The following is a 59,929-nucleotide window of genomic DNA, read 5'->3' as shown; positions in this document are numbered from 1 at the left end:
CTTCATTTTTTCTTTCAAAAGTCATTCAGCAACTTTATTTGTGATACATGAATGACACATGTGTACTATTGGTCAAACTATACAAGTCCTAACCATATATCAGACCCTACTGTGGACTAATGTCCATATTAACAATGATTAAGGACCCCTATGATGACCTTCAATAAGATAGCAACAATGTCGCCAATATAAGCATATCGTCCATTACTAGTTCCTAAGATTCGAATACACATCAGTTCACGTGCTCCGCTGTTATCCGCTACATTCAAATGAGTTTGAGATTGAATCATATCATTTTTTTATTATTTCAATTAAAAAATGAAGTAAAATATTTTGTGCACATGTGTTATTCATCTACCACAAATAAAATTCTTGATGGCTTTTGGAAAGGAACATGAGGTGCAACTACAAATAATAATAAATGTCACATCCCACATATTTTCTAATATAAAAAATGTTGTCCTCCCACTATTTTCAATTTGAATTTTTGCATCTTCTTAATTAATTCTGTAATTAATTACGATCGTTAACCCCATACGATTCCAGTTTAGAATCATCTAACCCTAACATGACTTTGATTTAAAAAGGTGTAACACCTATTAAATTTTTTAATTTGATTATTTGTTTTGTTTAAAACAGAGCAGCCGCAAGGGTTTCTTTTGTTCTATATTGGAGTCAGGTAGAATACACATAAATAGTATTACGTCAGTCACCATGCATGTCTCCCTCCTCCGATTCTCTTAGTTTAATTTGGTTAATAATAAAAATTACTTACAGTCTTATGAATTTTATAATTTATAATTAAAATCTATATATAAAAGTTGCGTTCATAAATTTTATATTATATATTACGAAAACACGTAATAATAAAAATAATAAAATTATTATTGTTAATATCTTTTTATATATTTTGGTATAAATAATTATAAACTTACATATAAATAATGTTATAAACATTTTTCATATTTTTTAGATAGTTTCACAATTTAAAAGATGTTAAATAAACAAGGGCCAAATAAAACAAAATAATTAAATTTCAAAAAAATACTTAAATAATAAATTTGATAAATAATTATTTTAACTTAAAATTCTTTTATTTCAATGATAAAATTAGAAAACAAATATAAACACAAAAAATATTATATATATATATATATATATATATATATATTATTTTATATAGTGATTTGTTAAAAGTATTACATAACTTTTTATTTAATAAAAATCTATCTATGTTAATTTTTATTATTTTTTATGTCTATCATGTCTTATTATTTTAATTTTTTAAACTTAAATTTCATGTGATATTTAAATTAGGAAATAGATTATAAATATTTAGATTCAAATTTATTCATGCATAACTTTAAATAAGAAGTTAAAATACAATTAACAAGTGAATTTTGACTTTAATTTTATAAAATTATATTTATAGTATGAACCTTTGGTCAAATATTGACTAGTCTAAAGTTCATCGAACAATGTGATCTATTGGAGATATATGATCAATTGGACAGACAAGGTTGATAATCCAATCCAATTAACCAACTTAAATGTGTCTTAGGAAAGATAACATAGGAAACAAAATTAAGGTATGTTTGACTATAGTTATTCCGAATGAGAAGGTTGAGAGTTCAATACAATTAATCAACATAAATTTTGCTCAGTAAATATATATTAGGAAACAACTAAACAAACAACATACAAAATACATGTTTGGACTATACACTACAACAAAAATCGTTTTAGGCAATGATACAAAATATTTATTTAAATCACAAAAAATGTGGGTTAAAGTTTAGATAATAATTTTTGAAACATAGTCTAGGTGAGTGTAGTTGAAGGTAATAGGTTATGGTTTTCAGTACGATAACAATTTTAAAATCTTTGCTTGAAATCCTCATAAAAGACAACGATTTTGATCTATGTGTTTTTTAAAATTTCACATTTTCAACATAGCGAGCTATTGGTTTTTTCAGTCTAACATCAAAAAATGGAAGAAATTCAAATTTTGCGTTTTTGAATTTAAGTTTTGCGTTTTCAGTCACAAAAGGAGGAAGATAATAATTATAATCTAAAAGCTTTAATTTTTAGTGTATTTTAGACCATATTTTTATAAATTAACCCACACTTTTTACAAGCAATACTTGTATAAATATTGTTTAAGATAGTTTTTAAGTCACGTCTAAACAAAATGTTGTCTTTAAATATGTTTAAACCACATTGTTACACAGTCTTGTTTAGTGCTGTCTAAAGTCATTTGTATTGTATTGATAATTAGGTCAATGATAAGTAAAAACTCGTTAGGAGTAGTGTAAATAATGAATTTATATGAGATAACAGGACTCTATACTTACAACATTCAATACAACATGTATTTAAACAAATGTTGACTTAAACATCAAAATATCTTTTACAGTACATCTCAAACTCAAATGGATTGGACAACAAAAAATCATTTATATCGAAGAAGTTAAAGATTAGAGACCGAAATATCTATAATATAAAAGTGTCTAACCGATTTAGTAGAAACCTTAATATTAAATATATGATGTATTCTAAATTTTGATAAATAATTTAAACAGTACTGCATTTCGTATAAACCTAAATATACTCCATTCAATAATTATTTATTTTTTCAAATTAAAAAAAATGTCTTAGTCACTCAAACTTTAAAACGTATATTTTTATTTTCATTAATTATTAAAAAACTTATCTCAAATTTTAGGATTGAAAGCACTATTAAGATTTTATTTTTATATAAATAATAATATTAATAATATTAATACGTGATAATTAATGAAGACGAACTAAAACATTATTAAGATTTTATTTTAATAATAATAAAATAATAACACATAACAATTAATGAAGACAAGTATTTTTTATATATTTAGTAATTTTGTTAGTATACATATTTTTATTCTTGATTTTACTTTTTCTATTATAAACTATTTTATTATTTTAATTTTATAACTGTTTGTTTTATAATTATTTGTTAAAATATAAGTTTTATAAATTTAGTAATATTTTTATTTTATTTTATAATAATTAGTAAAATTATTTTTTATTTTTTATTATCATAATATAATGTAAAAGGTTGTTACTAGCGTTACTGACAAGTAATCTTGGACAAAGAGGTTAATTCGTGTTTGCCTCTGCAGACTGCAGCTTCTCCGTTTTTCTCTCTTTGCCCAAATCTCCATATTCCAACTTTGCGGTTCACATTCCAAAAAATAATAATTTAGACGTTTGTAGCTCCTATCATGGTCTTCTCTTATGACACGCTTCACTTATATTGTTGATAATTGTGTCGTATATGGCTTGACCACTAAATCTAGACTTGGACCAGAACATGCATGAATAATAGCATCAGTATTAATATCAAGTATTTGTACAAAAATTAGGTATTTGTACAAAAATCAGGTATTTGTACAAAAATTAGATATTTGTACAGAAATAGTACATAAATCAGGTATTTGTACACTAGAGATACCTTGGAGGTATAACAATAAGGTATCTGTAAGCGTCAATATTGAGCTCTTTAATGGTTAACAACACTCTTTCCCAAGCTGCTGGGTGTGTGCTCCTAGCAGCCTTCCACATGAGTATCTTTAATTTTTGGCTAGAGAATTTTTTTTTTCCGAATTTTGTATACAGATGCCTCATGCAAAACCTGTACTCAGCAGTGGTAATAAATCCTGAATGACAGGCACTAATGTGCAATGATAAGATTATTAGTATTTACAACATTAAATAAAAATTAATAAAATGAACATATATTAAACATACCTTTTGTTGGTCTGACATAAAGGTCATTGTCTCACACACGTCAATACCTCAAAGATCACCAATAAGCAATTTCAAGAACCATGTCCAAGTTTATTTGTTTTCAACTTCCACAACAGCATACGCTAAGGTAGTAACTAATAATTAACATCTCTATCCACAACACTCAACAACTCACCTATGTATTTTCCTTTTAAAAAACAACCATCCAAACCTATGATGGGTCTACAAAAGACAAAGAAATCTTTACATACATGCTTTTAAACAGAAGTAAAACCTTTGAAAAATTGCTTCATCATTATCATTTTCCATTTGGATTTTTATAGTTGATCCAGGATTACATTTTAGTAGTTCATGTGCATAGTCGTAGATTCTTTTATATTGCTCTTTAAATGACCCTATATTTGCAGCCATTGTTCTTGTTTTACGAGCTGTTGATATTGACACATATGTATTCCATTTTCTAAAAGCCCTTTGTCTTACGTCATTTATCTTAAACATACCTTCCACTTCAACATCACTAGCTACATTCAAATCCACGTCCACAAACCCTGGACCCTCAACATGGTCAATTCAAACCACTGGCATCCCCAACCTCTATTTCAGCCGCCTCTTCATGGAACTTTACTTCACCACCGTGGTGGACAACAACATTGAACCTATCATCACTTATTGTCCTTAAGTAAATTAAACAGATAAAAAAGATGTATTATTAAGCCTATTTTAACGCAATGGGAACCACTGCTACGATCAATTACAAATAAAATAATGAGAACCATTACACTGACAACCGACAAATAAACGAACTAAAATAATATCCCACTGAGCCCCACTTACAGACACAAACTACACAAAATCATAAAAGTAATTTAGAAACCATGCAAAACATCACAACAATCCAAGTACAAACAAACCCCATAATAGAATTACGAAAACCCTAACCCACGAGCAAATACAACCCAGAAAACCCTAAACCTACCTACCTCGTTGATGATGATTAATCGGAAAATTGAAATGAAGAATGAAACTGCAATCCAACAATCAAATGATAAGTATTAGCGGCTTCCTCTTCAAATCTGAGCTCAAGAAAGACGAATATGAAGAAATTTCCCTAATTGCAAAATTTTTCTCAAATTGAGAAGTTAACCTTAATTAGTCATCTGTATAGTACACATAACATACTCCAATGCAAATACAAATCATGTCAGGTGTTCCGTTACTCATTTAAATGGTATCACATAAAATGACAAAATAAAACACAAAATACAAAAATGAGGACCATTTTAAATATTCTCCCAAAATAAACACCCTCCACAATAAACCCTACAAAAATGAAATGAAGTCGAAAAAAAATATTTAAACCTATTTTTGATTATCATAAGGTAAAAGGTTGTTAGTGGCGTTGCTGACCAACAATCTTGGACAAAGAGGCGTTTAATTCGTGCCCGCCTCTGCAGACTGCACTTCTCTTTTTTTCTCTCTTTGCCCAAATCTCCATATTCCAACTTTGCAGTTCACATCTCTGGACTTTGAATGGCTTTGTGCAAACGCGCTTTTCATCTGTGTTCCAATCATCGTCTCTTTCTGGCCAAGTACCGCGACCTCGACTACTTACTCCCTTCTTTGACGTTGCAGAGTAGCAGGCACCTTTCGCAGGTCATGAACTCCAACCTAAAGCGCGCGTTCCTGGTCGACACACTTGCGCTGGTAGATTTCAATTACTTTTTTGATTCAACTTTCATTGTTTGGCTTGTGAGACAAATTATATTGCCCTAGGTAAGGGGTTTAGAGGCCAAAGGAGTTCCGTCCAAACAAGCCGAAGCGATAACTGCTGCAATCACCGAAGTTCTGAATGATAGTTTGGAAAATGTAGCTCACTCTTTTGTTTCAAAAATCGAGATGCAAAAGGTGAGTGGGTTTTCTTGTTTTTCTTTATTTATTTTTCTTGAAATAAGAGTTCTGAATTTGGAGCTATAATTGATTTGCATATGTTTTCCTCTGGAGTTTCGCAGTCTGAAGTGCTTCAAGAATCGAGTCTGTCCAAGTTCAAGTCTGAAGTGCAAAGTTCTCAGGTATTTCTTTCCGTCATGTTTGGTATGAATTAGTTATTGCAAGACTTGCTATATATGAAATCTTATGATTTGGTGACATTGTAAATTTAAAATCCGTTTAGTTATTAGTGCATATTCAGAAGCAGATTTCACTCTGGTTAGCTATATAGCTATTATAGATTGAAATTCGTGTATAGCCACTATTGCAGTTGGTTATTCCCATGGAAAACGTTTGTTAGTGAGGATTGTAAGAATTAGAACCACCGTAGCATGAAGGGTTCAGCTAACAAGTACCCCTGTCCCTTGTTAAGGAATATCAAATAAAATATAGTTGATGAAAAGTATGATATTTAGACAACAGCAACAACAAAGTCTTATCTCACCAGGTACAGTTGACTACATAGATCACAGGACGTCATATTGACAACTTTTGCATTGGCTGCCAAAGGCTTAACACGATCCTCCACCTTTATCCAGGCTTAGGACCAGGTGTGGACCATAGACAAAGGTAAAAAGTATAATATCTAATTAATACTTCTTTTGTTTTTTAATCTTCAACAAATGCTTTATCCCCTAAGGTCACCTGTTAACATTTGCCAAACTCAAAATCCCAGTCTGCAATAACTAAAAGCCAAAAGCAAGCAAAATAATGTCCAAATTAACAGTAATTAAGTGCTTTGAGTACCTAGTCAATTTATTCAGTGGATTACACACTCCTCTCGGTATTCTCGAAAGACAAATATGGTGGCACAAATAAGGTGGCCTGTGTTAAGAGACCAATAATTTCAATCAAGTTTTATGAACATGCAATAAATTTTATATTTTGAAATAGGATTAGAGTTCCCTTTTGATCATATAACAAAGAGAACGTGTAGGGTGAAGGATGGAATGCTGAGGTTTGACATATTGGGCAGACAACCAAAAGTCTGAAATCTCAATCTGTGGGAGATAAATAAAGCACCCTTGTGTGTGAGGTTATTTATTCTGTCAATGTATAGAATTTAAAAAATGAAATGCCTGAGCCATAATGCTAACCCATGGTTAGAAATCCTCTTAGGCATTTGCTGCATTATGTTTGCATGGACCTCTCTATTTACCTTTGCTAAATATTTTAGCCAACTATGCATGCTATCCAATATGATGATATTCTTATGTTTAAAATTAAGTGGATAAGATATGTGACAAATACACATTTAAAAATCTATAAAAAGATATTTAAACATGATAATTGCAAGTGTGTGTATCCAAATTTAAATCACATTTAGACATTGCCAAAATTATAAATTATAAATCTGTGTTATTATGGAGTTATTTGAGCTGCATAAATTCCAATATACTTCATGGATATGCATCGGTGAAGTATCCTAGAGTGTCGTTCGATATGTGATATAAATTAAAGTATTGGTGCATTAGAGATTTTAACTAAATAGACTATTTGGTAAAGGGTGCTTGAAGCTGCAAACACTGTCACCTATTGTACAACACTGTTGGATAAGGATTTTGATGTAAATTGTTAACTAGTAAAATCTGGTGTTGTAACAATTGGATGATAAAACAACTTTTCTGAAAGAACCATATGTAGCAGCTTGAGGAGTTTGTTGGAGATCAAGGAAAGGTGTGTCTCTTGTGGAAATCATGTACGACTTGAAACAGAGTCTAAGAAAGTGATACAAAAGGTTTGATGATTTACCGAGGCAGACAGGGTTTTAGAGGAGCAATTTTGATAAGTGTCTACATCTTGAAAAGAGAAAAAAAGAGTGTGTTGTTCTTTCTCTTGTATGTAGATGATATGCTTATAATCAACCAATATAAATATGAAATGAAAGAGCTCAAAGAAAGATTGAACTAAGAGTTAGAGATGAATCATTTTGGGCGAAAAGTGTAATTGTTAAAACTCATTTTCAGTGATTGGTGATGCAGGAGCATCATTTTTCTCTGTTGCAACGTGAGACTGAGAAGCTTCGTGGTGACATTGAGAAGATGAGAAGCGAAATGAGGTCCGCACCACGGAGTATTAATCAAAAATATTCTTCCAACTGAATAAATTTAATTTCCACTTTCACAAATATTAGTTCAATGTCTTCTATTATCTGTTACAGATACGAGATTGACAAAGTCACTGCTGGACAACGTCTAGACCTGAATCTTGAAAGAGGGTAAGTGAAATTATGAAAACTTATGAGATGTTTTTAAACAGATTCGTTTTGGGGAATACCATTTTCCCCTTGAAGCTATTCAAATCTATCATTTTCTTTAAAAATAAACTGCACTGATCGCAATTCTAAGTTTTTGGTACTCTTGACGTGGCTTAAGCTAATGTTACTCTCTCATTTATTTATATATCTTTAAAAAACACAGACGCATACGAGATGAGCTTGCTAATCAGAACGCTGAAACCTCCAGTTTGACAAACAAACTCGATCGGGTGAGTTTATGATCATTTTAGTTTTTATTGGAGAATGTTGAGCTTCGACTGGAATCTGAAGTGGGATATTTCTTTCAGGAAATTCATGAACTAAGAGCCCATGTAGAAGCTGCAAAGTATGATGTGATCAAATACTGCATAGGTACTCTTGTTTCCATATCCGCAGTGGGTCTCGCTGTAATCCGCATCATATTATAGTCTTCCGTAAATTGAGTGGAGGTGAATAGTACTATTTGTATTGACGTCTCTGTTTACCTTTTTTCTGAGCAATTCCGTAAAATACAAGGATCACCCATTTTTTTTCCATTGCTTCCACAAGACTAAAGTTTTTTCAAAATTCCACCCTTCACTAGACGTGCAATTAGGGATGTCAGAAAAAATCCATACCTACGGATATCCGTTGAGAAAACACGCAATGGGTAAAAAATAAATATTAAAAATGGATACCAGCTATCCGTGGATATGGGTAATTTTGATAATCGCATGTTAACGGGGCAGGTATGAGTATCATAGTATCCGTATCCGTGGATACCCGTGCCCGCTGAACTTCTTATGTTTTCAAACTCTTTTAGATTAAAATTGGACAACATGAAACTTTATACAATATTGCAAGATGTAGACATTGATGAAGTTAGTAATTTCTTTAATATTTTATTTTGTTAGTGATTTTTTATTTGTTTGTTTTTCAGAAATCAATTGAAGTAAGTTTGTTGATCCAAACATTAATTATGGTTAAATATTTGTTTTTTAAAATACTTTTGGAAATACCCGCGAGTACCTATGGATACTCGTGGATATGAAAAAAAAAATAGGCGGATACCTGCATAACAGATACCCAATGGATATGGTACGAGTACATAATGAATATTTATCCAGCGAGTAGAGTAGGGAAAACTACTAACTGTATCTATACGTCCCGTTGACATCCCTACGTGCAATATTTTCTACCCACACTCCCGAAACAGAATGTTAAATTGTATAGAATTCGATGGCTAGGTTAGGATTCGTGACCCCAAAAAAAGTTGCTGGGATTGAATTGCTCCATCCGATTGGAAACGGGTTATTGTAGGTTAAATAAGAAGACTAACGGAAGGAATGGAAACGACGTTGTTATACATGGAATGCCAAAGGATGCACTGTTCCTTAAGGCTCGATGTTGAATTTCTTTTTTTGTTTAAAATGTAGTTACTGATTTCAATGGTCCTCAGCGATATTTTTACAAGCCCTGCCAAAAGAAACAGTACACAGAATCATGGAAGATTCGATGGGTTTGATTCTGGGAGCGACATTTGAGATTTGATGAAGTGAGAGGACAGAGTATTGTCGTCTCCCAACATGATATTTTTTCTATGAAAATGATACTTTAATCTATTTTTTTTGATTTATTTTTAACTTACTATTTCAATTACCATTAAATCATCATATTATATCATTTAAAAGAATTAAAATAAATTATTTAATAATGATTGAAGAAATAGATTAAAAGTGAATAAAAAAAAATAAGTTAAACTATCTTTATGTCCTTGTGTCAGAGAATTCTTGTGGTGGTGGCTTAAGGTCGGAGGTTCAGAGTCTGCTCCACCAGTAAAGAAGGTATGCCAAAAGCCACATCTATATTTAGCATTCTAGGATGTATGGTAGGTAATAATTTGGAGAAATAATTACCTATATTTGAATCTTTTAATAATAAATTGATACAAAAAAGTGAATGTGTTTTTAAAAAAAGTTGAACCAAAAAAAAAGTAAACGTTTTTGATAAGATCAAGAACGAGGATTATTCTTTGTTGCAACCTTAAGCTTTAACGTTACTTACACAAGGTGGGTAAGAATTTTCGCACAGACCTACTTTGTTCGGTAGCCGTCATGTCCTTGTTTAAATTCGTTTTGTTTTTGTTTTTCTCTTTTTGCAATTTCGTGATTGGTGTAAGATTTTTCTCCTTTACACCTCTAACATTCCATTTCTATTTTTTAAATTTGACTTGCATTTTTTGTTATCACATTTTAGTTTTTTCTTTTTTCTTTTTAATTCTTTTGGTCCTAATTGCTTCAATTAACCGTGCTTTGGAATTGGATATTTATTTACAGCAAAATACAGTTTTGCACCTTCTCAATTATTCAAATTAAGTCAACCCTCTTAAAATTACATTAATAGTTTAAAAAATGGTAACACAATATCATTAGTTTACACAAGCTAACAAAAACATTTTCAGAAACAGAATGTAACAGTTCATTTTTATTTTTATTTGATTATTCTATAAATCATCCTTTGTAATTCTATACAAAAATTAATAATATATCAAACCTCTATTACACTTCGTTTAATTATTGAATGAAATTTAGGGTGATAAACTTAATTTGAACCATTAGAATACATAAACTAAAAATACAATAAATTTTGTAATTTTTTTCCTGTCATTGTTGCAAGATTTGTCGTACGAATGACATCCGCACATGCATATTTTCATTGAAACATGTCTAATACCATATTCTACAATTTAAAAAAACCATCTCAAATTCATATATAAAAAGTGGAACTCAATAATTGTGTGATTTTCAATAAATTTCAAACAGTGATGAAAAACGTGTTAAAATATACTTTGTTAACCTTTCTTAACCTTCCTTTTGCTTATCCATAATCTATACTAACTAGTAAAATTTATACCAACAACTTTTTTATATACATTTTTATTGTCTTTCCCCTTCCAAATACAACCACCTTTATTGACTTTATGATGGGTGAAAAATATTTACAATAAGTTTTAGTTATCTTAGTAAAAAATTACAAGTAACCCTATTACATCATTATAATATTACCAAAATTAATATATATATATATATATATATAGCTGTCAAAATGGGTTGGAACCCGCGAGCCAATCCGGCTCACCACGGGTTCGGGTCGAGTTGGGTTGAAATTTTTTTACAAATTTCAATACGGCTCAATACAGGTTGGCTCACCAACCCGCATATAAAAGGATCACACAAGTGTTTTTATTTATTTTTATTAAATTGGACTTTACATTTGGGTATGTTAGGTTGTTTTTTTATCCAATGCATAAATAATTTGTATTTTTTTTATTTTGGTTTGTATTTGGATTCTATTAAAGTTTATTTAGATTTTAATTAGAATTACAATTTAGTTTTGACTGAAAAAAAAATTAAAAAAAATAATATATTTTTTTTAATTAAGTGAATCTATGAGTTAACCCGTTTAACCTGCCAATCCATGGTGAGTTGGGCCGGGTTCGAATTTTTTTGGCTCGCTAAAAAGTGAGTCGGGTTGGGTTGACTCACTAAATCATCAACCCGTGGTGGGCCGAACCGGGTCCAGCTCTCTCTCTTTCTATATATATATATATATATATATATATATATATATATATATATATATATATATATTACCGGGAACTGGACTCCACTTTTGACCAAGGCTGATCCTTTTTGTGATGATGGGCCAAAACAATGGAAGGATTTTTTAGCAATTGCAATTTGTTTCACTCTTGAACAAAATATTAGAATAAGTGCCTCCTTTGTGTTGCTTTCGATGCTTTCTTAGGCTGGTCCGTTCTAAAAGAATGAACCTTTTTTATATATCAGAAAGAAAAGAAGTGGTTTTTTTTTTTTTTCTTTTTCTTGTTGCTTTAAACATTTGTCTTCATGTTCATTTTGCTCCTTTTGTTTCTGCATGTGGTTCTCCTTTTCTGCTTTTGTTTTAGCTTTCATTCCTACTATTTCCATGGCCAAGCCTCTTATGAGAGATTGTGTTATCACAATATCTCAGCTTTCTGAAACAACCAAAATTCTAGATTTGTCGTCAGAAGCAAATTGAGCAATGACTTCTTTGCCGTCGTAAATTGACCAACTCGAGTTAGATTATAACCACTTTTATTTGTTTGGTAAGACTCCATATTTACGTAATGAATTAAGTCTTCGTTATATCTCAACATCATTAATGTAGAATTTCATTTTTCCAATGCTTATACTTATAAATATAATTATTTATCAGTGTGAAGTTCAACGTTAGATTAATTATGTATCTGTCCATTTTTAAATTATATGTATGTGCGTGTGTGTTTATTGAACAGAAAAAGAGATAACGTAATTATTTTACTTTATTTTACTGAAATCAATCAATTTAAAGCATTTCTTTGGTCTTGCAAAACGATTAAAGACAACTAAAAAAATATAGAGTGAAATATCAAAATTAAATAAACGAGTATAATTATGACATGGGAGTTAATACCGTATATTAATTCTAAAAGATTAAAAGTAAACGGAAGTTAATTGTTATTGCTGTTTCAATCAAGGATTTCTCCACTATAGTCAGGGTCAACCTAGAATTCTTTATTTTTTATTTTTTGTGTGTTGGATTGAGTTTTTTTAGAATTAATATAAAAATAAATATTCCTAATAAAAAATGATCACTTATTATTAGGGAAACAGTAGAGGGATAAAAGTAGTTTTCTGATTTTTTTTTTCTTAACAACCTGTAGTTGCTTCTCATAAGAAACACAAAGAAAAACTTTGAATTAAAATATTTTTTTATCATAAATATATTATATATACTATTTATATCAAATTCATTCAAAAATAAACATTTTTTTAGCAATCACTTTTTTAAGAGCAAACAAATATAGTGATGATTATATCTAAATGCTCCGCGTGTGATTCTCATTTTATATCCAAAAAAAGATTATGTGGGTTTCTGTAAGAGAGAATAATGGATTCAAGTTTGGGGTAGAAAAAACCCAGTTGACAATAAAACTAAACTACGCAACCTTCTATTTTCTAGCTATTTACAAAGTGAAGGGAAAAAAAGGTAATATTTTGACATCAACCAATAAAAAACTACCATTATTTGAACATCGATAACATTACTACAATTTACTAAAAAATAAAGATATTTAATTAAAAAATAACACTTAAAACAATTGTGAAAATGATTTAATACTACTATATATATAATATTCATTATCTAGAAGCTACTAATAGTGAATTTGAAGGTTGTAAATGTAAATTATTTTGACTAGTTCATGGAATTGAATAAATCGATACTTACTGACTTATTTGAAACTTAAATAAAACCAAGTACAAGTTAAAAAAAAGTGGTTTATATTAGTGAAGCTTTGAATTGTACCAGTTTTATCAAATTAAATCAAGTAGAACCAAATTCTTGTAGCAGCCATTGGCATGTGGAAGTTCTTGAAAGGTTGGACACAATAATATAGTTTTTCTAATAACCGGTGGAAGTGATATTTTAACAAAGGACTAATTTAAAACAACCACTTAAAAATTCACATATTATGTATTTTTGTAATCTTTAACCTAAATTACAAATGTATATTATTATATTATTTAAATTAATTGTAAAACAATTGTTTTTTTTTTAAGTTGCACAAAATATATATTTTTATAATATTTGCAGTTGGCAAGTTTTGTACACCATGTTAAAACCAAGATATTATAATGGTGGAGGGCCCTTTGTGTTGTAAGTTTGAGCCAAGTCGTGTTGTTGAGTCTGTTGTAAGCAAAGCATGGAATAGTCTAAAGATTCAACCTACTAATCAAACATTGAGTGTTTCAATTTGAAGGTTTTGAATAGTTCTGTAAAAGTCTTCATATCAAATTCCATGAAATGAGATTTTTATTTATACGTATAGAAGTGTTGAGAATAGTCCAAGTGTGAGTCAAAGTCCCACATTGGATATAATAGACAAAGTTAAACGCTATATAAGAATAAAGACCCATAACAATATTATCTTAAGGTTTTTGTGTAAAAGTGGTGTCTAAGGTATAACCATAACATATGAAACATAACCCAACAAGAAGGAGGGCCGGATCTTCTTTTTTTTTTTTTCTTAAAATTTGCCAAAAGAAAAGAAAAAAAAGTATGGTGATTTCAGTGATTGAAGTTAACCAGAGTTAGACTGGGTCCTTATCCACCAAAATCTTGTGAATATGAGTCAGTGATGCAAGCCACAAACCGTTTCAACGTCACTATTTGTTTTGAGGATACCTTTTGCTTTTTTAGGAGCCAATGTTGAGTGCTTCAAACTATTTCCACCAAATTTACTTGCTATTCACTGTTCGCACTTCCTCGTCTCGTGCTTTGTCTCTTGGACGATACTTTTTGATTTTGTTTATGTTGTTGGCAGGACGATTAAGAGTGAACTATCGTATCAAATAGTTGATAGTAAAATATAATTGAAAATTTTTAATATTTTGAAAACTTAATATACTACAAAAAATTATTAGAGAATTAGTTGAAAGTTCATTTGGATTCGAAACATAATTAAATTGTTTTAGGCTTTTTTTCAAATGTGGGTTACTTTGAGGCTTAAATTACACAAAAGGGTTAATTGACCATTAAATTATAAATATGGATGAAGTGGTACTGATCCATGATAATATATAGAATAAAATTGTAAGGTATAATAACAGTTTCATTATAATTTTTTAAAAAAGTGAAGTTATTATGTATCATGACGATTTTAATGTAATAACTTTTAACTAAACAAACTCAAACGGTTAAGAATATGAAGTTAGTCATGATAGATGACGACTTTGTCTTATAGAAAAAATGTTCAAAGAAATTAATCAGATATGTAACGATTTTACAATTACTTCAAAAGTTGTCGTACATCAGCACGACTTCATCTATATCTATAGTTTAAGCATCAATCAACCCTTTTTTATTTTATAATTTACATCTAAAACTAACCCACATTTGAAGAAAAGGCTTTACTTGTATAGTTTTTGGATTTGGGTGAAGAAGGGTAATGGAGTGAGATACTAGAATTGTTATTTTAGGTGAAGATCGTAATAGCGTTTTGGTACTTGTAGCACCATTATTCCTTGCACCTTGCAAACGCATTGATTATAAATAAATTGCGGAGAGAGTTACGCAGTGAGTGAGGACCATTGAAAAGGTTTGGTTTCTTTCTTTTTATTTGACCGAGAAGCTATAATAATCACTTGACTCATAATATCTAAAGTCACAAAGGTCAACTTGTGAAGAAGTTCATAAGAACTCATGAGTTTGTAGATTTATTTTTTAGAAGAGAGGTATTATTATTATTATAAGACCTAAAAATAAGTATTTATTAAACATTATGAGTGGTGTGAAGGGTTTTGGTTTTGTTCCACTTGTTGAGTGGAAAGATCCTCCTCCATGGGATGCACGTTATCGATGGAATGGTTGTTGCAAATAATTACGTGTCCCACCACCAACTACAACTTCACCCACATGCACGCACGTTACATATATTGCAATAAACACACACTTAAAAACAATTCTCCACTGCACTACCACCACCACTCTCTATCTTCTTCTAATAATAATGGAAAACCAAATCCACCTCTATTTCCCACTAACACTCACTCAAATATATAATAATAAAACAAAAAACTTTGTTTATCTTCACAATTCACTGAACTTTAAATAAAATCAAGATGCTAAGGAAAATGGGATACATCGCTGCTACAAACAATCAATGCCTAATTCCTATTTCTCATAGTAATATCCCTCACCTAACTAAGCCCTACCACTAACTATAACGAAAAAAACACTAAATAAATATCATACAAAAAAAAAAAAATCAAACCGGTTCAAACCGGTTTCTGTATACCTAATCTGCCATGTCTCTTCCTAGTCTAAAAATATCAGCAGGTGGGAACCATTTGGGCCTGGGGATGGGCCGGACCGGTGTCCGGCCCAGACACCCCTTTCTTCTTGCGAATCTCCAACACTTTCCGGTGGCTATTGGAGTGAATATCGCTGCAGAAGGTTGGGCTACAGGCCGGTCTGTACTCCGAAAAAAGCCGACCCGATTTGTAGCGGACCCCGCACGCGTTGCAGAGGGTTTTTGCGCCCAGTGGGCCCGTCCTCCACTGCGGCGTCTTCTGCACCTGACAGTGACTGCACCGCCGCTGAACCTGGGCCCCAACGGGCTGGGCCTCGGCCCGCTTCTTCTGCTTCTTCGCGGGCGGCTCCGTCGCGGAAGAAGAGCACGAAGACGGCGAGGACGGGAGGGAGAGCAACGGGCCCAACGACCACACGCGAGCGTTGGGTTTTCTATTCCTTACCGTTCTCGTCTTGGTCGCTATCTTCATTTCACACGGAAAACGAGGCGTTTTCTTCGCTGAGGGTTCCGGTTCGACTCGCCGGTTCACCTCCTCCGGACGAACCGGGTATAAAAGAGACAGCTCCGGGAGAGAATCGTCAACAAAGTGTGAAACCCACTCTAGGTCCTCCAAATCACCGGCCTACACAATTTCAATTATCAGAAAACATAAGTTAACAATAAAAAGCTAAAGCAGGGTTAGAAAAACAGGTAACAAACAAAAAACACAGAGAGAGAGAGAGTTACCGGAACGGCGAGTTCGGCGGAGAAAAGTGAGTCATAAGAAACTCCGGTGGAATTAGAGTTGCTATCGTCTTCTCCACGGTCCTTTGACTGCGACGAGGCCGATAAACTCTTTTTTTCTTCCACGTATTCTTGTGGTTCGTGGTGAAGAGAGCCGTCTGAAAAGTCAAATAGGTCGTCGACGAAGAAATCGTCGCCGCCGGCAACGTTGTTGGCGTTGAGGCAAAAAAAATCCTCGCAGTGCGTTTGCTGAACGATGAACTCCCTCCTTAAACTCGGTTTCAACGCTTTGGCCACAGCTACCTCCATTTCTACGACAAACTGAACCAGAGCTCAACTGTGTTAAAGGGGAAAGAACGTGAAAGTTTACTTTTTTATTTTATTTGGTCGCTAATTAATTATTATAGTTTAAGTTACCTGTAAAGAAGAGGAACAAGGGAGAGGGAAGGGGAAAACTGAAGAGAGGGTTTTGAAGGTTTGAACTTTGAAGGAACAAGAAACGAGATGAAGAGAGAGAGAGAGGGTTTCTCGGTGAAATTGGTGCTATTTAATTTCTTTAACTTTATCTCTCTTTCCGTCCTCTCTCTCTTATCAGGATCTCTGTTCCTGCACCCTTTTTCAATTTGAATAAATAAATAATAAAAAAAATAGAAATATATGTTCAGAGTACCAAATCTTGGTTGTAAGAGTTTGGAGGAGAGGGTGTGATAGTGGCAAGCGTGTGATATTTGGTCACGTGGTGGGGCTTCACTATTATTACTTCTTCTCCCTCCTTTTAATTTTAATTTTCTTTTAAATAAATTTGAATGGATCGTTCTTTGATGGCTCCGTAAATTCAAAAGCTGTGCCCTCGATGATTCTTATTTTTGACCGAACCTAGGATTAAAAAAAAAAAAACCGAAACTGGTCCAATGTAACCGCATAAAAACAAAAACGTTAAAATCAAACGCCGGTTTTGACTGTTACAATCGCAGGGCAGGCTGAGGGTGTTCCGTTAACGGTGCGCGGAAGCGCGTTTTGAAAAAATGAGAGGGAGTGTAATTGGTTTGGTTGGGCGCGTTGATCTCGGGCAGTGACGTGGCGTGGTTACTTAACACCGTGGATAATAGATGTTATTTTTCTTCCTTAGTTCACATCGCATGCTTTGTTGTTCGCGAGCGTGTGATTGGTGGAATGAAAGACATGCAGACGAAGGATGCGCCACGTCAGAGAGGCGCGTGAAGGTTTAGATTGTGTATTGACTTTTAACAGTGTGATGAGGCGCTTTGATTCATACCTCAACTTTACGCATTACTTACTGTCTTCAACATCCAAACGCGCGTTTCTTTTCTCAATTATCCCCTCTTAGCTGTCATCCCAAACCCAAATATTGTTTTCTTCTCAATTATTAACCCAATTATTACAATTCAATTTCAATCCCAATCTCTTCTTCACATAAATACCACCACCACACCCAATGTTTAAATTTTAATAATAATATCAATTACATAAAGTTTAATTTCCATACGTTATTGGTAATAAATTTTTTACATTGTCAATCTATTACAAGAATATGTTACTATAAACTTTTAAGGTAAATAATTTTAAGAATAGATAGTGGATTAATTATGTTAATTTAAACATTTAATTAATTAAGTGTTCAGTTTTGCATCAAAGTGATATAGGAATGGTTAGAATTGACTTTCTAATACCTAATTAGTACGTGTTAGTTTCTAAAATTAATTAAAGACTAAAAAATTCACGTTAAATTGTTGTTTTTGCATTAAAAAATTAATTCACTTAGAATCAATTCCTCAACTATGTATTTAGTTTTCAAAAATCAATTAAATTAAAAGGTAAAAAATGTATGTTAAATTGTCTCTTTTGCATTGGAAAATGGATTCACCTATAATCAATTTTCCTATAATTAATTCTTCAACACTAAACTAAATAGAGTGATATGAATTTATAAGTTTGATACGTTCATTTAATAGTTAAATTATGACACATTAATGATATGAGATTGACAAACTAATCAGTGTTGTCATTTTTACGTGTTTGATATTCTTTTTATTGCATTATTTTATTTTAATGAGTTAAATTTTCATATTGTATATTAATTTTAATTTTATATTATATTTTATTTATCTCTAAATAGAATAGTAGCTTTTTTTTTGTGGTACAGTTTGTTTACTATTTTTTCCTTTACTATTATTTAAATTTATTTTATAGTTTTAGTATTTATTATTATTATGAGTTAGCGGGATGTTAAAAATAAAATACGAAAATATTTATATACTTCATATATGATAATTTGTATAGTACATTGTTACATATTTTCTAAATAATACTTAACTTTTACTCTAGTATATTTGAACTTGTTTCGCAACTAATTGTTTTTCTTAATATAATTATTTAATGTACATTAGTCGAAATTTTATGAATATATGTTTATATTTATATTAATGTACTTTTCTTGAATAAATATATTTATATTTATAAATATCAATTTATACTTATATTTATTATTTAACGTGCATTAATAAATCTACTTTTTCTTGAATAAATATAAATTTATAGATCTCTTGCTTCAAGTCTCACTTTCATCACATAAACTCAACTGTATTTTTTTTTAACTCTTCTTATTAATAGTTGAATCTAAAAATTTTAAAGTAGTCACATTTTGTTCTATACATGAGACCAGTATTTTTTTTAATACGCTGAATTATTACAAATTTTATTTATGATATCATAACTAATCGAAGGACTCTTTTTGGCACGTTATATATATATATATATATATATATATATATATATATATATATATATATATATATATATATATATATATATATATATATGTATATATATATATATATATATATCCAAAATTTCCAACAATTAAGTTAATTAATCAAAAAACTATTTTCTTACAACATGTCAATTGTAAATTTTGACATCAGCATCTTATTTATATTATTTAAATTCTATAACCAAGTTAATTTAATGATTCTACATTTTTTTATGTGTTTATCACGTTATTTGTTGAGTTCTTAAACTTGGAAGAGAATCGTCAATAATAAACTACGAATAAATTATATAAAAAATAAGTAAAACCGTCACTTAAGATTCAAAACATCAAAATAGTATATTTATAGCTATTATTTTCTCATATATTACTCATGTTGTTGCCTCGTAAAATGATGTAACATTCAAAGTCACTCTAACTATTGTAATTTAAATATTTCACAAGATATCAAGTTACACATTACATGATTTATATCTTTTTTCAAAATTTATGGATTTAGACCTTTTATATAGCTTGAAAGGAGATAACAAGTTGTGAATTCTGTATAAGAAATTATGAATCTTATTTGCAGAATGTTTGAACATATTAATTACATAAATAAAACACTTTTGATTTCTTCTTTAAATAAAAGATAAAGTGGCTTCTTTGTAGTTTATGAAATAACAAGTCTTATTTAGCAGAATATATATTAATTACGCAAAGAAAATACTTTAGTTTTGTTCTTGAAATAAAATAATATATGATTTATTTGTGCTGCTGTCAATGTTTTTGTTTGTCATGTCCTATTTCGAGGAATTGAACCTTTTTACAAATGTAAAAGACGTGGTAAAACATTTGTGTTCTGTTTGTGTGGTAAAGAACAAAGATAAATAAAACAAAGTTGAATTTAAAACACCCCAAACTGAAAATTAGTCACGTTAGTTTAATCATTACATTTTATGTTTAAATTAATAATTCTAATAAAAAAAAGTTAACAATCCGTTTTTTTGGCACCATCTTGTGTTCTACTTGGTATCAAAATTCTAACCACTCTTTATTTTATACCCACACTATCTCATTTCAAAATATTAACTATTTTACATTTTTCGAGTCACCTTCTTTGTCCACTTCCACAATATCATAAAGCTTAGTTTACTTTCAATCGATTGTGGATCATTATTTCATTTTCTTAGTTTCAATAAACCTTTTCATCAACTACAAATCTGTCCACACGTCTAACAACGGAGACTCAGAATACTTGGTTGATAACAGAAAAAGATACGAGTATTAAATATAATTTTCCTTCCTTACCATTTGTATAAAAAAAATTAGAATTTGTCTATATCAAAACTTTAATATATTTTAATATTTAAATTAATATATATAATTATTTTAACTTAAAATATACCAAATAGAGCTGTTAAAATAAGTTGGAATCTGCGAATCAACTTGGCTTATCACTGATTCGGTTAAAATTTTTTTACAAATTTCAATACAGGTTGATGTTTGACCCGGCTCATCTGGATTGAACCCATGGTGAGTCGGGTGGTTGGCTCACAAACTCACAAATAAAAGGGTCACACAAGTGTTTTTTATTAAGTTGAGTTTTACATTTGGGTCATGTTAGGTTATTTTTTTAGTCAACACAAATAATTTGTATTTTTTTATTTTAATTTGTATTTGGATTGTATTAAAATTTATTTAGATTTTAATTAGAATTATAATTTAGTTTTGACTGAAAAAAATGTATTTTTTTAATTAAGTGAATCCGTAAGCCAACCCATTTAACCTGCCAACCCGTGGTGAGTCGAGTCAGATTCGAATTTTTTGACTCGCTAAAAAATGAGTCGGGTTAGATTGACTTACTAAATTATCAACCTGTGATGAGTTTAGCCAGTCAGACCAGATCATCCATTTTGACCGCTCTAGTATAAAATAATATAAATACTTAGATGTTAACGTAAAACATATTTAATATGTAAATAAAATTTAACATAATTATACTAAAATAGTTACATTCATTTATTTTTGAAATTTGAGAATAAAAAATAATTTAAATTTTAAATATAACAGAATTTCAATCTCTGTATCTTATTAAGTAATGCATATCCATGTAAGAAAAATGAAAACTAGTAATACATTAGAGTTAAGTTTATTTGAATTAAAGATAACAAATAAATTTATTTAATTAATTAATATTTAAAATAGTAAAAAGAAAATTTATCATCATTAAATTTGAGATAAAGATAAAAATAAATAATTTTGGGGGAAATAATAAAATTCAGACTGGTCATACCTGATCTTGAAGTAAAATAGTGATTTTAATTTTGATTTGAAGAAACAGATGTTGAGACGAAACACAATAGCGTCAGATGGCGGCAATGACGAGGGAAAGTGGCAAGCAAACGCGTGTAAACAACATTGATACGTGGATGGTGCTGCTCGTTTGGGAGGCTTTATTTTATATTTTATTCTGGTATCGCATTTCAAATTAATGGAATTATATTCAAATAAATATTGTTGTAAGAATATGAGATTTTCAAAATATCGTACCATTGATTGTTCGAATTTATGGCGCAAAATGATCCTAACAGGTTTTGTGAGAACTGTACAAAACTAATAAGATTATGATTGCTCAATAGAAGTCATTTAATAACAATTCAAAATTTTCCCATTAAACAATACTAAATAGTTTTCGTATTTTTAATAATTAAATAACAATTAAATTTTGTAGGGTCTACAAACAATGGTCAAGAATAGAAACCGTAAATATTTAATATATATATATATATATATATTATAATATTTTTGAGTCGTCTTAGATGTAAATATATTTATAAAAAGTATAAAAAATATATTTTTGGGTTGGTTTAGATATAATTTCATTGGTAAATCCAATTTTTTTTGACAAATTTTATTATTTAAATTATTAACACATATTTTTATAAGTAATTAAATTGTTAGTAAGATTTATTGACCAAATTCATTAGTAAATTAAAATTTGTATTCCTCATAAATATTTTATTGATAAATTGTCAGTCGTGGATGAAAAAGAATACATTTCCTAAATATTTGTAGTTGTCGACAATTATTATCGGTTTTTGCGATTTGTCAATAACTTTATCATGTGATTCTTGTTAATAATCTATATGTAAACTCATAAATTTTCTAATATTAATGAATTATATCCATCAAAATATTTAATAAAACCTTGTAAGTAAAATTTACAAATATATTTAATGAACTTATTTTCTTCTCTATCCATCTCCCCCCGAACAATAAACACTTTTCTTCTAAACTACACAAGTAACCACATTATAAATGTTTGTTATGGTTAATGATTTGTTTGACTCTTCGGATATTTTTAGATGTAATAATTAACAATGTATGTGATAATTTGCTTGTAATCACACTGTCTTTCAGATTATACATTTTTTTTTTCATTTTTTTACAAGTAACAAAACCATTATTATTTTTTTATAAATATTAAGTCGACAATGTAACGATACACTTACCATATATCTTTGCACGGGTGCAAGAACAACATTTTGAATTGGGCTTTATAAACAAATAATAACACATGCAATGGTGTGAGCATTTTTAAAACAAAACCAAAAATATACAAAAAAGTAAAACCTTAAACACCACTTCATAAAAGTTATGAAATTAGATTTTACTTTATAGACACCGCTGCATTAATTGTAAGTTTGGTTGAATTTAATTGCTACGCATAGCTAATGTAAAGAAAGTTTTTATAACGTCATTTAATAAAAAGATTATTTATAATTCGAAATCGAATTATTTTTCTAAAAAACATTTTGGTTGTTTTCATTTTCTAATAACAAATCATCGCCTTATTTTCTATTTATTTTGATCTTTAATAAATGCACCGAAACAATTCAATATGAATACAGTAAACAACTTAGAACAGCATGATTGATTTATAATTAAAATTTGAACTGGTAAATGAAAATATATATACATATTTTTTTTTTCATTTTGGCCTCATTAATTCCACTATATATTTTTTTTCTGCTAAATTTATTATATAGCTTACCAAGAAAGGCTAAAGTCAGACAAAGGTTTAATAGGAACAGGAAGAAACAAAAAGAAAAAAAAAAAATGAACAAACGACAAGACAGTCCCAATATAGTGTCGTAGGAACTTCAAATGAATTTCAATTTCAGTATTTATGCTGTACACTGTCTCCTACTATCAACAATATTCAACTCTTGGTCTATTAAATTGGTAAGCCGAGTTTACGGCTTTTTTGAATAATGCTACGTGGAAATAAGAGATGATGCAGTCCTTGAAATGTAATCTGATTTTAAATTTTACATTGAGTGAAAATAGAAAGTTAAGTATTATATAAAAATTGAAATTTATCAATTCATTACTTTAACGTTTTAGATCGAAAATGATATCGATAACTGGTTGAATTTAAATTTATTGATGTTTGTTCTCTCTAATGATATTTCGTTATATTTTTAATGATTTTATATTGATTTGAAATAAAATAAATGTATATTGATGAATAAAATAAAGTAATTAAGTTATGATGAAGGCCTAGTTGTCAAGTTCTGTGGTAGATTTGATTGGTAAGTATTTAATTTGTAGGCTTGGTTCTGACGTAAAAGTAGCTTAAAGAACATTGAACTTAACTAAATCTGATGACATTAGAAAGATGGGGCCAAACTCGAGGATTTTGATAATGACTTCAGTTTTCTTCTTGCACAGACTTTGGTGAAACTCGAGGACCATGTCATGTTGTACCTTCAAATCTGAAGCCATCATTGATGAATGCAAGATATCTCAAGACTTCGTAAGATGATTGCTATTATTGGACGGGTTATAGTGTGAGAGCCCGGCCCAACAGGCCCATTCCTTTATTTTCCTTTTATTTTCTGTATTTATGCTTTTCTCTCTACACCTCCTTCCAAGTACTCTATTCCACTAACACTTGTGTAATATAACTTGTTATAGATATTTATTATTATTTTTAATTTTGGAAAAAAAATACTGAGTATTAAATTCTCTGATGTCATTATTTTTTTGAATTGACAAAAATCTTATAATGTTAGTGATCATTGAGTTCAAAGATATATTTACTAATCATAAAAAACATTACTTGTAAGTATTTAAAGAAATACATCCTCGCGGAAAATTACACAACTAATGAAACAAATAATTGCTGATTGATCCTAATAAATTATTTCAAACTTAATAAAATTGGACTTAAATTTGCATCATTCATAGGAAATTTATTAATTTAACTAAAAATATCGTTCCAAAAATCGTTCCAAAAATACGATTAAATGTCAAAATACACTAATTAAATCATAACTATTCTTAAAAATATGTATATAATATTTATTACAAATTCAATAAATTGTAAACACGTGAAAGCGTGAAGAGGCTTGTAGTAGGTTGACACGTTCACTCATTCAAATGCAGTTATTATTTTGTACCACTTTGAGAAAGGGAGAAAAGTAAGAGAAAAAAAAAGGTTTAAATTATATTTTCTTAATTTGTAATACGAATTTTTCTTTTACAGTTTAAGCTTATATGTTTAAAAAAAATACAAATTTTGTATATGTTTTGTTTAACATATTTATTTTAAATACTAAAAAGAAAGAATCTAACGAATTAAATTTACACAATAAAAACAAGCATGTAAATTTGACAAATGAATCAAACATGTAGAATTTTAAGAATCTCAGACCAAAATTACAGAAAATTTGAAAAAAATTAAAATAGCTATTTAATCAAAATATAATTTATAATATATAAAAATGCAAGCAAGGTGTCCAGGGGAAGGAACAACCAAAGCCCCTGTGTATGACATATAGAATGTAATAATAATTTCCAACGCAATTTGAAAAACCTCTGTCTGTGTCTCTGAGTCTCTCCCTTTTCTTTGTTCTGTGTGATATTCAAACACCGTTGCTGCTGTTTCGGTTGAAAACAAATCAGCAGTGTACGCGGCGGTGGAAGGTTCGATCAAAAAGGGATTCTGAATGGAAGCTATCAGAAAGCAAGCCTCCAAACTTCGAGAACAGGTCGCTCGCCAGCAACAGGTTTCCTCTCTCTTTCTCTCTCTGAATAAACCTATTTCAATTGCCAGATCTTTCTCCGATCACCGCAAATGCATCTCTGCCCAGAGATCAATACGAATACACTCCTCTTAAATTCGATTAGGATTATAATTTACTTCGCATCTATAATTCCGAGTTCTGACCAACCTTGTTGTACACTTGCTTTGCGGAAATGGTTAAGAAGTCTTGTAATGTTTGATTCACCAAATTCTTAAAATAATAAGCTGCTCGGTCGCCGATTTCGGAGACACTGCATAGATTAGAACTCAGTTGGTGAATTAGCAATTCATTCAGTTACTTTAAGTTTCTACGTGAAATAAGCTTTTTGAAATAACTGAACTTAGAGATTTTTTTTGTATTGATCTGGTGATGTTCCGAAGGGAAGGTGGCTTGAATATTTGGTAAGTTGCTTGGAATTGCAATGGTTTTTGATTGGCTACGAGCTTGGTAATCAAGTACGTTGTTTAGGGTAAAATGCATTTTAATCCCTAAATATATGGTTTAATTTGGATTTAGTGGTCTAAAAAGTTGTTGTTAGTTACTAGTGATTATGTGACAAGCATCCACCGCAGGATGGTCACTTGCTAATATGATGGTGCCGGTAGACGTGTCTAGCAATTCTACTATACTAAGTGCTGTATTTGAGCCTATTAATTATACACATGTAATGTAAAAAATCAGTGTTATATTTTAATTCTATATTATGTTCATTCCAAAAGGTAGAAGGGTACAAACATGTCCTTGTGTTTAAAGGCCAATTTGTTATGTATTAGCATCTGACTGAATGCATTTCTCAGCAAAAATCTAGAAAATATTAGATAATCTTTGATGCACTACTATTTGTATCCTACGCAGAGATTAATCCAACAAAGGTACACTGCCATGCAATTTACTGCCCTCTTAAGTCATGATGCTGGGATGAATATTAATTGGATCCATAGATATGGCCTTGGCTCCTCCTACCCCAAACAGGAAAGTAAAAGGAAGTAAAGTTTGAAATAAAGAAAAATAGTTTACACCCAATACTGTTTTACAATATCAGAAACCTGTCCCTGTTAGACATTGGAACACTTAATTAAAGTGGTTTCATTTATTTGGCTGTGGTGGTCTGAAATATGACGATTACCACGAGGTGAGTGTGTGTATGTGTTTGTGTGCACACACACATATATATTAGAAAACAGTTGATTTTTTTCTTTAGATAATACCATATCCTCCCTCATGGTTGTTCTTATTCTCCTTTCTATCATGAATTTTCTTGTGTTGTTTTTTATACTAAGATTTGATTAATCTCTAGCTCCTTTTTGTTTACCTGCTCACCAATGTTCCTTAGTTTTGCTTTCTTCCGCTATTTAGGTTTTAACCACAATTATTGCTATTTAGGCTGTGCTTAAACAGTTTGGGGCTGGGGGATATGGAGGCTCAGATAATATGGTTACCGATGAGGTTGAACTTCAACAACATCAGAAACTTGAGAAGCTTTACATATCAACACGGGCTGGAAAGGTTACTTGGTTTTTCTGTACCAATACTTTATTTTTGTTCATTTTCTTATCTCCACTTATACGCTCCCACATTGGCTGATATGAAATATATTGTTTTTCAGCATTATCAAAGGGATATTGTCCGTGGTGTGGAAGGTTATATTGTAACTGGATCCAAACAAGTTGAAATAGGTCTGTAAGTTTGGTTGGTGAAATTTTGTTTGTATTTGTTTTTGGAACAGAGTGTATGACATTGTGTAAGAGAAGAAAGAAGAGGGTGGGATGGAAATTTTGTGTTTATAATTAGAGAAATTGGAGTGCTGCTAGAAGGAATGAGAGAACAATGATAGGAGAGGTAATATAATGTATACTAGACTAAAGCTATTGAAGAGGATAACTGTGCAATAATGGGAGAGGAATGAAAATGTGAATGAGCAGGAGTGGGAAATAATGGCAAGGCAGAACATAATTTTTGGGAGTAAGTTGGTAGCTTAGTCTAGGGAGGGTATAATCAGCTATGGTTGTTATCTCATATTTCTGCATTTTTTTTTCCTGGCATGAGTTTCCATATGTTGAGCTGTTTATCCCTGTAATGGAGATTTTCTTCATGAGTTCAACTGTAGTTCAATTTAAATACCACCTCCTATGAGTATTGTTATTGAGTTACCACCATACTTGTTATCTAACAGGAACGAAGTTATCAGAAGATAGCAGGAAATATGGTGCAGATAATACATGTACCAGTGGTAGTACCTTATCAAGAGCAGCACTAAACTATTCACGTGCCCGTGCACAAATGGAGAAGGAGCGTGGGAGCTTACTAAAAGCACTTGGAACGCAGGTAAAAGATTCCCTAGCACATGCACACTCATACATTAAAATGTTTCGTGCCGGTACATGTGATTTTTGTGCTAAAGTATTGTGGACCAAAGGATCTTAAAACACAAGCCTAGTTATATATTGGCACTGTTTGGATGGATACTACATATTTTCCGGTTTTGCTGCCTTATTTTATATCCGGGCTCCACTGTCCCTGGCGAAGCTGTTTAATATCAAGCAGTTTCTTGAATCCTCTAAGTAGTTTATTAACTTGAAATTTAAATATTGATATTTATTTTTTACTGTATACATTTCTACCATTTTCCTTTCGAGATATTATATCTTTTAGCTTCTGTTATATTATACATGTTGCACACCATTATTGTGCCTGATAAAGATGAGTAGTAATAATAGGGCTTTATGACATTCACCGACGTCTTCAGTTTATGCATGAGTCCATCATACAGCCATTGATAATTTTATGATGAAGGGTTCTGATTTGGCTTCGTACATGTACTTGTAATTCTTGGATTTACCCGTATCTGAACTATTTTAATTTTTATCTAAAATGATTAAGATACAGAGTTATAGATTTTTAAATGAGAGAGAGAGAGCCTTGTTACTGCAATAACATTGAGGCTTTGTGACCTAGGCTACAGGTTCAAATCCAAGGAAGCCCCATCTCCAATTGCAACGATAAATTATGTACATATATCCTTCCCTGGCAAACCATGTTAGTTGGGAGTCTCATACATTTTTGTAGATGTTTAGATTCAGCATCACTGATTTAATGCTTGGATTCCGTATTACTGAACTATTTTATTGATTTTGAATGGCCACAAATGTTAAAATTTATTTAATCTAGGCTAGGTCTAGTCCTACCTTTAATTGAATTTAATGGTTGACACATACATTCACCACGTTAGTCTTTGTTGCTTATTGACCTAATCTCTCGGAGACTCAACATTTTCAGTTTTGGTTGATGCTTAGGTTGCGGAGCCCTTAAGAGCAATGGTGATGGGAGCACCGTTGGAGGATGCCCGGCATCTTGCTCAACGATATGACAGAATGCGGCAGGAAGCCGAAGCCCAGGTACCTGTAAATTTATGTTTCATTTGTCACCAGCTTACATTTTGGTAAATGTCCAAATAAGTAAATATTTCATCAATGGTTTTTTCTGTGTACTTTGTTATCACAATTTCTTTTAAACCTAGACAGGCTATTGAAGTTTCCAAACGCCAGGCAAAAGTAAGAGAAACACCAGGCAATACTGAGAATGCAATGAAACTGGAAGCAGCTGAAGTTAAGCTGCAAGACCTGAAGACAAACATGGCCATATTGGGAAAAGAAGCAGCTGCTGCAATGGCCGCTGTTGAAGCGCAGCAACAGAGGTTAACCCTCCAGCGTCTTATAGCTATGGTATTGCAGTTTTACCATATGATGATGCTGCAGTTTTTGTGTTTTAAAACCTTGGATCTGAGTTATCACAAATTATTATTCCTGCTTAAATTCAATGTTCTATTTCTAATATTAAGGTTGAAGCAGAGCGAGCCTATCATCAAAGAGTACTCCAAATACTTGATCAGCTAGAGGGAGAGGTCAGCTACTGTATCCGTTGGTCATTTTTTCATCATACTCTCAATATATAAGTCAAATATGCCATCAAAAAGTTACATCATTCTCTTTCAGTATCATCATATGATTGTATGACATACTTAATATTTGAATAATAGATGATATCAGAACGACAGCGGATTGAAGCCCCTCCTCCACCGAGTGTGGATAATATGCCACCACCTCCATCATATGAAGAAGTAAATGGTGTATATGCTTCTCAAGCACATAATGGCTCAACAGATAGTATGGGTTACTTCTTAGGAGAGGTTAGATTTTTTCTCGAACAAAAATTAGATATTCTGTTAAAAAATAAGTGATTGCTTACTTTATTTTCTGCTGTTTACTCATGCAGGTTTTGTTTCCCTACCATGCGGAGTCAGAAGTTGAATTGAATCTCTCAGTTGGGGATTATATCGTTGTTAGAAAGGTTTGTCACTTACCAAGTCTATCATTACATCTTTTGGTGAACCAAAGGATGTCATTTTATTTGAAGGAATCAAACCAGGATCCTCTACCTCATATCTCCAGCACCATGTTCTCTGCGGCCAAAATCTGAACCATTTATTTACATTTTCTCTGTTTCTTTAAGTACTATATACCAACTGATCAACGGCTGAGATTTGGCTGTAGACAACTTGCTGCAGAAGATCTGATTTGGATTTTTTTTTTCCTGGGGGGAGGGTGCTTTATATTTGGCTTGTTTTGGTATTTACAAACCTGTAAAATCAAAATTTTGAAATTTGACTAGTGAAAAAGGCAGTAAACTACATGTATACCAAAGTGTAACAGTCAATCTAATATGATATCGGAAAGCAGTTGTTTAAGTTGTCAGTTATGAATGAATGATTCAACACTACAATGATTATTTGGTCATTTGCTTGTACCTTATGTCATGACATACTTGTCTTGGCTATAAAGGAATTACGGTCCTGAAAGAGCTTGTATCTCTTATTTATAACATTCCCGTTATATTTAAAAGAAACTTTGGTTGTGGTGCTGGTAGGGACAGATTTCCCTAAAATCACTTTAAATTGTTCCTAATATGACTCTGATTGACAGGTGACCAACAATGGATGGGCTGAGGGCGAATGCAAAGGGAAAGCAGGTTGGTTTCCATTTGGTTACATTGAAAGAAGGGAGCGAGTCCTTGCAAGCAAGGTGGCTGAAGTGTTTTGATTATTTTTCTGCTGAGCAAGGTTGAATTGGTGGTTTCTTCCCCCAAGGGTTTTGTATGTGTGTATGTTTTGGTTTGTGCTTCATGGATACACCAATCGATTTGTGATATAGAGATGATGACAACTTCTTTTCTTCTGATTATCAGATTATTTATGTAGTATTAAAATCATTTGTAGCTATGATTTCATTTAAGTATTAAAATATTTATGCTCTCACCCCTGTTTAGGGAAAAAGATTCGTAGTTAAATCCATGTTTGAATGAATAACTCCAAGTGTCAGTGGAGGAAGTTCAATTCACAACTTCTCCCACTTTCTTTTAACTTTATTACTGAGTTTTATAACTTTCATTTTTAAGTTGTATTTAACTTTTTTTTTTACTGTGGAAAGGATCAGCATGCCTATAATTCTATTTAAAGTCATGTGACTTATAGAATAAGTCAATTGGGTTGATTTGAAGTCATACCGAATAGTTTTTCAATTTTTTTTCGATCAGATCCTATTTGAACTCATTGTGTATTCTACAATATATATATATATATATATATATATATATATATATATATATATATATATACACACACACACACACCTATTTCTCAAGTTTAAATGTTTCTCAATGTTGAATCTTTCATTGATTTTGTCTAGAGAAAAGTATAGTTTAAGATTATTTTTGCTTCAATATTCAACAAAATATGAAATTTTAGTTATCAATTTTTATTTGTGATTTTATTCCTTTAATTTTTTAAGAGTCCTGATTTTTGTTCTTGTTTTTCATGTGTAATTTGTAATCTCTTAATATTTAATTATCCATAACTGTGTTTTTTTTATAGTTTTAAAAATATATTGAATCACTGTTTAGTAAACCCTAAACATATTTAGTAAAAGTCTTAGTTTTATTTTTAATCTAGAATATTGTGCATTTTTCTTGATATCACCATATCATGTTAGAAGTAACAAAAAATTTGAGAATAATTAAGTTAAAAATGAAGAATTCGATATTAAAAAAAATCACAATTGTATAACAAAATTGCTGATAAAAAGTACAGATAGCTAAATATTAAGAGATTAAATTACGAAAAGGAATATAAATCAAAATTCAGGTTTCATAAAATATAGAAACAATGCTATATTAATGTTATACACCATTTCTCCTTTGAATAATTATACATTAAAGACAATTTAAATAAAATAATTAAGAAGACAGATGTTAAAATAGTAAAAATTAAGAAAATTGAACTGAGTTATATTTTTCTGTAAAACACAAAACATTAATTTAAATTATTTAACAGTATCACAACGGGTTATCTTGCCAATCATTGTCTTTTACGATATAACCCAATCTTTTGTCCACACTCGGAGAAATATTTTTTCAAAAATTATTTAAATATATTAACTGTGAATAAAATATTATGATTTCACATTGAATTGCTATTAATAGTAAAACATACAAATTTTATGATAACTATGCTAGAAGGACAAAGTATGGTAGGTGAACTACTGAAGTTGTGCCAACCATGATACAATATGCCTTCACAAACTTTTTTTCTTTGTCAACTTTCCACAGATCATGGACTGCGACCTAATGAGGACCTCAACTTGTTAATTTTTATTTATTTTTTATTTCTTTTGGTGTTTATTATTTTAATTGGGGAGAAAGGTAAAGATGTGAAATTTAGAAGTCATACCCTAAATTATTTATTTGTTTATTTTGGTGGGTCTACACAAAATTAATTTTAATAAAGTTAAATATGTTTGTGATCTTTCAAATTTCAGTAAATTTTGGAATTATTTATTCTTCGAAACTTTATATTAATTTAGTTCTTCATCTTTAGAAATATGTGGATTTAGTCCTTCTTATCAAATGTTATTAAGTTTATTTGATATTTTAAACGCATTTTATAATAATATTTGAGTTAATATTGAAGCAAAAAATGTGTCAAACGGTGTAAATAATTCAAATACTATTATGAGATACGTTTGAAACGTCATATAAACTTAACAAAATTTTGTTAAAAGAACTAAATTCATGCATTTTTAAAGATAAATGACTAAATTGATTAAAATTTTTGAAAAAAGACTAATTCTAAATTTCAACTTAAGTAATAAAAAACATATTTAACCTTTCAACAATAAAGAAACGCTCGATGACAATGTATTGATTTAAACGAAAGAGTAAAATATGTATTGATTTAAATTTTAAATAAAATTATTAAAATATTAAATACGTTTTTCTTTAAATATTTTCGCTCCTACCAAAATTAAAGACATTTTTATTTTAGATTTTTATAAGATTGAGGGAGGTAAAGGATCCGTATTCTGAAATGTGGTGGAGCGTTGCCTTCTAATTCCAACCCTCGAAATAAAAATTGGAACCCACACAACAAAAGTGCCCCATTTACACGTGAGCCACTAGAACGGTTGAGTGTGGAGGTGACACCTTCTATAGCTAACTTCTCATCACACTTACAACCATGGACCACACTACATATTTTATATTTCATTGCATATTCATATAAATATAAATAAATGTATTTTTATTGTTACATCAAAAAAATAAATAAATTAAAAAAATAGTGCATAAGAAAACCACATATTTAACCTTTACAAAATTCTGTATAAATTTTTACTCACAAATTTGGAACAATTCCCATTAATCTTACAACACAATAGCAACAAATCCTGATAGATGGATTTGTTTTTACATGTTTTTCTTTTTTTGTTTTGGTTCTAATGCTTCCATTGTTGTTGGTTAGTTGGAACTAACACATCTTTCAGGCTTGTTTTCCTCTAAGACGACCCCACAATTATATCTTACTCCTTTTCTCTTAATTTCAAGTTTACAAATCACCATCACTCAAAAAACTTTTTTAGGTTTCGATTGGGATAGATAGTCTTTTAATTTGGAAGCAAAACCTAATAATTTCTCAGTACTTGCAATCCCCATCACACACCTTTTTTTACCCTTTTATTTTCTTTTCTTTGTTTTTAATTTACTCCATCTCATCTTTGTCTTTCAACCCATCTTTCGATAAATGCATAACATTAGATTGGGTTATGATAGAAATTCATGTGTGATTCTAAGTCTCACATTGATTAGAGATGAGAAAGTAGAGTATTATATAACAATAAAGACTCATAAACCTATCGTTTTAAGGTTTTTGGTTGAAAGCGGTGTCAATACCTTGTGTGGTTGGACTCAGGTCTCATTGATGTTTATTTTCCCAGTAACCTCCTCCATAATTCCAACAAGTTGGAACCAATTTAAAATTTTGTATATAAATTCAAAACATCATATTTCAATTTCATATATATATCACATTCAATTTAAACTAGTCTTATAACATTTAATTTCATAAATGTGTTAAGGTTGGATTACAAGAATGAGCATGAAACTCATTTTCGATGAACACGCTATTTAATGAACCAAAGCAAGTATAAAAAAATTATACTCTAAACAAAATTATAACTATGAACTAAATACTTTCAATTATATCACTTATTAATTTATAAGAGTCTTAATCAAAGATTTTAATTCTTATAAGATTTTAATTTTTTATGTTATTGTCTAAATTGATATGACAATTATTCTTAATTTCTTCTTCTCTTTAGTCATTCTTAATTATCCTTATACTTTTTGTCTTATTTTTATCATGCCTTATTTGTTTTGTAGCGCTAACCCTAATAATAACCACTCATTACTAAATTATTTTATTCATATTGTTTTACTGGTCAAGAGTCTCTCTTCCTTTTGCGTTTGAGCATTTTGTGGTTCTGCCAACACAGCAAAACGTAACGTCAGCACCCAAAAGCCAACGGAACGTGTTCCCAATTTCAACGCAATTCATCCCAAAAGCTTCACAATGTAAAAAAAAAGTCACAAAGTAAACAAATTGAATTCAAACGTCAGATTACCATAATGCCCCCCAAAACGTAGAATCCAAAATTCAAATTATTTTCTTGTGATGCATTCATTAGTTGTTAATGTTAACAATGCCGTTTATTACATACTTGTCTTTGAAAATTCAGAACCTTTACCTTTTGTGGATTGATTAATGTTAACAACTCCCATTTATTACATCGTATTATTCATGTTTTTCAAGAAATGCATTGACTAGTGTTAACAACACACTTATTAACTAAATATTTCCTAACTAGATTTTTATTTTACATATATTAGGTTTTTATTTATAGAAATAAAATTCAAACACGGTAGAAGGAACCATTGGATTAAATTAAAGCTTACTTTCCATATAGTTGATTTAGTAAATGCTTAAAAGTTTAAATAAAAAGTCTTGTTTTAGGAGATTCGTTTCGTTCATTCTTTATGAGATGAATAAAAAGTCTAAAATAATAATAATTATTATAAAATAAAATTACAATGTTGTCTTATTATTGATGATGGAATGAAATAGAATTATTGGTGATCGGCGGGCGCAGTTATTCCCGCTCAACTTCGCATCCTATTTTTGAAAGTCATTCATTCCGTCAGCACTCTATTTTATCGTGCGCGGCGCGGGTCCTTCCAAACACTTTAATTCAATTTAAACCCTTTCGTTTCACCCACTTCATTATTGTCCTGGTAAACTTAAATTAAAAATTAAATTTAAATTTCATAATAAAATAAAAAATTCAATTTAAACTTTTCTCATTCAAAACTAAAATATTAAAAAAGGAAATTAAATTTGAACTGTGACAACGATGAGCATCTTCTCCGTTTTCTCTGCTCCCATTCATCTTCACTCACGGCTAGAGCTACTTCCTCTGTACTAAAGAAGACGAAACAATCTGTGTCTCCGTGCGCGTGCTGCATGCGTGCTTGCGTGTTTTCCTCTCTTTGTTTGTCTCATACAATAATATCCCAAACCATCTAAAGGAAGCAACGGAGAAAAGAAAATGAAAAGCCAGGAGAACCAAATTCTGATCCCTTTTCTCTGCATATCCATGTGAGACTTGTGACACATTCTCTTCCCCTCGCTGCGTCATTGGTTTCTACTGTGTCACCAGCTCGGTGAGAGTGAAATCAATGGCTTCCTCCTCGCGCGGAAGGAGTAGCTCGCCGTTTTCTTACCGTAAACCTTCCACTCCTTATTCATCCACTTCTTCCTCCTCTTCCTTCACCAACGGAAGGTTAATGCCGCGCTCCGGCTCTTCCTCTACGTCCTCGTTTTTCAACTCCGGTGGCCGATCCATGACGCCGAATCGTGGTCGCAGCGAGTCAACGTACAACGGCTCTCGAGGTTACGCCGGCCGTTCTCCGGTGGCGTTCGGGGAGGAGGACCTGATTGCGGAGCCGGTGGATTCGTCAAAGTCCGGCGATAGTATTTCGGTCACGATTCGGTTTAGGCCGTTGAGGTAATGCTTAGATCTGAGGTTGTGGTTTCAGATCCATTCGCTGCGCGATTGAATCGTCCGGTTTTTCCATTTGTGTTATCTGAGATTGAATTTTCGGTTGCAGTGAAAGGGAGTATCAGAGAGGGGACGAGATCGCGTGGTATGCGGATGGCGAGAAGATTGTCAGAAACGAGTATAATCTAGCTACTGCCTATGCATTTGGTATTGCTTTATGTCTTCCTCGTGCGTGTTGTGGTTATTCGTGTTGATTGATTTTTTATCAGTCAATGAGGCTTCTACTGGAAAATTGACTTTGATTTTGATGCCAGAGGAGAAACTGCGGATGCTAAATTTAGAATTCTGTTTTAATTTGTGGCAGATAGAGTTTTTGGACCTCATACAAATTCTGATGAAGTGTATGAAGTAGCGGCAAAACCTGTGGTGAAGGCTGCCATGGAGGGCGTGAACGGTATGGAGTGTTAATTTTGGATTCGATACAAAATGACAATGTGATACGAGCAGAGTCTAATTTTGGTACTATCAAGTTATTTTAATGGATTGAGGAAAACTGTTATGGTTGTATACTGGTTTAGTGTCTCCTTGAATGACTAGGTGGAACCGGTTAATTGTATTCTGGTATAGTGTTAAATTTCGAAGTCGTCTTCTTTGTTGTTCATCAATTGGTTGCTTGAAGATGATTTTTTTTTTTCTGCATATTGCAGGAACTGTGTTTGCCTATGGAGTGACAAGTAGTGGTAAGACACATACTATGCATGTAAGTGTCATTTTTTAAATTACTGATTTGATTTTCCTTTTTGTTTTCATTTTACGCTTTTTTTCTTCAAATCCATGTTTCGTGTATCGCCTTTCGTCAATCACCATGTCCCAAATTTGCAACTTGCGTGTCGTCCATATTTTGCAGTTTTCTTTTTCTTAGAGTTGGTTATTGTCAGACAAGGTCCGTGTTAACAAGATAGTGATGCTGTATTGGTTTATATTTTTGAACACGGCAGCACATATGCCATATGATATGTAGTACGTGTAAACATTCACGTGGTATACTTTTTTTTTTTGTGAAAAATATAGAATGTAATATTATTCCTGCTGTTCTTAGACATTCCGGTGGCTAAGGACTGTTTAGAAGTGCCGTACTGCTTGTTTCAATTCTTGAAGTGTGGCTTATATATATCTGTTGTACAACTAATGAATAATTTCTTAGAAGATTATTTTCTGGGTTGTGTTTAAAGGGGGGTTTTGATCCACTTATGGTTGACTTAATTTTCTGGACAGGATAAACAGTTAACTAGTATTTTTGTGTAGCAGAATCTGGTAAACTACCGATGAGCACTTTTATGACTGATGTAGGACGATCAATTACACATGAAACAACTTTTAGGGTTAGGGTCATTTTCGGTGGAAAATGGAAAACTTTATATAGGCAGTGCTGACAATGCATACATGAAACTATGGTTCAGTTCAAGTTCAAAAGGTATGTGTGCACGCATACATATCAAGATTACTTTAAAAGAACTAAGCTAAGTATAGGAGTTTTGTAGTCTAATGTGATTTAGTTATGAAAATCACATACATTAATGCAGTCGTTGAAGCTTTTTATTTCCATCCACTAAAAGTAGTTTTGATAGCATATGCTTGCTACCCATTTAACATAGCCTTACGTTCAGACCGTCAATTTCTCTCCCACTGGTTGAATTATAGAAAGTATGACATTATCAAGTGATTTGGTCTCTGTGAAAGTTTGTAACCATGATCTGATCTACTATGTCCTTTATGCAAAAGTAACAATAAGAAATCTTCTTGGGTGACTGATACTGCTCCTTATATGCATTTTATATCGGGCATATAAAAGATGGTAACATGTTATGCTTACTTATTGTAAGTTGCAGCCATTTGTATAACGATCCTATTAGCATGTCCACTGTAGAAGTTTAAAATTTGGTTGTAGCTTGCTTTGGCTTGCCAATGCTTGATTAACTTGTAGTTCTTACCACATTTGACGTTGTCATGTTTCTTGCTTCGTTTTCAAAGTATTTAATGCCTTTGAAATGCATTTTGTAATATATTCTTTTCTGTATAGACATGATCTCTCCAGTTATGTCTCTAAGCTATGATTTTGTTTCCAATAACAATGTGCAGGGAGACCAAAATTCACCTGGTATTATACCCCTGGCTATAAAGGATGTATTCAGTATGATCCAAGATGTAAGATTATTTTCCTAGCTCAGTAGTTGTTGATTATTTAAACCACACATTCCGCATCATGCCGTCGTTGTTCATTATAGTTTATGCTTTTAAATCATGTGTGGCGGCTATATCTTTTGTTATTTGTGTCTGTATCTATCATGTGTGTCAGTCTCTTGCTTTGTTCTCTACATAGTCATCTAGGTGCTCCTTGTAGTTACTTTCAAAGGATTACCTGCAAGACTACTTGAGCTCTAGGTTCTGATTCATAATAGTTAATAGTTGCTAATTCAACTTGACTTGAATTGATTACCAAAGTATTCCATCTTAATTTTATTTTACTCTCATCTTGCTTGGAGTGCCTAACTGTATTTTTACTGCAGACCCCGGGAAGAGAATTCTTACTCCGAGTGTCATATCTAGAAATATACAACGAGGTAAATGACAAAACATCCCTTGTACCATCATTTTTGTGCTGAACACAATTCAGCCCTTGTACAGTTACGCTTTTTTTCTTGCCTTAAATTTTCCATCCTGCCTCTGTCATTGATTGTCTCCTTCTTGCTTGTTATATTGTTTGTGCGTTAATGTTTGGTATAATGAAAATATTTTGGTTGTTTCTTTTTGGTATCAGGTGATAAATGATTTACTTGATCCAACTGGCCAAAATTTACGAGTTAGAGAAGATGCACAGGTTTCTTGTGTTACTATTTCTTCTCAATTGAATTCTGTTTAGAGTACTTGATCTACTATTTTTATTCTATCTGTAAATGACAGGTCTCTTGATCTGTTTTCATTTGGCTTTCATATACATCAATACTGATATTTCTAGTCATCTTGGAATGAAGTGCATGTATTATGTATGAACTTTTAATCTGAGAGTAAAACTACTTTGGTGCTGTTGTTGATACTAAATTGGTTCTCTGGTGAATTCTGATATTTGAGTATTATTATTTTTTCCACTTTTTTTTTTTTTTTTTTGCTACACTTACAATGTATTACAATGTAATTTTGACCATGTTCATGTAAGAATATCTATGTTTTTGTTGTTTTTATGTTTGTATATTAAAGGATTAGCTTCTAAGTTGGAATCATGTATTATACTTTCCATTAAAGAAATAAAATGACAGCATTTGTAATTCAAGGAAAATTTAGGAATTAAATTTGAACTTGATACGTTATGTTTTCTTTCTCTAGTCTAATTGGAACGTACTTTATTTTTTATTGTGATTTGTTTTCCAGGGAACTTATGTGGAGGGTATAAAGGAAGAAGTTGTTTTATCTCCTGGACATGCACTTTCCTTTATTGCTGCTGGAGAAGGTAATTATCTTGAGAATGATAGTGGCACGATTCTGCCCATTCCTTTTCAAAATTGTATGTGTCATATATTACCAGAATCTTGACTAATGGTTGGTTCAGAAACATTTGTTGACAATTTTTTTTTTTAACACGGCAGAGCACCGTCATGTTGGATCGAACAATTTTAATCTCTTTAGCAGCCGGAGTCACACAATATTTACACTGGTAAGCATGCTTGATATGGTAGTTGCTGCAATTGTATAAAAAATACCTGACTCAGGCCTGAGGCTTTGTAGTTTCAAAAAATGCTAACTTGCCAAATGTATATACTTGTGCGGATTGCTGTACTTGTCTTTTCTGCATACATCTTAAACCTGATTGATGATTGCTGAAAATATGTTTAGTGATTATATAGGTAATGTATTTTTGCTTTCTGTCTGACATGAATCTCTTTAGGCCAGTTTTTTTTTTTTTTATTATTATTTTTATTTTTAAAAAAAACAACCGAGCTCTCTTGTTAATGTTTTCCAATACATTTGCAGATGATAGAGAGCAGTGCCCATGGTGATGATTATGATGGAGTCATCTTCTCTCAGCTAGTACGTAAAACTTTTTTATGGCTTCCCAAAATATTTCAGTTTATACTACTGATCGGACATTGTTTTTTAACTTTTTTTTTTCCCGTTTTCTTCTTCAGAACTTGATTGATTTGGCTGGATCTGAGAGCTCAAAAACTGAAACAACTGGATTAAGAAGAAAGGAAGGATCTTACATCAACAAAAGTCTTCTGACACTTGGAACTGTAGGTGTTACAAAATTTGTTTGTCAATGTAGTAGTTGGTTATGCATTATTTTTGTACGTCAGATCACTGTTTATAATCTCTATGTTTTTATTACAAGGGAGCAGCTGTGAGAATTTGTTTGTACGTGAGCTGACTTGCAATATCTTTGTTAAAAGATATGGTTATAACTGGTTGAAATGAATTCTTTTTTGAAAATTTTATTGGGTAATGAAGCAGCTAGAAATTATTTTATTAGCAATATATCTAATTCTGTTATATCTTGATAAAAAACAAGTATCTATTAGGCCGTGCCAAGGCTTCACTTTTTGTTTTAGCAGGAATAGATGAAATCTTATATATTATTTTTGTATTGTTTTTGGGAGTGGGTGGGGGGTCTTAGGTTTTGTCTTGATTTTGTGATTTCATTGTGAAGGTTATCGGAAAATTGAGCGAGGGGAAGGCATCTCATGTTCCTTATCGAGATTCAAAGCTGACCCGCCTCTTGCAATCTTCTCTTAGTGGACATGGGCATGTTTCAGTGAGTTTTGGGTTCTACAGCATTTTCAATTATTATATGCTTTAAGTATATTTTCTGTCTCTTGTATTCCGTAGAGTTATTATTCTATTTGAATGTGATTCTTTAGTTAGGGATGGGTATTCTGGTTTCTTTCTTGCATTTTGTCCCTGCACTGTTAGATTGTCTGTGTATAGTCACCGCATTAAAATTTCTTGTAATGTGAAAATTTCAGCTTATATGCACAGTAACTCCGGCGTCCAGCAATATGGAGGAAACTCATAATACCTTGAAGTTTGCCAGCAGGGCAAAACGAGTAGAAATATATGCTTCCCGCAATAAGGTTGGCTCAAGCTTGTGATATCTATGCATGCCTTAAGCATGAAAGTTTTCTTATTCATTGTGGAATTATTTGTTAACAGATTATTGATGAGAAATCTCTAATTAAGAAGTACCAGAGAGAAATTTCTGTCCTGAAACTAGAACTCGATCAACTAAAGAAGGGGATGCTAGTTGGTGTCAATCATGAGGAAATTTTGACCTTAAAGCAAAAGGTTTTTAGCTTTCCTGATATTCATTTCTACTGTTAGTTTTTACTTTTTACACACGCTACATGTGATTTGTAACCATCTTTGCTTTTTTAATTATTTTGTACTGTTATATGCGTAGTTGGAAGAAGGTCAAGTGAAAATGCAATCAAGATTGGAGGAAGAGGAGGAAGCCAAAGCTGCTCTTATGAGTAGGATCCAGAGGCTAACCAAACTCATTCTGGTTTCGTCAAAGAATGCAATTCCTGGATATCTAACTGATGTTCCCAACCATCAACGAAGTCATTCTGTTGGCGAGGATGATGTGAGCATACTTCAGTTAATTACAGCAATTTTTTTTTTCTTTAAAATTTCGTTTTCAATTTTAATTTCAAGTGATTGTTTCTTCTGTCACTAATTTAATAAATCATTCCTTGTTGGACATGCACAGGGGCTTTCATGTAAACCATTCCTGAAAGCCCTTATGTTAAAATTAGACTTTCATTATGGACTTTATGGACCAGGTGGCAAAGACCCTACAACGTGTTTTTTTTTTTCTTTTATTTTTCAGAAAGTTGATGCCTCGCCTGATGGTGTGTTGATTGAAAATGAGAGTCAGAAAGATATTTCTGTGGTGTCATCTGATCTGTTTCATGACGTTAGACATAAAAGATCTTCTAGTAGATGGAATGAAGAGTTCTCCCCAGCTAGCAGTACTATAACTGAATCAACACAGGCTGGTGAACTGATCAGTAGAACAAAATTGACAATGGTAAACTAAAAATTTGTCTGTAACAACGTGTTATTTTTTATTTTTTCACACTTCAATTTATGCTTTTAAATAAGTTTTTCAGATAGATGATGCGGTATTAGGATGGGATCAGAAACTTAAAAAAGTATATATCTAGGACAAGTTTTTTTTTTTTTTTTTTTTTTTCCGATGTCAATGGCCAGAGTGATTGAGGCGTGTACTAGAGCATCCTTGGGAGGGCATTTATCTAACTAGGACATTTTATGCGTGGGGTTGGATACTTATGGGTAAGCGGTCCAATAGTAGATGGCATGATAGCTCAACGATCCTTTTTAGGACAAATTTTGATATTCATATTAAGAAGTTTTAAGGTGAGGATTGTCTCCATTTATATACTATAATTGGTCTTGTATATAGTCTATGATGGATTTCTATTAACATTCTTGCTTTTGGGTGCTATTTTGGAATTCTAAAATAAGATGTAAAACGTGTCTAGAACAAATTTCTACTTGAATTTTCCTCTCTAATTCTAGAACAAATTTTTCAAAATTAAAAATTAATAATTTAGGCCAATGATCTCCATAGCTTTATTCATGACAGAATGTGTTCAATTGGGTCCCATGGTCCTAAACTTCTTTTACCTTTTTCTTTCTTATTTATGCAATCATTATTTAAGTAGTTTGTTGCTGTATGCTTTAAAATTGTGACTCGGGACTGCTAATTGAATTGTAGGGTGGGATGACAGCGTCAGATCAGAAGGATCTTCTGGTTGAACAAGTCAAAATGCTAGCTGGAGATGTTGCTTTAAGTACTAGCACTCTGAAGCGGTTGATGGAGCAATCTGTAAATGACCCTGAAGGCTCCAAAATTCAGGTATTTTGCTTTGTTTTCAGACAATGTCGCATTAACTTTCTCTCTAATATTTTTTATTCGTCAATAATGATGTCTCCAAATACACGTTCTAACAATATCAATCGAGTTTGTTTGATGCATTTACTGATGCCAAACAACACTCTGGTATTGTTTTGATTCCCCTCACATTTTTCTGTAATCCTTAGTACTTGACATGCCATTTTTAATCGATTGATAAAATTATAACAAAAGTTACTATCTTCATTCCTAACTGAAATGCTTGTGTTCTTTAAAATGCTGTCTCAATTACAGATTGAGAACTTGGAACGTGAGATCCAAGAAAAAAGGAAGCAAATGAAGGTGTTAGAGCAAAGATTAATTGAAATTGAGACCGGAGATTCTCCAGTGTCTAATTCGTCACTAGTTGAAATGCAGCAGGTTAGAGATATTGTTGGTATTGAAATTTAACAAATATAGATTTGAAGCCTGGAAATTTATGTAAATGCTATGAAAAAGGTCATATATGCTTTTTCTTCATGGTTTTGTTGTTACAGACAGTGACAAGGTTAATGACTCAATGTAATGAAAAGGCCTTTGAGTTGGAGGTGAGTAGTATTTTAGCTTTGTTCGGGTGTTATTGAGCTGTCATTTTATTTCCAATATTGTGTCCCCCCTCCCTCGAGTATTTAGCAATTGCATTATACGTTTTAGCATAGTCTGTGATCAACGATGGCCACTCTTTCAAAAAATTAATGTGTTTTTAAAATATCTGTAGCTAAAATCTGCAGACAACCGTGTCCTTCAGGAACAGCTAAATGATAAGGTACTTGCTTTTATTAGTCTTACTGCTTTCTTACTTTTTGGCCTTTTCTTTCCACTTTTGAGCTAAGCTACTTGGATCCTTATGCCAAACCTTTTTTTTTTCCCTACCTGAAATTAAGGATGATATAACTTTATCAGAATACAAGTTTGTGTTGGTAGTCTTCCTCTTCAGTTTTTTCTTTTCTTAACAGTGTTCTGAAAACCGAGAGCTGCAAGAAAAGGTGAAGCAGCTAGAGCAGCAACTTGCAACAGCTCCTAGTGGTACATTGTTAACGTCTTCTGAACAGTGTGCATCAGGAGAACACGCTGATGAGTTGAAAAAGAAAATACAATCCCAGGTAGCTTTTCTTTTGTAGTAGTATAGTTGAATATTTTATATGCTTTTTTGTCAGTAATTAAATCAAGCTGCAAAAGTTGAAAACTTTGACCGGATAGAAAATGATTGATTGGACCAAAACTTACCTTATAGAAAGCTATGTAACTTTATTGGAAAGCATAAAGGTAGTTACACTAGTAAAGTTAATTGTAGGCACCGCACAAAATTGCACAAAATTGTAAGCACCATTCAATTAGAGTCATAAGTTGAAAGGATATTTATTGACAATTCCTTCTTGAGTGGATTGTCTAAAAAAATTAATATTATAATGTTTTGTAAAGCCTATAAAAGGCTAATCTTGAACCAAGAGTAATGCATCAATTTTAGATTGAAATATATTGAGTAGAAGCACTCTCTTCCTCTTGTTTCCACTGTATGTGTATGAGTGTTATTTGATAAAATTATGTCCCACCGATATTCTATTTACTTTGTTTTTGTTGTTTTTTCCTTCGTTTTATATAATTTTGTATTCCCATCTTATTAATGAAATTCCGTGTGAAGATTGATATTTAAAGTAATTTAAGGCTTCAGTGTTTCATCCTATACTAAATGGCCATTTCTCTTCCCTATTTTCAGGAAATTGAAAATGAAAAGCTAAAACTAGAGCAAGTTCACTTGTCAGAAGATAATAGTGGGTTGCGTGTTCAGAATCAGAAACTCTCTGAAGAAGCTTCTTATGCCAAAGAACTGGCCTCTGCTGCTGCTGTGGAGCTGAAAAATTTGGCTGGGGAAGTGACAAAACTTTCATTGCAGAATGCAAAGTTGGAAAAAGAATTGATGGCTACGCGAGATCTGGTCAACTCTCGTGGTGCTGTTGTGCAAACAGTTAACGGTATTAACCGCAAGTTCGGTGATGCAAGATCTGGAAGAAAGGGGAGGATTTCGAGCCGTGCTAATGAAATTTCAGGAGCTATTGTGGATGATTTTGAGTCATGGAATCTTGATGCTGATGATTTGAAGTTGGAACTACAGGCTAGGAAACAAAGAGAGGCAGCTCTGGAGGCTGCATTAGCCGAGAAGGAATTTGTAGAGGAACAGTACAGGAAAAAAGCTGAAGAGGCCAAGAAAAGAGAAGAGGCCTTGGAGAATGATCTAGCAAATATGTGGATCCTTGTTGCCAAGTTGAAAAAAGAAGGGGATGCTGTTCCAGAATCGAACATGGATAAAGAAAATGATGGTGCGCAACACTTAAATGGTACAAAAGTTAATGACATTGAAAGTAATATATTTCCCAAGGAGCAGCTTTTTGATGCACCAAAAACAGATGATGAAATTCCCAAAGAAGAGCCATTGGTTGTTCGCCTCAAGGTAACCCTATTATGGAATTATTTAAATTTTTCTTCGTCTCAGAAAATTTTGAACTGATTTTCAGTTAGTTTTGAAATTATTGAGTCTGGTCGGGAATAAGGAAAATAAAGAATAAAGACAATGAATAATGGATATTAAATCAAATTTGATTTGATTTTGATAAAAAAAAATACGGACCCAATATTTTTATGTATCTATTTATAGTTTATCGGTTTAAATTTCAACACTATTTTTGCAAACTAACTTGTATGTGCTGTCTTTATATAGACCATTCTCATTAATATTTATCTCTTCCGAGTCTATAGAGTGATTACCATAAATTTGATTAGGGGTTACAACTTTCTCCTTCTATTAGTTCAGAGTAGCAAGCTTAACTGAGCATTATTATACTTCTATTCTTTCGTTGAAAATACACCGAAACAGTCCATTAAGTAGGCCTAATCTTATGTAGGAAGACATACAAATCTGACAAAAGAAAATTGTCTGTAATTTTATATTTAATTAAATAACTTATTTTGTTTATATATCATAATGATCGTCTCGAGAAAGCCAAATGAAAGAATATCTCTTGCAAACTTGTAGTTATAAAAAGAAACGAAATTTCTCAGTATTTAAATTGCGATCTGCAATGAACTACTTTCTGTAACTTACAGAAAGTCAACCACATTTATTTTAGTTCTTAATAATCAATGCATTGGACCTTCATCGTGAAAATGAGTAAGATCTTGTTGAATAGATTTTACTATATTTCTTGATTGAGAAATTATTCAAATATGACTTCTGATCATAGCTTGTTTGTTCTCTTTTATTTTTGTAATGCATGACTAAAAGAAAACAAATTATAATTGAACAAAAATAATGATAAAAACACTAACTCAATATTAGTTGTATTCTTAGTGCACGTGGACATCATTTGAGAGATTTTCATTTTCTAAAATTTGTTATGCAACTCATTTCTGAGACTTAAATGAGTTATGTTAATAAGGTTGGTAGAATTTATGATTTCAGGCGCGCATGCAAGAAATGAAGGAAAAAGAACTCAAGTACCATGGGAATGGCGACGCCAATTCCCATGTTTGTAAAGTATGTTTTGAATCCCCAACTGCAGCAATTCTACTTCCATGCCGACATTTTTGTTGTAAGTCTTTTCCTATCTTGTCTGAATCTGTTAGTCTAACTTTTGTTGGTGATTTTATTTTGTGTATACAATTTTTGTCAGAATACTTATAGCCTCTCGTTTGATCTTGCAGTGTGTAAATCTTGTTCACTTGCATGTTCTGAGTGTCCAATATGCCGCACAAATATTACAGATAGGATTTTTGCTTTTACATAACAGAGGTCCTACCATTTATCTTTTACAATATTATTGTGAACTGCATCAAAATGAGTAAAATATTAACTATTCCCCTTTTCGGTTTTCTAATCTTTGCAGGTATCCCATTGAGTTAATATACTCCATGCTATAATGGGTGTAATTCTTTTATTAGTTTGCTTGTACGTAAAGCCGTTCAAAAGGTATATCAAAATTTTCTTTCTTCTATACTACCCCATGGGAACTGTATAATAGGGGAGACAAAGGGGTGTGGAGAAAGAATGTAAAAAGGAAAGAAGTGCAAACTGCACTGCTAAAGTACATATGCACTATACCTATGTTTTATAAATCCAGCAGAATTTTGTTGCCCATCCTGTGGTCCTTTACTGAGTGTAAGTGCACTGAGTTTTTTTTTTTTTTTGTTCGTTCTGCGGATGCACTGCCATCGATGTTTCATACCCATTATCTATCAGTACGATACCCATATTTAATGGGGTCCCAGTACCAGTCTTGGAACATAGTTGCTTTGTTAGAGTTTAACCGGAATCTTCGCGAGTCTCTTTTCAGAAAACTATCTTATAATTTTAACTTTTGGATATGTTTTAACGAACTTCTCTAAAAATATTTCTAAGAGAAAGTATAAAAAATAATTTGTGCTCGAGTTACAGATAAGAATTTAACAAAGATACGTGAGAAATTTTTCACCAAAATTAATTTTTACATTAGTAATATGTATAGGATCATAGGGAAAAGTAGATATACGAAGAGGTTAGGCAAATTATATAGAGTTGTTTTTAGGCGTGGGGTGATCTACTTAGAGAGGGCGGTTGCTCGCAATAACCAATTCGAGACTCGTGGGCATGGCTACATTACTGGTGTTTAGCACTAATTACAGAAGATCAGTGTTTGTGAACTAGTCCCTAGTGATTGGTCATATATCGTAGCCTCACTTAGTAGATAAAGTTTTCTTGTTTTTTCTTCTTTTTAGAAAGTGTCTTTCGTTTGAGTACTTTTCACAACACGATATGTGAACAAATACTTTTAAGAACAAAAAAAAATTGAAACCGTCATTTGATTTTGATAACTCTAATAGACTAACTTTAATCCCCTAATTGCCACTTTTGGTAATTTCTAGATGTCACCGAGGAAAATGTATAATAATTTTAAAAATAAAATATTTGTAAAGTGAAATAGAATAACATTGAAGTGACGTTCTAATTTAGCTAAAGAGAGTTGTATTGCTTAATTTGATAAAGTGAATAAATGGTACCGTTTTCACGTCAAATAAATCAAACAAATACTATTTAATGAGATTTGGTGCTAGGTAAATTGAGGATTTAATTTAAACGTAGTCACTGTTTATGTTTATCATTTTAATATTTTGATAATAACTTGGTCAGCCTATTTAACTGAAAAAACTTCGTTTTGTTGGGCTTTATTAATTAAAATAGTACTCAGGAGATGTTCTTGACTTCCGTTTTGATTCAATTGTAGGCATATAAATCGTAGTTACGTTTAACGTTTGGCATCTGCGGTCTTCAACATGGGAATTGTTCTGGTCGAAAAGTAATTTCGTTATACATGGTGCAGAGCTTAGTTGTTAAGATAAGTTTATTTTGATGAAATAATATCTTTAATTTTTAAGAAATAAAAATAAAATGACTTCTTCGATTATATTGAACATGTCATCTTAATATGAACAGAAAAGCAATACTGGTGTCTGTTTAAACCTTGCTTTTAGTTGAGGTAATTGACATTAAAATGAACCATATGCACCGGGTATCGGAGGCAACTATGATTAAAGAAAAACATCTCCCTCTTCAGGTTGGGTAAATAACATAAGAGCTTGTTTAAATAAGTAGTTTAATTAGTAATAAACTCTCATCATATAAGAACATAATCATAAACTCCAGGAAACTTTATAAAGCAAGGTAGAAACACGTTTGGTAAACTTTATCTTATGATTTATTAAGAAAAAAAACGTTCAGTATCAAATATTTAAGATATGACTTATGGTACGCTTAATCGGGAGGGAAAAATATAAACCAAAGAAACTACTAATAAATATACATTTTCTTTTGTTTGTTTGGAGAAAACAATATACAAGGAAGAGGGAGAATAAAGTGAAAACAAAAGAAAGTTAACATACATTTAGGTCTAAAATAAACTTTGAAATACAGTTAAAAAAAAAAGCTTGATTATTATTTTTTATGCTAATATTTATTTTTGTTCGATTAAATCTTTTATGTGTTAAATCGACTCGATGTAACTTCTTTTCTTTAAGTCATTCAAAAAATGACCATGTGTCCATAAAAAATTTAGTCATTAATTGGGCTATATTTTTTTTTGGACTCAATTGAGTTCCAAAATTGGTTAGAAAAAGATATTGTGGTTAGTTTGGTAAAATCAATGTTAACAATCTTAAAAAGTTTGAGTCTAAATTATCTTCTCCATCTCTAACTCCTTTTTTTCTGTTGATACAATCTCACCTAAATTATCTCTTTCATATCCATGATTGATTTCTTTAGATTTAAAATCACAAATATAATATTTTCATCGAAAATGAACACATAAACTCATTTATGACTTTTGATCCGTTCCCAAGATCTATAAAATACAAGATTGACAAAAAATGGATCAAATTGTCTTAATATAAAAAATATAGGACCAAAATACTAGTTAAACCTTTTATTTTACTTCAATATTATTATTTTTCAAACAACATTAACATTAATTTAACATATAATAAAACTTAATTGAAAAAAATATTAAACCAAAAACAAATCAAAGTCTAAAATATAGGCCAACAACGATAATTAAACAAAAAACATAAACGTCTTGTAAAAATTAAATTGATTTTTTTTCTCTAGCAATAAACAGAAAAATAACACTTTAATTATCATTACACTAAATTAACTAATGAAAATTTAATTAAAAGAAATAGCAAATAATAAAAGAGGTAAATACTAGCACTATTTTTTTTTTACTTTGATGACCGAGTTTATATTTGAATTATTATATGCAACTTTACTTCTTCGTTTTTTCTTTCCATTTAAGTTTTAAAATTTTCTCTATTTTTTTCACTTTTTCTTTATATTCAAACAATGTAAATCTTAAAAGGAGAATAATTTTAAAATAAAATAAAAGAATAATAAATACTTGAAAATTTAAGTGTGAATCATGTAAAAAATAGAAAGTTGAGTTAAAAGATTTATAAATTCATTATTTATGGCAATTGCTTATTTATTGCTTATGTATGAATTAGACTTATCTATTATTAATATTATATTTATTGAAAGTACTAATATAAAGAGAGTCACTTTATAAACTTTTACATGTGATCCTAGTTTAATGAACCTATCACAAATTATATACCGAATCCTAATTAGAAAAACTGATCACAAATTTGCTTACCCAATCCTCATTTACGAACACCCTTTGCTGTCAATATTTTATAAATATCCTTCGATTTATTCTCTTCTCCCTTTATCTTTGTGAGCATCAAATAACATGTTTCTTCCAACACAACAACTCAGAAGAACAATTAGATTTAAGAAGATTGAGTCTCTGTTCAACTAAACCTTGGTGTATAATGCAAGGTTGAATTTAATTTAACAACGCATCTTGATCATAATAAATATCGAAAAATTATGATACGAATCCAGTTCTAATGAAATTTGAAAGAGAAATGAGGCTTGTACCAACCCCCCATGTTTTTGAAGCTTGCGTGAAGTCGTTCTCTGAATATCCCCAAGGTGACGAAATTAACAGCTTCAAAAATCTTGCTATCCATCACGATCAATCAACGTCGCATTACAACTAGGCAAAAACTGTCGGTTGTTCTTGTTTTTTAATAGCATTGACTACGAATTATGACAATTTGATAGCCATGTTACCAAAATACTCCATAGCTTTAAAGATTCATAATTCATTAGCAACACCTTTTTTATACGCATAAAGTTACAAGTCATATCAGAAAATGCTCGATTTCCAGTTCGAGAAAGTGGAGCATGATATTCTCAGTTGCGCTATTTCAATGAATTCATCTTCATATTTATGGAAGTATGGACCCCAAAATAATATTATACTAATCAGTCAAATCAGAATAATAAGAACAATAAAAAACAGTTTTAAGAGGCTGAAATAGTGGTTGGAACTCGGGAGTGTAGAATGAAGAATAAGTTTATAAAAAGAATGCAAGCAATCAAGCACAGAACCCAAAAAGAAATGCAGATAACAAAACCATAGAAGATATTTTCCAACAGATTTTTACAAGTACTTGGTCTAGATTTTTTCTCAATCGACAACCAGTTTAAGAAACGGCACAACACAACCATAACACCCCCCATTTGGAATTTCCTAAACTCCAACCAACCAAACACGTCCTAACTTGAACTAGATCTTGCTCCTGAAACGCGCAGCCATGGTTCTGCTTCTGCGACCACAACGACAATACAACAGCAACAAAAAAAAACACGGTTCAAAGTTGTTAAGCGAAACCTCAGAACAAAAACAAGTTTTGTAAGTTGTATATTATATTATAAGGTGTAAAGCAAACCTTACAGAAACCATTATTAGGTGGGAATGAACCATCGAGAAGTTCTTCGAAACAGTAACCGGGTATGGTCTCGATCAAATACTCAGAAATGCTGCTGGTGGAAACCGAGCCAGTGTCACTTCCCACGTTGTCTTCAGCCTTGCAAGAGGAGCTTAGATTTTCATTGGAAATTGATCTGGGTGTGTTGATTCTAGATCGAGCGTTTTTTCCTTCAGTGAGTGTATCGGTGCAATTGGTGGAGGAGGAAGCAGAATCCAAAGAATTTGCGGAGAGCTTCACCCCCGTGAGAAGAAACCTGTTATGCTTCTGAGTATGTTCGTTCGCTCTGTGGATTGGAAGGTCACATTCCCTGCAGAACAAGGCCCTGTCCTCTTGGCAGAAGAGATACGCACGCTTCTCCTGTTAAAAGAAGCCATCTTTTTAAGAAAAAAAAAACGAAGTTTGGTTTTTGAAGATGCAAGAAGTTTAAGGAGTGAGTGTACTTGGCAGATATCACAGAGAGGAAAGTCTTTGGAGGTGGGGAAGATGAGAGAGAAACGAGGGTGTTTGGTTGCAAGCTTGTTGGCGTGGTGAATGGTGCGATCGCAGGCATGGCAAAGAGCAGCTTCATCTGCAGGACAGAAAACAGTGGCTTCCATTTTGTCACAGACATCACAGTGGATCTTCATGTTGGAAGAGTTAGAAGAGAAGAGAAGAGAAGAGAAGAAAAGAGAAGAAAAGAGAAGAAAAGAAAAGAAGGTTGAATTGATGATGGTGGTGGGGTGAGAGTGTGTATGGGGACAAAAGAATTATGGGCGACTTGGCTTTAGGTTGAGCCCTATTTAGTGTCTTCTGACTTTCACAGAAATCTGGATTGGGAGAGCACCAACTTGCTTCTCCTTCTGAAAATTTTTATTCTCAACATATTCCAAACACCTTTCACTCTCATTCTCTCTGCTTCGCTACTTCGAAGGCATGGCCTGCGTTATCTTCATTCTATTGCTTCGTTTTATGTTTTCTTCTTCAATTTAATCAAAATAAAGTCTTGTTATGAACTTAACACTGATTTAACATGTTAAACAACTTTCCTTCCTGTAATTTGAATACATTACATGTAGTCCTTACTTATTCGTTAGTTTTGGTTATCACTTCAATCCTTCTTATTGTTGTGTTTCAGACCATCTTTAATAACTTTGCACCATTGCCAAACTCTTCCCTCATAGTTTATTAAAAGGTTAAATATTTTGGTCCCTTAACTTTCAATGAATTTTGGAATGAGTCTATTTCGAAACTTTGGACTAATTTAGTCTTTTATCTCTCGAAATATGTGGATTTATTCCTTTTAATCAAATTTTATTAGATTTATTTGATGTTACGTATGCATTTCAGAATTGTATTTAAGTTGTTTATACTCTTTGACACATTTTTGATTTAATGTTAAGTTAAATACTATTATGAAACACGCTTGAAATTTTAAATAAATTTAACAAAATTTTATTAAAATGATTAAATTCATGTATATCGAAAGATAAATGACTAAATTGATACAGAGTTTCGAAATAAACTAATTCCAAAATTCATCGAAAGATAAGAGACCAAAAACATATTTAACCCGTTAATAAACAAAGGATGATTTTTTGTTGAAGACATGGAAAAATGGTAAGAAACTATTTAAAACGTCTTGAGTTGTTATGAAGTTAAATGCTACTAGAAACTATTTAAAACTATTTACTCACGTAAAATGATACTTGACAAAAAAAAATTACAAACTTTTGACAAACTACCTTTTTAGCTAAAAAGGTACTAATTTATTATTTCATTTTGGTTAAAAAAAATGTTTTATTTTATTTATGGAAACTTTGTCAAATTTATCAAAAATAATTGTCAAAAAATAATTTTTCATTTACATTATTTATCAAAATTTAGGAAATATTAAATCTTATAAAATATGTAAAAATAAGCGGAAGAGGAAAAAATATAGAAAAATAATCGAAGCAATATCTCCTCATGAAACAATTTTAAAGATTCATTTTCTATAATGGCAAGTTAGATATATTATAATATAATTTCATATATTTTCTCTATACTTTATTTCTCTTTTTATCTTTCTCTCAAAAGACAAGTTATGATGAGACATTTCATTACACTTGCTATTTTTGTACCACTAAATGATTTTATTTTGATCGATTGCTTGCCATATTTAATTTCCTTACTTTTCTAGAAAAATTAAGGGTGCCATTTTAATATAGTATTAAGAAACCGAAATTGGACAAAAGAAGAGTAAAAGAAAGATATTAATAAATGCGAGAAAGAGAGTGAGAAGTGGTTTCAAAGTTTAAATTGCTTTTATTATGAAGTAGTTATGAAGAAACAAGTTCATGCATGCAAGCTTATCTAGCATAATAGCGTCATTAAGAGCCATCGCCATTAATGAGATCAAACACTTGTTTCTAAAATTATGAAAAATATTTAATATATTGATAACAATTAAAATATATCACAAAATCTTGTTCTTGAAATTGGTTATAGAAATTAAATTAGGATATAAATTAATTATCTTGGCAATGGCAATATTTGAGTGATAACTCTCAACGATCTTCTAGCACATATATACTGTGTGACATTATGAGGCATCAATTATTGTGACATGCCATACCTAAAAAAGGAAATTTATGAATATATAAAAGGAAACAACTTTTTTGTCAAAATATAGGTCCCTACTTCCTATTCTTATAAACTCTTGTCAGACCCTCTTTCCACACTTTGAATCGATACCCAAATTTAAAATGCCAAATAATGAAATGGATTCAACAGTAACATGAAAGTACCACTGAATTTTATAAATTTTTTAAATACTTTTTTTGAATGTGTTCCTATTCCTTGTTTTCTTAATTTACAAAAAATAGTTCTAGAAAACAGTATTCACAACTTTATTAATGAAACTACTCATACAATAAAATATGTATTACTTTTTTATTTTCATTAAATTTTAATAAATCTTTGAGATTTTACCAAAAGTGAGATGCCAATTTATTTTTTAACAGTATTGGACATCCTACATTAAACAAATTCATAATATATAATAAGGTACAAATCTCATCTTACAAATTAATTTTATAAAATTAAATTAGACTTTTAATATATTATCAGAGTCATTATTTAAAAAAATAAATTATTTTAAAATATTTTATTTCATCTACTATCAAACCGCTAACGAATTATTCATTGATTTTTAGTTCTTCGCACTCCTAATCCCACATGTTGCAATTTATTTGAGTTTTGATCACTCTTAATCCACACTGTTCGAAACATCTTCAAACTCAACGTGTTCAGATATTTCTTCCGTTGAAATTAGTTTCTATTATCGATCATTTGTGTGATCGACCAAGATTCAATTATACGACGATGATTATGTCGTGTGAGAGATGTTTTTTTCTTTATATAATTTGTTCCACTTCATTTAAAATTAAAGTATACTTTATATTTCTCTTAGGAGAAGATTTTATATTAAATGATACAAGTATAATAGTAATGGTTTGAGATGTATATATAGAGAGAGAAGAGAGTGGAGATGGAAAAGTGATTAAAGTAGTGACTCCACAGATGGAACTAAACGACAAAGAACACTTTTTTTGTGAGTGGATATGGATGATGATGATTATTATTATGATCACGGTTTTAGAATCTTTGAACAAGATATGTTCTATGATATGCAAGTTGTCGGCACCAATAAGGTAAGTAGCACAACTTTGGGATCGTTGCCAATTAATTTAAATCTCATACCCTTTCATTATTATTATTCACTACTAGTTTTTCTGGGATGTGTGCTCTCTTTCTAGCACAAAATATATTTAAATGCATTCTTCTTTTTGCAGTCTAATAAAACATATTACTAAAATACTAAGATTGATTTTAAATGAAAAATAATATAAGTACAACATGTTAGTTAAAACATATCTGAATAAAATTCAAATTATTTTTATGATATATAAGAAGATAATATGTGTGGGGGAGGGGAGAGTATGAGTGAGGAGGTATCAAATATAATATTAATTCTTGTTAAAGTTTGTGGATATATATATATATATATATATATATATATATATATATATATATATATATATATATATATATATATATATATATATATATAATATATAATTATTCAGGCTCACACCCATATTCATTTGATGGGTAAACACTTTAACCATTGCATGTTTGTTTAAATAGGTCAAAAGGAGAAAAGGGACGATTTCTAAAGAGAAAAAAAGAGGAAAATAAAGTGATTTACATGCACATTCTTTGGGTAAACAAATGAAGGGCGTTTTTGAATTGGAGTTAAAAAAATCAAGTTTTGAAATTGAAAATCAAGAAAAAAGTTTTATGATTTTTTTTAAAAAAAGTCTTGAAAGTGATTTATAATTCAGGAGTTTAATAAAATAAAATAAAAATTTACCAAATATCATTTGTGAAGCAAAATAAATTTGAGTTTGATTTCTCAAACTGAAAATTATACACAAACAAAAAAATCAAGATCAAGTTTAACTTTTGTGTAGTTAAGAGAGAATGATAGAGGACTATTCCAAGATTTCTTACAAAAAGAATTTGATGATGAACATTTACCATTTAAAGGATAGTTTTTAGGAAAATTAATTTATGTTTTTAGATTTTGGGCTTCCTCTTAGAAATTAGTATGTTGTATGTTTTTGAGCTTTGGACTTTCTTTCATAAATTAGTTTATGTTTTTATGTTTTGGGCATAAGTTTTCTTAAATTGATGTGTCTATATATAGATGTACCAAAAACAATGTAGATATTTTTAGTCATATATTGAATTTGATTTCATTAAAGAGACGATTCTCTTTGTTCTTGGCTTAGGCCTTCGGTTCTTATCAAATATTAACATTTTTGGCGAATCTTCACTTAACTTATCAATCTATTAGATTGTGACGTCTTCTATCTCTGTGTTATTTCACGTTATTTTCTGATTTATTCGTGTCGTGTCTATTAATGATTTAAATTCAGAAATGATCATACTTTTTCCTGAATAGAACCGTATAATAAAAAGAAAAATAATAAGTAAGAATTTAAGAGTAAAAGAAGTAAGATAATTTTGTAATACTAAAATACTTATAACAAGAATAAAAAAAAATGAGAGAATTTTGAGAGTTATTTTGTACTCAGTAAATTAAAACTATCAATAAAAATAAAATAATAGGTATAATGTTGTTTGTTATAGAAAGAGTAAAATGAATTATTGGTATAATTTATGTTACATTATAGAACGAAAACAAATCTCACTCTTATGCAGTGAAAAGGTTTATGAGAGGTGCAAAATTTTCACTGGTGGTCTCACTTTGTCTTTATTCATTTGTACCTATTCTTTCCATTTAAGATACGGAATATAAATATTGGGATACGTGTTTTCCTATCTCTTTTTCTTTTTTATTTTCATTTAAAGCAATGTTATTTAAACCAGGTAGAGAACAAATAGAAAGTGATGAAATTAAATTATCTATTTCTTCTGATTTTAATATTATTTTTTAATTTATAATAACAATGATAAATATAATTAATTTTACGATATAAATTTTAAAAATAAACAGATTTTAATTCGTAAAACTTAAACGATTAATATTTAAAAAAATTTGGTGATGAAATTATATGAAAGGTTGAGTTCAGATATAGATGAAATCCAAGTTCTCAGTGGTAGTGAAAGTTGAAAAGGTTTTGAAAGTCCCTTACATTCTGTTTGCTCTGCACCTTGCATTATTCAAATCTTTAATATGACCAACATTTAACCCTTTAACGGGACCTCTTTTCTTTTGTACTTGCCCGTGAATTTTATCCAATAATCCACTTGATAAATATTATATTCATATTTTATAAAATAACATTTTTTTATTCACGAATACAAAAAATCAGGTTTAAATATAACATTTTTATTTTCAGTGGGTTGAAATTATGCACATATAACATTTAATTGAGATGTATAATTTGTTTTGTTTGAAAATTTATTAATGAGCCCATGACCCTTCGCGTAGCTTCTGCCAGCTCACCCACTGAATGCTTGGTGTATTTGTTACGCCAACTTGTGAATTTAATTATATATACTTCTTTTCCTTTTACATTAATATGTGTCCCACGCACTGTTTCATTCCCAATATTCGTAAATAAATATAACATTAAATCCTTTTGTCTTTTGCTTTTTTCATTTAAAATATCCAAATAGGTTTTTAATTTTTATTTAATTCAATTGAATTTTTTACTTTTTTTTTCATACTCAATTTTAATATTCAGAATACACACTACACTTTGCATCTCCCTTTCATACTCAATTTCCATAAATATGTAATTGTCGGATGGATTTGGATGAAAATTTCTCTTCCTTGTAGGGATAAATAAAGAGATAATGAGAAAAAAAATATTTCAACACCTACACTTTTACTTAAATATCCATCCTTTTCTTTTATATTCCAATAATAATAATATCAATCTTGAAATTAAAAATATTAAAAAAATAATGATAATAATAATAATAATTATTATTATTATATCTTTTGGATAATTAATAATATTTTAATTTAATTTATATTAACTTTAATTATAAGGATAAAATTGTAATGTAACAATATTATCTATTAAAATGTTTTTAAATTGTTCGATTCAAAATTATTAAAAATATAAATATGAAGGTAATGTTTACCTCTTTAAAATATTTTTTTATACTTTTTTATTATAATTTTAGTGAGACGGGGTTTATAAGGTTTTTTGCGGGTGTTGAAAGGAAAATGAAGCTGCAAAAAGAAACAGCCCGAAGAATAAAATGATGGGAGGAATGAGCCGTAATAAAAGGAATCAAAAACAGAAGAGGTTTCTTTCTCCACCCTATTCTCTCTTTCCTGAACCCAACATTTCTGTCCTTCCCATTTTGCCCCTACAAATTATATATTAAAGTATTAAATATATGGTATGTTGCGTGCCCAATTTGCCCTTCGTATTCCTCTTTGTATTTAATAAGTTTGAACTTCTTAAAGAGTTCATAGTTGTTCTTCATTCAAATATAGGAGTATTCAAGATTAAATTCAAACGTTTGATTGAATTGGTCCTCTTTCGATTTTAAGAAAAAAAGTTCAATCCGGATAAGATAAAGTCGATAGAAATCAATTATCACGGACAATAATATTAATAAGTAATAAAAGTGAATAATTTTCTCCTACATTATTATTTAAGTCAACTAATATTATATTAGTAATGATCATAGATAACTAATTTTAAGTTAATCCAAAGAAAAAACTCTTTAATTTTAAGTAAAACTTTTATGTTTTAGTTTACTATGTCTTTAGTCTTGATTTTTTCTAGATCGACACAAAGGTACGGGGAGAAAAAACAATATTGATATCTCATATTTATTTATAAAGTAAAAAATTGATTTCATTTTCATTTTCACGCTTATGATTATGAGATTTTTGTTCGTAGAGTATATTTACGCATGTCTATGTATCTGCGTTTTTTACTATATATTTCAAATTATTTTTTTATGAAAGATGTAAATCACAGCAAATAAAATATTATAGTATAAGTATTAAATATCAAATGATACACTTTTTTTAATATAAAATATAAACAAGTAAATTATAATTATATAAATATCAAACAACAATCAGACAAAAATAAAAAATTATAAAAAAAATAATAATGAATAAAGACAAAATAAAATCTATATATATCTTTTATATAACTAGATAAATTGAAAATATTTTATGATTTTAAAACAGACTGACTCTGAAAATAGATACAAGAGAGATATTACATACATATCTTCATTTTTATTCTCAATTTAAAAAATAAATATTATTTATGTTTATATTTATACGTTTAAATAATATTTACGAAAAAAAAATCCATTTGTGATAAGCAATTATATACGTATGATTTTGGTTGTAAAGGTAGTGAAGCATTTTGTTGGAAATAGCAAGCTTGTAGATTAGGAAAAGGTGGAATTGGCAAAGGATGGGTGTTCAATAAATTAAATTTAGGGTTTTGGGTTTAAGTGTTATGATAGTGACCGAGAAACGTAAAAAATGTGAGTTTCCAGAAAGTTGATAAAGTTGATAGATAGTGTCGTATTGTAATGAAATCGAAAGATCAGGGAACTTATTGTTTATTAATTAATTAATATTATCAGACGCATCAAATTCTATGCTAATTACGTGTGAAGACCAAACAAAAGTCAATATATGCTGCATGCAATCTTATAATATTCGATTAGGGACAACATTTTAACACCTAAAGTACCTATTTAATCTGTCTTGTTTAAAAGGTATGTTTGATATTGGTGGGTGTTTTTTATTTTTTTATTTACATGTATACATGAAAATGTAGGGTATTTAAACTTCGTTGTTTTAGAAGTACGTGGAGCTTCATCACAATTTAAAAGATGTTCTAGAGAGTAGAAAGAGATAAAAATATTTAAATTTCGCTTGACCTCGATTTTTAAATGATGTGATACTTATTGAGTGTACCGAAACAAAATATAAACTTAAACAGACACATAATTTCAAAATATAACTGAAATACTATTATAAAATGAAATATTTGTAAAAACAAATTTAAATAAGTTAAATTTTATAAGTATAAATAAATGTATGTATACATAAATTAAACTATAAATATTTATCAATATTTCTTTTATCAATAATTTCATCTTGTAAAGTTTATAAACAAAAATCA

The 59,929-nt window shown here is 30.7% G+C and overlaps 5 protein-coding genes across 8 annotated transcripts; 3 read left to right on the top strand and 2 right to left on the bottom strand.

Moving 5' to 3' along the window:
• Nucleotides 1-5,191: 5,191 nt before the first annotated feature.
• On the top strand, nt 5,192-8,568 carry LOC114162429 (protein FMP32, mitochondrial-like). The gene is made up of 7 exons (XM_028046315.2): nt 5,192-5,493; nt 5,563-5,694; nt 5,799-5,858; nt 7,758-7,834; nt 7,937-7,993; nt 8,196-8,262; nt 8,341-8,568. Exons 1-7 carry the CDS (start codon nt 5,320-5,322, stop codon nt 8,458-8,460), a joined length of 687 nt encoding a protein of 228 aa, XP_027902116.1. The 5' UTR covers nt 5,192-5,319; the 3' UTR covers nt 8,461-8,568.
• Nucleotides 8,569-15,652: 7,084 nt separating this feature from the next.
• LOC114164173 (GATA transcription factor 7-like) lies at nt 15,653-17,307 on the bottom strand. Of its 3 annotated transcripts, none has more exons than XM_028048733.2 (3): nt 17,046-17,307; nt 16,632-16,949; nt 15,653-16,527 (listed from the first exon to the last, which is right to left on the bottom strand). In XM_028048733.2, the coding sequence occupies exons 2-3, from the start codon at nt 16,935-16,937 to the stop codon at nt 15,925-15,927; spliced, it is 909 nt and encodes a 302-aa protein (XP_027904534.1). In that variant the 5' UTR covers nt 16,938-16,949; nt 17,046-17,307; the 3' UTR covers nt 15,653-15,924. The 3 variants fall into 3 exon arrangements, with proteins under 3 accessions (XP_027904534.1, XP_027904537.1, XP_027904536.1); XM_028048736.2 differs by having other exon boundaries at nt 16,632-16,965; nt 17,046-17,245; XM_028048735.2 differs by having other exon boundaries at nt 16,632-17,232.
• A 7,908-nt stretch (nt 17,308-25,215) lies between these two features.
• LOC114196016 (SH3 domain-containing protein) lies at nt 25,216-30,819 on the top strand. Its single transcript, XM_028086503.2, has 10 exons — nt 25,216-25,472; nt 26,874-26,996; nt 27,097-27,166; nt 27,664-27,815; nt 28,784-28,885; nt 29,012-29,212; nt 29,329-29,391; nt 29,527-29,676; nt 29,763-29,837; nt 30,470-30,819. Exons 1-10 carry the CDS (start codon nt 25,413-25,415, stop codon nt 30,584-30,586), a joined length of 1,113 nt encoding a protein of 370 aa, XP_027942304.1. The 5' UTR covers nt 25,216-25,412; the 3' UTR covers nt 30,587-30,819.
• A 4,444-nt stretch (nt 30,820-35,263) lies between these two features.
• Nucleotides 35,264-47,029, top strand: LOC114163276 (kinesin-like protein KIN-7D, mitochondrial). The gene is made up of 25 exons (XM_028047491.2): nt 35,264-35,938; nt 36,042-36,139; nt 36,297-36,386; nt 36,640-36,692; nt 38,072-38,137; nt 38,500-38,553; nt 38,751-38,810; nt 39,359-39,437; nt 39,574-39,641; nt 39,959-40,015; nt 40,114-40,218; nt 40,632-40,736; nt 40,948-41,055; nt 41,135-41,266; nt 41,382-41,564; nt 41,811-42,011; nt 42,723-42,863; nt 43,155-43,280; nt 43,397-43,447; nt 43,618-43,665; nt 43,856-44,002; nt 44,617-45,348; nt 46,357-46,486; nt 46,599-46,686; nt 46,781-47,029. The coding sequence occupies exons 1-24, from the start codon at nt 35,610-35,612 to the stop codon at nt 46,679-46,681; spliced, it is 3,246 nt and encodes a 1,081-aa protein (XP_027903292.1). The 5' UTR covers nt 35,264-35,609; the 3' UTR covers nt 46,682-46,686; nt 46,781-47,029.
• A 3,859-nt stretch (nt 47,030-50,888) lies between these two features.
• BZS1 (B-box zinc finger family protein) lies at nt 50,889-52,203 on the bottom strand. Of its 2 annotated transcripts, none has more exons than XM_028049202.2 (3): nt 51,701-52,203; nt 51,219-51,617; nt 50,889-51,095 (listed from the first exon to the last, which is right to left on the bottom strand). In XM_028049202.2, the coding sequence occupies exons 1-3, from the start codon at nt 51,884-51,886 to the stop codon at nt 50,973-50,975; spliced, it is 708 nt and encodes a 235-aa protein (XP_027905003.1). In that variant the 5' UTR covers nt 51,887-52,203; the 3' UTR covers nt 50,889-50,972. The 2 variants fall into 2 exon arrangements, with proteins under 2 accessions (XP_027905003.1, XP_027905004.1); XM_028049203.2 differs by having other exon boundaries at nt 51,224-51,617; nt 51,701-52,199.
• Nucleotides 52,204-59,929: the final 7,726 nt, after the last annotated feature.

The sequence above is a fragment of the Vigna unguiculata genome, chromosome 9 (genome assembly GCF_037176805.1).
Source record: "Vigna unguiculata cultivar grain cowpea cultivar isolate G323 ecotype 2 chromosome 9, ASM3717680v1, whole genome shotgun sequence".
NCBI lineage: Eukaryota > Viridiplantae > Streptophyta > Magnoliopsida > Fabales > Fabaceae > Vigna > Vigna unguiculata.
Note: the sequence above shows the minus strand (reverse complement) of the source record. Positions and strands in the feature narration are given on the sequence as shown.

What these genes read in the sequence shown, in the direction of transcription:
- LOC114162429 (XM_028046315.2), top strand. Translation starts at nt 5,320, where the DNA reads ATGGCTTTGTGCAAACGCGCTTTTCATCTGTGTTCCAATCATCGTCTC. An exon ending in TGGTCGACACACTTGCGCTG is followed by an intron (nt 5,494 to 5,562) that starts GTAGATTTCAAT and finishes ATATTGCCCTAG; the next exon opens with GTAAGGGGTTTAGAGGCCAA. An exon ending in GACCTGAATCTTGAAAGAGG is followed by an intron (nt 7,994 to 8,195) that starts GTAAGTGAAATT and finishes TAAAAAACACAG; the next exon opens with ACGCATACGAGATGAGCTTG.
- LOC114164173 (XM_028048733.2), bottom strand. Translation starts at nt 16,937, where the DNA reads ATGGAGGTAGCTGTGGCCAAAGCGTTGAAACCGAGTTTAAGGAGGGAG. An exon ending in CCGCCGAACTCGCCGTTCCG is followed by an intron (nt 16,528 to 16,631) that starts GTAACTCTCTCT and finishes GAAATTGTGTAG; the next exon opens with GCCGGTGATTTGGAGGACCT.
- LOC114196016 (XM_028086503.2), top strand. Translation starts at nt 25,413, where the DNA reads ATGGAAGCTATCAGAAAGCAAGCCTCCAAACTTCGAGAACAGGTCGCT. An exon ending in ATCCAAACAAGTTGAAATAG is followed by an intron (nt 27,167 to 27,663) that starts GTCTGTAAGTTT and finishes GTTATCTAACAG; the next exon opens with GAACGAAGTTATCAGAAGAT. An exon ending in ATTATATCGTTGTTAGAAAG is followed by an intron (nt 29,838 to 30,469) that starts GTTTGTCACTTA and finishes TCTGATTGACAG; the next exon opens with GTGACCAACAATGGATGGGC.
- LOC114163276 (XM_028047491.2), top strand. Translation starts at nt 35,610, where the DNA reads ATGGCTTCCTCCTCGCGCGGAAGGAGTAGCTCGCCGTTTTCTTACCGT. An exon ending in GTGGACATGGGCATGTTTCA is followed by an intron (nt 40,737 to 40,947) that starts GTGAGTTTTGGG and finishes TGAAAATTTCAG; the next exon opens with CTTATATGCACAGTAACTCC. An exon ending in AAAAGAAAATACAATCCCAG is followed by an intron (nt 44,003 to 44,616) that starts GTAGCTTTTCTT and finishes CCCTATTTTCAG; the next exon opens with GAAATTGAAAATGAAAAGCT.
- BZS1 (XM_028049202.2), bottom strand. Translation starts at nt 51,886, where the DNA reads ATGAAGATCCACTGTGATGTCTGTGACAAAATGGAAGCCACTGTTTTC. An exon ending in CTCTCTGTGATATCTGCCAA is followed by an intron (nt 51,618 to 51,700) that starts GTACACTCACTC and finishes TTCTTTTAACAG; the next exon opens with GAGAAGCGTGCGTATCTCTT. An exon ending in CTAATAATGGTTTCTGTAAG is followed by an intron (nt 51,096 to 51,218) that starts GTTTGCTTTACA and finishes TTGTGGTCGCAG; the next exon opens with AAGCAGAACCATGGCTGCGC.